The sequence below is a fragment of the Myxine glutinosa genome, chromosome 11, assembly GCF_964187855.1.
Source record: "Myxine glutinosa chromosome 11, kmMyxGlut1.1, whole genome shotgun sequence".
Taxonomy (NCBI): domain Eukaryota; kingdom Metazoa; phylum Chordata; class Myxini; order Myxiniformes; family Myxinidae; genus Myxine; species Myxine glutinosa.
The window spans coordinates 90,486,330-90,558,418 of record NC_136271.1 but is presented as its reverse complement, the minus strand read 5'-3'; the positions used below and the strand labels follow the sequence as shown (position 1 = coordinate 90,558,418).

At 44.3% G+C, this 72,089-nt stretch overlaps 1 protein-coding gene across 1 annotated transcript; it reads left to right on the top strand.

The window, feature by feature from the left end:
- Positions 1 to 26,217: 26,217 nt before the first annotated feature.
- Positions 26,218 to 60,340, top strand: SSR4 (signal sequence receptor subunit 4). The gene is made up of 6 exons (XM_068102983.2): positions 26,218 to 26,347; positions 47,455 to 47,573; positions 51,073 to 51,147; positions 53,406 to 53,495; positions 57,776 to 57,841; positions 59,924 to 60,340. The coding sequence occupies exons 1-6, from the start codon at positions 26,296 to 26,298 to the stop codon at positions 60,026 to 60,028; spliced, it is 507 nt and encodes a 168-aa protein (XP_067959084.1). The 5' UTR covers positions 26,218 to 26,295; the 3' UTR covers positions 60,029 to 60,340.
- The last annotated feature ends 11,749 nt before the right edge of the window (positions 60,341 to 72,089 follow it).

Sequence of the window (72,089 nt, the reverse complement as noted above, 5' to 3'; positions counted from 1 at the left end):
TGTGTTGGTGCAGGAAACCACTTTTGCACTTGTAATAGTGTGGAAAAAACACTTTTTGCACTTGTGATTGTGTTGAAAAACCACTTTTCGCACTTGTGTTAGTGTTGAAAAACCACTTTTCGCACTTGTGTTAGTGTTGAAAAACCACTTTTCGCACTTGTGTTGGTGCAGGAAACCACTTTTGCACTTGTATTAGTGTGGAAAAAACACTTTTTGCACTTGTGATAGTGTTGAAAAACCACTTTTCGCACTTGTGTTAGTGTTTAAAAACCACTTTTCGCACTTGTGTTGGTGCAGGAAACCACTTTTGCACTTGTATTAGTGTGGAAAAAACCACTTTTCGCACTTGTGTTAGTGTTCAAAAACCACTTTTCGCACTTGTGTTAGTGTTGAAAAACCACTTTTCGCACTTGTGTTGGTGCAGGAAACCACTTTTGCACTTGTATTAGTGTGGAAAAAACCCTTTTTGCACTTGTGATAGTGTTGAAAAACCACTTTTTGCACTTGTGTTAGTGTTGAAAAACCACTTTTCGCACTTGTGTTGGTGCAGGAAACCACTTTTGCACTTGTATTAGTGTGGAAAAACCAGTTTTCGCACTTGTGTTAGTGTTGAAAAACCACTTTTCGCACTTGTGTTAGTGTTGAAAAACCACTTTTCGCACTTGAGTTGGTGCAGGAAACCACTTTTGCACTTGTATTAGTGTGGAAAAAACACTTTTTGCACTTGTGATAGTGTTGAAAAACCACTTTTCGCACTTGTGTTAGTGTTGAAAAACCACTTTTCGCAATTGTGTTGGTGCAGGAAACCACTTTTGCTCTTGTATTAGTGTGGAAAAACCACTTTTCGCACTTGTGTTAGTGTTGAAAAACCACTTTTTGCACTTGTGTTAGTGTTGAAAAACCACTTTTCGCACTTGTGTTGGTGCAGGAAACCAGTTTTGCACTTGTATTAGTGTGGAAAAACCACTTTTCGCACTTGTGTTAGTGTTGAAAAACCACTTTTCGCACTTGTGTTAGTGTTGAAAAACTACTTTTCGCACTTGTGTTGGTGCAGGAAACCACTTTTGCACTTGTATTAGTGTGGAAAACCACTTTTCGCACTTGTGTTAGTGTTGAAAAACCACTTTTCGCAATTGTGTTGGTGCAGGAAACCACTTTTGCACTTGTATTAGTGTGGAAAAAACACTTTTTGCACTTGTGATAGTGTTGAAAAACAACTTTTCGCACTTGTGTTAGTGTTGAAAAACCACTTTTCGCACTTGTGTTAGTGTTGAAAAACCACTTTTCGCACTTGTGTTAGTGTTGAAAAACCACTTTTCGCACTTGTGTTGGTGCAGCAAACCACTTTTGCACTTGTATTAGTGTGGAAAAAACACCTTTTGCACTTGTCATAGTGTTGAAAAACCACTTTTCGCACTTGTGTTAGTGTTGAAAAACCACTTTTCGCACTTGTGTTGGTGCAGGAAACCACTTTTGCACTTGTATTAGTGTGGAAAAAACACTTTTTGCACTTGTGATAGTGTTGAAAAACCACATTTCGCACTTGTGTTAGTGTTGAAAAAGCACTTTTCGCACTTGTGTTGGTGTTGAAAAACCACTTTTCGCACTTGTGTTAGTGTTGAAAAACCACTTTTCGCACTTGTGTTGGTGCAGGAAACCACTTTTGCACCTGTATTAGTGTGGAAAAACCTCTTTTTGCACTTGTGTTAGTGTTGAAAAACCACTTTTTGCACTTGTGTTAGTGTTGAAAAACCACTTTTCGCACTTGTGTTGGTGCTGGAAACCACTTTTGCTCTTGTATTAGTGTGGAAAAAACACTTTTCGCACTTGTGTTAGTGTTGAAAAACCACTTTTCGCACTTGTGTTAGTGTTGAAAAACCACTTTTTGCACTTGTGTTGGTGCAGGAAACCACTTTTGCACTTGTATTAGTGTGGAAAAACCACTTTTCGCACTTGTGTTAGTGTTGAAAAACCACTTTTCGCACTTGTGTTAGTGTTGAAAAACCACTTTTCGCACTCGTGTTGGTGCAGGAAACCACTTTTGCACTTGTATTAGTGTGGAAAAAACACTTTTTGCACTTGTATTAGTGTGGAAAAACCACTTTTCGCACTTGTGTTAGTGTTGAAAAACCACTTTTCGCACTTGTGTTGGTGCAGGAAACGACTTTTTCACTTGTATTAGTGTGGAAAAAACACTTTTTGCACTTGTGATAGTGTTGAAAAACCACTTTTTGCACTTGTGTTAGTGTTGAAAAACCACTTTTCGCACTTGTGTTGGTGCAGGCAACCACTTTTGCACTTGTATTAGTGTGGAAAAAACACTTTTTGCACTTGTGATAGTGTTGAAAAACCACTTTTCGCACTTGTGTTGGTGCAGGAAACCACTTTTGCACTTGTATTAGTGTGGAAAAACCACTTTTCGCACTTGTGTTAGTGTTGAAAAACCACTTTTCGCACTTGTGTTAGTGTTGAAAAACCACTTTTCGCACTTGTGTTGGTGCAGGAAACCACTTTTGCACTTGTATTAGTGTGGAAAAAACACTTTTTGCACTTGTGATAGTGTTTGAAAAACCACTTTTGCACTTGTATTACTGTGGAAAAACCACTTTTCGCACTTGTGTCGGTGTTGAAAAACCACTTTTCGCACTTGTGTTGGTGCAGGAAACCACTTTTGCACTTATATTAGTGTGGAAAAAACACTTTTTGCACTTGTGATAGTGTTGAAAAACCACTTTTCGCACTTGTGTTAGTGTTGAAAAACCACTTTTCGCAGTTGTGTCAGTGTTGAAAAACCACTTTTCGCACTTGTGTTGGTGCAGGAAACCACTTTTGCACATGTATTAGTGTGGAAAAAACACTTTTTGCACTTGTGTTAGTGTTGAAAAACCACTTTTCGCTCTTGTGTTAGTGTTGAAAAACCACTTTTCGCACTTTTGTTAGTGTTGAAAAACCACTTTTCGCACTTGTGTTGGTGCAGGAAACCACTTTTGCACTTGTATTCATGTGGAAAAAACACTTTTTGCACTTGTGATAGTGTTCGAAAAACCACTTTTGCACTTGTATTACTGTGGAAAAACCACTTTTCGCACTTGTGTCGGTGTTGAAAAACCACTTTTCGCACTTGTGTTGGTGCAGGAAACCACTTTTGCACTTGTATTAGTGTGGAAAAAACACTTTTTGCACTTGTGATGGTGTTGAAAAACCACTTTTCGCACTTGTGTCAGTGTTGAAAAACCACTTTTCGCACTTGTGTTGGTGCAGGAAACCACTTTTGCACTTGTATTAGTGTGGAAAAAACACTTCGCACTTGTGTTAGTGTTGAAAAACCACTTTTCGCACTTGTGTTAGTGTTGAAAAACCACTTTTCGCACTTGTGTTGGTGCAGGAAACCACTTTTGCACTTGTATTAGTGTCGAAAAAACACATTTTGCACTTGTGATAGTGTTGAAAAACCACTTTTCGCACTTGTGTTAGTGTTGAAAAACCACTTTTCGCACTTGTGTTGGTGCAGGAAACCACTTTTGCACTTGTATTAGTGAGGAAAAACGACTTTTCGCACTTGTGTTAGTGTTGAAAAACCACTTTTCGCACTTGTGTTAGTGTTGAAAAACCACTTTTTGCACTTGTGTTGGTGCAGGAAACCACTTTTGCACTTGTATTAGTGTGGAAAAAACACTTTTTGCACTTGTGATAGTGTTGAAAAACCACATTTCGCACTTGTGTTAGTGTTGAAAAAGCACTTTTCGCACTTGTGTTGGTGCAGGAAACCACTTTTGCACTTGTATTAGTGTGGAAAAACCTCTTTTTGCACTTGTGTTAGTGTTGAAAAACCACTTTTTGCACTTGTGTTAGTGTTGAAAAACCACTTTTCGCACTTGTGTTGGTGCAGGAAACCACTTTTGCACTTGTATTAGTGTGGAAAAACCACTTTTTGCACTTGTGTTAGTGTTGAAAAACCACTTTTCGCACTTGTGTTAGTGTTGAAAAACCACTTTTCGCACTTGTGTTGGTGCAGGAAACCACTTTTGCACTTGTATTAGTGTGGAAAAAACACTTTTTGCACTTGTGATAGTGTTCGAAAAACCACTTTTGCACTTGTATTAGTGTGGAAAAACCACTTTTCGCACTTGTGTCGGTGTTGAAAAACCACTTTTCGCACTTGTGTTGGTGCAGGAAACCACTTTTGCACTTGTATTAGTGTGGAAAAAACACTTTTTGCACTTGTGATAGTGTTGAAAAACCACTTTTCGCACTTGTGTTAGTGTTGAAAAACCACTTTTCGCACTTGTGTCGGTGTTGAAAAACCACTTTTCGCACTTGTGTTGGTGCAGGAAACCACTTTTGCACTTGTGTTAGTGTCGAAAAAACACATTTTGCACTTGTGATAGTGTTGAAAAACCACTTTTCGCACTTGTGTTAGTGTTGAAAAACCACTTTTCGCACTTGTGTTGGTGCAGGAAACCACTTTTGCACTTGTATTAGTGAGGAAAAACCACTTTTCGCACTTGTGTTAGTGTTGAAAAACCACTTTTCGCACTTGTGTTAGTGTTGAAAAACCACTTTTTGCACTTGTGTTGGTGCAGGAAACCACTTTTGCACTTGTATTAGTGTGGAAAAAACACTTTTTGCACTTGTGATAGTGTTGAAAAACCACTTTTCGCACTTGTGTTAGTGTTGAAAAACCACTTTTCGCACTTGTGTTGGTGCAGGAAACCACTTTTGCACTTGTATTAGTGAGGAAAAACCACTTTTCGCACTTGTGTTAGTGTTGAAAAACCACTTTTCGCACTTGTGTTAGTGTTGAAAAACCACTTTTTGCACTTGTGTTGGTGCAGGAAACCACTTTTGCACTTGTATTAGTGTGGAAAAAACACTTTTTGCACTTGTGATAGTGTTGAAAAACCACATTTCGCACTTGTGTTAGTGTTGAAAAAGCACTTTTCGCACTTGTGTTGGTGTTGAAAAACCACTTTTCGCACTTGTGTTAGTGTTGAAAAACCACTTTTCGCTCTTGTGTTGGTGCAGGAAACCACTTTTGCACCTGTATTAGTGTGGAAAAACCTCTTTTTGCACTTGTGTTTGTGTTGAAAAACCACTTTTCGCACTTGTGTTAGTGTTGAAAAACCACTTTTCGCACTTGTGTTGGTGCAGGAAACCACTTTTGCACCTGTATTAGTGTGGAAAAACCTCTTTTTGCACTTGTGTTAGTGTTGAAAAACCACTTTTCGCACTTGTGTTGGTGCAGGAAACCACTTTTGCACTTGTATTAGTGTGGAAAAAACACTTTTTGCACTTGTGATAGTGTTGAAAAAACACTTTTCGCACTTGTGTTAGTGTTGAAAAACCACTTTTCGCACTTGTGTTGGTGCAGGAAACCACTTTTGCACTTGTATTAGTGTGGAAAAACCACTTTGTGCACTTGTGTTAGTGTTGAAAAACCACTTTTCGCACTTGTGTTAGTGTTGAAAAACCACTTTTCGCACTTGTGTTGGTGCAGGAAACCACTTTTGCACTTGTATTCGTGTGGAAAAAACACTTTTTGCACTTGTGATAGTGTTCGAAAAACCACTTTTGCACTTGTATTAGTGTGGAAAAACCACTTTTTGCACTTGTGTCGGTGTTGAAAAACCAAATTTCGCACTTGTGTTGGTGCAGGAAACCACTTTTGCACTTGTATTAGTGTGGAAAAAACACTTTTTGCACTTGTGATAGTGTTGAAAAACCACTTTTCGCACTTGTGTTAGTGTTGAAAAACCACTTTTCGCACTTGTGTCGGTGTTGAAAAACCACTTTTCGCACTTGTGTTAGTGTTGAAAAACCACTTTTCGCACTTGTTTTGGCGCAGGAAACCACTTTTGCACTTGTATTAGTGTGGAAAAACCACTTTTCGCACTTGTGTTAGTGTTGAAAAACCACTTTTCACACTTGTGTTAGTGTTGAAAAACCACTTTTCGCACTTGTGTTAGTGTTGAAAAACCACTTTTCACACTTGTGTTGGTACAGGAAACCACTTTTGCACTTGCATTAGTGTGGAAAAAACACTTTTCGCACTTGTGTTAGTGTTGAAAAACCACTTTTCGCACTTGTGTTAGTGTTGAAAAACCACTTTTCGCACTTGTGTTGGTGCAGGAAACCACTTTTGCACTTGTGTTAGTGTTGAAAAACCACTTTTCGCACTTGTGTTGGTGCAGGAAACCACTTTTGCACTTGTATTAGTGTGGAAAAACCACTTTTCGCACTTGTGTTAGTGTTGAAAAACCACTTTTCGCACTTGTTTTAGTGTTGAAAAACCACTTTTCGCACTTGTGTTGGTGCAGGAAACCACTTTTGCACTTGTATTAGTGTGGAAAAACCACTTTTCGCACTTGTGTTAGTGTTGAAAAACCACTTTTCGCACTTGTGTTAGTGTTGAAAAACCACTTTTCGCACTTGTGTTGGTGCAGGAAATCACTTTTGCACTTGTATTGGTGTGGAAAAAACACTTTTTGCACTTGTGATAGTGTTGAAAAACCACTTTTCGCACTTGTGTTAGTGTTGAAAAACCACTTTTCGCACTTGTGTTGGTGCAGGAAACCACTTTTGCACTTGTATTAGTATGGAAAAACCACTTTTTGCACTTGTGTTAGTGTTAAAAAACCACTTTTCGCACCTGTGTTAGTGTTGAAAAACCACTTTTCGCACTTGTGTTGGTGCAGGAAACCACTTTTGCACCTGTATTAGTGTGGAAAAACCTCTTTTTGCACTTGTGTTAGTGTTGAAAAACCACTTTTCGCACTTGTGTTGGTGCAGGAAACCACTTTTGCACTTGTATTAGTGTGGAAAAAACACTTTTTGCACTTGTGATAGTGTTGAAAAAACACTTTTCGCACTTGTGTTAGTGTTGAAAAACCACTTTTCGCACTTGTGTTGGTGCAGGAAACCACTTTTGCACTTGTATTAGTGTGGAAAAACCACTTTGTGCACTTGTGTTAGTGTTGAAAAACCACTTTTCGCACTTGTGTTAGTGTTGAAAAACCACTTTTCGCACTTGTGTTGGTGCAGGAAACCACTTTTGCACTTGTATTCGTGTGGAAAAAACACTTTTTGCACTTGTGATAGTGTTCGAAAAACCACTTTTGCACTTGTATTAGTGTGGAAAAACCACTTTTCGCACTTGTGTCGGTGTTGAAAAACCACATTTCGCACTTGTGTTGGTGCAGGAAACCACTTTTGCACTTGTATTAGTGTGGAAAAAACACTTTTTGCACTTGTGATAGTGTTGAAAAACCACTTTTCGCACTTGTGTTAGTGTTGAAAAACCACTTTTCGCACTTGTGTCGGTGTTGAAAAACCACTTTTCGCACTTGTGTTAGTGTTGAAAAACCACTTTTCGCACTTGTTTTGGTGCAGGAAACCACTTTTGCACTTGTATTAGTGTGGAAAAACCACTTTTCGCACTTGTGTTAGTGTTGAAAAACCACTTTTCACACTTGTGTTAGTGTTGAAAAACCACTTTTCGCACTTGTGTTAGTGTTGAAAAACCACTTTTCACACTTGTGTTGGTACAGGAAACCACTTTTGCACTTGCATTAGTGTGGAAAAAACACTTTTCGCACTTGTGTTAGTGTTGAAAAACCACTTTTCGCACTTGTGTTAGTGTTGAAAAACCACTTTTCGCACTTGTGTTGGTGTTGAAAAACCACATTTCGCACTTGTGTTGGTGCAGGAAACCACTTTTGCACTTGTATTAGTGTGGAAAAAACACTTTTTGCACTTGTGTTAGTGTTGAAAAACCACTTTTCGCTCTTGTGTTAGTGTTGAAAAACCACTTTTCGCACTTTTGTTAGTGTTGAAAAACCACTTTTCGCACTTGTGTTGGTGCAGGAAACCACTTTTGCACTTGTATTCATGTGGAAAAAACACTTTTTGCACTTGTGATAGTGTTCGAAAAACCACTTTTGCACTTGTATTACTGTGGAAAAACCACTTTTCGCACTTGTGTCGGTGTTGAAAAACCACTTTTCGCACTTGTGTTGGTGCAGGAAACCACTTTTGCACTTGTATTAGTGTGGAAAAAACACTTTTTGCACTTGTGATGGTGTTGAAAAACCACTTTTCGCACTTGTGTCAGTGTTGAAAAACCACTTTTCGCACTTGTGTTGGTGCAGGAAACCACTTTTGCACTTGTATTAGTGTGGAAAAAACACTTCGCACTTGTGTTAGTGTTGAAAAACCACTTTTCGCACTTGTGTTAGTGTTGAAAAACCACTTTTCGCACTTGTGTTGGTGCAGGAAACCACTTTTGCACTTGTATTAGTGTCGAAAAAACACATTTTGCACTTGTGATAGTGTTGAAAAACCACTTTTCGCACTTGTGTTAGTGTTGAAAAACCACTTTTCGCACTTGTGTTGGTGCAGGAAACCACTTTTGCACTTGTATTAGTGAGGAAAAACCACTTTTCGCACTTGTGTTAGTGTTGAAAAACCACTTTTCGCACTTGTGTTAGTGTTGAAAAACCACTTTTTGCACTTGTGTTGGTGCAGGAAACCACTTTTGCACTTGTATTAGTGTGGAAAAAACACTTTTTGCACTTGTGATAGTGTTGAAAAACCACATTTCGCACTTGTGTTAGTGTTGAAAAAGCACTTTTCGCACTTGTGTTGGTGCAGGAAACCACTTTTGCACTTGTATTAGTGTGGAAAAACCTCTTTTTGCACTTATGTTAGTGTTGAAAAACCACTTTTTGCACTTGTGTTAGTGTTGAAAAACCACTTTTCGCACTTGTGTTGGTGCAGGAAACCACTTTTGCACTTGTATTAGTGTGGAAAAACCACTTTTTGCACTTGTGTTAGTGTTGAAAAACCACTTTTCGCACTTGTGTTAGTGTTGAAAAACCACTTTTCGCACTTGTGTTGGTGCAGGAAACCACTTTTGCACTTGTATTAGTGTGGAAAAAACACTTTTTGCACTTGTGATAGTGTTCGAAAAACCACTTTTGCACTTGTATTAGTGTGGAAAAACCACTTTTCGCACTTGTGTCGGTGTTGAAAAACCACTTTTCGCACTTGTGTTGGTGCAGGAAACCACTTTTGCACTTGTATTAGTGTGGAAAAAACACTTTTTGCACTTGTGATAGTGTTGAAAAACCACTTTTCGCACTTGTGTTAGTGTTGAAAAACCACTTTTCGCACTTGTGTCGGTGTTGAAAAACCACTTTTCGCACTTGTGTTGGTGCAGGAAACCACTTTTGCACTTGTGTTAGTGTCAAAAAAACACATTTTGCACTTGTGATAGTGTTGAAAAACCACTTTTCGCACTTGTGTTAGTGTTGAAAAACCACTTTTCGCACTTGTGTTGGTGCAGGAAACCACTTTTGCACTTGTATTAGTGAGGAAAAACCACTTTTCGCACTTGTGTTAGTGTTGAAAAACCACTTTTCGCACTTGTGTTAGTGTTGAAAAACCACTTTTTGCACTTGTGTTGGTGCAGGAAACCACTTTTGCACTTGTATTAGTGTGGAAAAAACACTTTTTGCACTTGTGATAGTGTTGAAAAACCACTTTTCGCACTTGTGTTAGTGTTGAAAAACCACTTTTCGCACTTGTGTTGGTGCAGGAAACCACTTTTGCACTTGTATTAGTGAGGAAAAACCACTTTTCGCACTTGTGTTAGTGTTGAAAAACCACTTTTCGCACTTGTGTTAGTGTTGAAAAACCACTTTTTGCACTTGTGTTGGTGCAGGAAACCACTTTTGCACTTGTATTAGTGTGGAAAAAACACTTTTTGCACTTGTGATAGTGTTGAAAAACCACATTTCGCACTTGTGTTAGTGTTGAAAAAGCACTTTTCGCACTTGTGTTGGTGTTGAAAAACCACTTTTCGCACTTGTGTTAGTGTTGAAAAACCACTTTTCGCTCTTGTGTTGGTGCAGGAAACCACTTTTGCACCTGTATTAGTGTGGAAAAACCTCTTTTTGCACTTGTGTTAGTGTTGAAAAACCACTTTTCGCACTTGTGTTAGTGTTGAAAAACCACTTTTCGCACTTGTGTTGGTGCAGGAAACCACTTTTGCACCTGTATTAGTGTGGAAAAACCTCTTTTTGCACTTGTGTTAGTGTTGAAAAACCACTTTTCGCACTTGTGTTGGTGCAGGAAACCACTTTTGCACTTGTATTAGTGTGGAAAAAACACTTTTTGCACTTGTGAGTGTTGAAAAAACACTTTTCGCACTTGTGTTAGTGTTGAAAAACCACTTTTCGCACTTGTGTTGGTGCAGGAAACCACTTTTGCACTTGTATTAGTGTGGAAAAACCACTTTGTGCACTTGTGTTAGTGTTGAAAAACCACTTTTCGCACTTGTGTTAGTGTTGAAAAACCACTTTTCGCACTTGTGTTGGTGCAGGAAACCACTTTTGCACTTGTATTCGTGTGGAAAAAACACTTTTTGCACTTGTGATAGTGTTCGAAAAACCACTTTTGCACTTGTATTAGTGTGGAAAAACCACTTTTTGCACTTGTGTCGGTGTTGAAAAACCAAATTTCGCACTTGTGTTGGTGCAGGAAACCACTTTTGCACTTGTATTAGTGTGGAAAAAACACTTTTTGCACTTGTGATAGTGTTGAAAAACCACTTTTCGCACTTGTGTTAGTGTTGAAAAACCACTTTTCGCACTTGTGTCGGTGTTGAAAAACCACTTTTCGCACTTGTGTTAGTGTTGAAAAACCACTTTTCGCACTTGTTTTGGCGCAGGAAACCACTTTTGCACTTGTATTAGTGTGGAAAAACCACTTTTCGCACTTGTGTTAGTGTTGAAAAACCACTTTTCACACTTGTGTTAGTGTTGAAAAACCACTTTTCGCACTTGTGTTAGTGTTGAAAAACCACTTTTCACACTTGTGTTGGTACAGGAAACCACTTTTGCACTTGCATTAGTGTGGAAAAAACACTTTTCGCACTTGTGTTAGTGTTGAAAAACCACTTTTCGCACTTGTGTTAGTGTTGAAAAACCACTTTTCGCACTTGTGTTGGTGCAGGAAACCACTTTTGCACTTGTGTTAGTGTTGAAAAACCACTTTTCGCACTTGTGTTGGTGCAGGAAACCACTTTTGCACTTGTATTAGTGTGGAAAAACCACTTTTCGCACTTGTGTTAGTGTTGAAAAACCACTTTTCGCACTTGTTTTAGTGTTGAAAAACCACTTTTCGCACTTGTGTTGGTGCAGGAAACCACTTTTGCACTTGTATTAGTGTGGAAAAACCACTTTTCGCACTTGTGTTAGTGTTGAAAAACCACTTTTCGCACTTGTGTTAGTGTTGAAAAACCACTTTTCGCACTTGTGTTGGTGCAGGAAATCACTTTTGCACTTGTATTGGTGTGGAAAAACCACTTTTTGCACTTGTGATAGTGTTGAAAAACCACTTTTCGCACCTGTGTTAGTGTTGAAAAACCACTTTTCGCACTTGTGTTGGTGCAGGAAACCACTTTTGCACCTGTATTAGTGTGGAAAAACCTCTTTTTGCACTTGTGTTAGTGTTGAAAAACCACTTTTCGCACTTGTGTTGGTGCAGGAAACCACTTTTGCACTTGTATTAGTGTGGAAAAACCACTTTGTGCACTTGTGTTAGTGTTGAAAAACCACTTTTCGCACTTGTGTTAGTGTTGAAAAACCACTTTTCGCACTTGTGTTGGTGCAGGAAACCACTTTTGCACTTGTATTCGTGTGGAAAAAACACTTTTTGCACTTGTGATAGTGTTCGAAAAACCACTTTTGCACTTGTATTAGTGTGGAAAAACCACTTTTCGCACTTGTGTCGGTGTTGAAAAACCACATTTCGCACTTGTGTTGGTGCAGGAAACCACTTTTGCACTTGTATTAGTGTGGAAAAAACACTTTTTGCACTTGTGATAGTGTTGAAAAACCACTTTTCGCACTTGTGTTAGTGTTGAAAAACCACTTTTCGCACTTGTGTCGGTGTTGAAAAACCACTTTTCGCACTTGTGTTAGTGTTGAAAAACCACTTTTCGCACTTGTTTTGGTGCAGGAAACCACTTTTGCACTTGTATTAGTGTGGAAAAACCACTTTTCGCACTTGTGTTAGTGTTGAAAAACCACTTTTCACACTTGTGTTAGTGTTGAAAAACCACTTTTCGCACTTGTGTTAGTGTTGAAAAACCACTTTTCACACTTGTGTTGGTACAGGAAACCACTTTTGCACTTGCATTAGTGTGGAAAAAACACTTTTCGCACTTGTGTTAGTGTTGAAAAACCACTTTTCGCACTTGTGTTAGTGTTGAAAAACCACTTTTCGCACTTGTGTTGGTGCAGGAAACCACTTTTGCACTTGTGTTAGTGTTGAAAAACCACTTTTCGCACTTGTGTTGGTGCAGGAAACCACTTTTGCACTTGTATTAGTGTGGAAAAACCACTTTTCGCACTTGTGTTAGTGTTGAAAAACCACTTTTCGCACTTGTTTTAGTGTTGAAAAACCACTTTTCGCACTTGTGTTGGTGCAGGAAACCACTTTTGCACTTGTATTAGTGTGGAAAAACCACTTTTCGCACTTGTGTTAGTGTTGAAAAACCACTTTTCGCACTTGTGTTAGTGTTGAAAAACCACTTTTCGCACTTGTATTGGTGCAGGAAATCACTTTTGCACTTGTATTGGTGTGGAAAAAACACTTTTTGCACTTGTGATAGTGTTGAAAAACCACTTTTCGCACTTGTGTTAGTGTTGAAAAACCACTTTTCGCACTTGTGTTGGTGCAGGAAACCACTTTTGCACTTGTATTAGTATGGAAAAACCACTTTTTGCACTTGTGTTAGTGTTGAAAAACCACTTTTCGCACCTGTGTTAGTGTTGAAAAACCACTTTTCGCACTTGTGTTGGTGCTGGAAACCACTTTTGCACTTGTATTAGTGTGGAAAAAACACTTTTCGCACTTGTGTTAGTGTTGAAAAACCACTTTTCGCACTTGTGTTAGTGTTGAAAAACCACTTTTCGCACTTGTGTTGGTGCTGGAAACCACTTTTGCTCTTGTATTAGTGTGGAAAAAACACTTTTCGCACTTGTGTTAGTATTGAAAAACCACTTTTCGCACTTGTGTTAGTTTTGAAAAACCACTTTTTGCACTTTTGTTGGTGCAGGAAACCACTTTTGCACTTGTATTAGTGTGGAAAAACCACTTTTCGCACTTGTGTTAGTGTTGAAAAACCACTTTTCGCACTTGTGTTAGTGTTGAAAAACCACTTTTCGCACTTGTGTTGGTGCAGGAAACCACTTTTGCACTTGTATTAGTGTGGAAAAAATACTTTTTGCACTTGTGATAGTGTTGAAAAACCACTTTTCACACTTGTGTTAGTGTTGAAAAACCACTTTTCGCACTTGTGTTGGTGCAGGAAACCACTTTTGCACTTGTATTAGTGTGGAAAAACCACTTTTCGCACATGTGTTAGTGTTGAAAAACCACTTTTCGCACTTGTGTTAGTGTTGAAAAACCACTTTTCGCACTTGTGTTGGTGCAGGAAACCACTTTTGCACTTGTATTAGTGTGGAAAAAACACTTTTTGCACTTGTGATAGTGTTGAAAAAACACTTTTCGCACTTGTGTTAGTGTTGAAAAACCACTTTTCGCACTTGTGTTGGTGCAGGAAACCACTTTTGCACTTGTATTAGTGTGGAAAAACCACTTTGTGCACTTGTGTTAGTGTTGAAAAACCACTTTTCGCACTTGTGTTAGTGTTGAAAAACCACTTTTCGCACTTGTGTTGGTGCAGGAAACCACTTTTGCACTTGTATTAGTGTGGAAAAAACACTTTTTGCACTTGTGATAGTGTTCGAAAAACCACTTTTGCACTTGTATTAGTGTGGAAAAACCACTTTTCGCACTTGTGTCGGTGTTGAAAAACCACTTTTCGCACTTGTGTTGGTGCAGGAAACCACTTTTGCACTTGTATTAGTGTGGAAAAAACACTTTTTGCACTTGTGATAGTGTTGAAAAACCACTTTTCGCACTTGTGTTAGTGTTGAAAAACCACTTTTCGCACTTGTGTCGGTGTTGAAAAACCACTTTTCGCACTTGTGTTAGTGTTGAAAAACCACTTTTCGCACTTGTTTTGGTGCAGGAAACCACTTTTGCACTTGTATTAGTGTGGAAAAACCACTTTTCGCACTTGTGTTAGTGTTGAAAAACCACTTTTCACACTTGTGTTAGTGTTGAAAAACCACTTTTCGCACTTGTGTTCGTGTTGAAAAACCACTTTTCACACTTGTGTTGGTGCAGGAAACCACTTTTGCACTTGCATTAGTGTGGAAAAAACACTTTTCGCACTTATGTTAGTGTTGAAAAACCACTTTTCGCACTTGTGTTAGTGTTGAAAAACCACTTTTCGCACTTGTGTTGGTGCAGGAAACCACTTTTGCACTTGTGTTAGTGTTGAAAAACCACTTTTCGCACTTGTGTTGGTGCAGGCAACCACTTTTGCACTTGTATTAGTGTGGAAAAACCACTTTTCGCACTTGTGTTAGTGTTGAAAAACCACTTTTCGCACTTGTGTTGGTGCAGGAAACCACTTTTGCACTTGTATTAGTGTGGAAAAACCACTTTTCGCACTTGTGTTAGTGTTGAAAAACCACTTTTCGCACTTGTGTTAGTGTTGAAAAACCACTTTTCGCACTTGTGTTGGTGCAGGAAACCACTTTTGCACTTGTATTAGTGTGGAAAAAACACTTTTTGCACTTGTGATAGTGTTGAAAAACCACTTTTCGCACTTGTGTTAGTGTTGAAAAACCACTTTTCGCACTTGTGTCGGTGTTGAAAAACCACTTTTCGCACTTGTGTTAGTGTTGAAAAACCACTTTTCGCACTTGTTTTGGTGCAGGAAACCACTTTTGCACTTGTATTAGTGTGGAAAAACCACTTTTCGCACTTGTGTTAGTGTTGAAAAACCACTTTTCACACTTGTGCTAGTGTTGAAAAACCACTTTTCGCACTTGTGTTAGTGTTGAAAAACCACTTTTCACACTTGTGTTGGTGCAGGAAACCACTTTTGCAATTGCATTAGTGTGGAAAAAACACTTTTCGCACTTGTGTTAGTGTTGAAAAACCACTTTTCGCACTTGTGTTAGTGTTGAAAAACCACTTTTCGCACTTGTGTTGGTGCAGGAAACCACTTTTGCACTTGTGTTAGTGTTGAAAAACCACTTTTCGCACTTGTGTTGGTGCAGGCAACCACTTTTGCACTTGTATTAGTGTGGAAAAACCACTTTTCGCACTTGTGTTAGTGTTGAAAAACCACTTTTCGCACTTGTTTTAGTGTTGAAAAACCACTTTTCGCACTTGTGTTGGTGCAGGAAACCACTTTTGCACTTGTATTAGTGTGGAAAAACCACTTTTCGCACTTGTGTTAGTGTTGAAAAACCACTTTTCGCACTTGTGTTAGTGTTGAAAAACCACTTTTCGCACTTGTGTTGGTGCAGGAAATCACTTTTGCACTTGTATTGGTGTGGAAAAAACACTTTTTGCACTTGTGTTGGTGCAGGAAACCACTTTTGCACTTGTATTAGTGTGGAAAAACCACTTTTCGCACTTGTGTTAGTGTTGAAAAACCACTTTTCGCACTTGTGTTAGTGTTGAAAAACCACTTTTCGCACTTGTGTTGGTGCAGGAAACCACTTTTGCACTTGTATTAGTGTGGAAAAAACACTTTTTGCACTTGTGATAGTGTTGAAAAACCACTTTTCGCACTTGTGTTAGTGTTGAAAAACCACTTTTCGCACTTGTGTCGGTGTTGAAAAACCACTTTTCGCACTTGTGTTAGTGTTGAAAAACCACTTTTCGCACTTGTTTTGGTGCAGGAAACCACTTTTGCACTTGTATTAGTGTGGAAAAACCACTTTTCGCACTTGTGTTAGTGTTGAAAAACCACTTTTCACACTTGTGCTAGTGTTGAAAAACCACTTTTCGCACTTGTGTTAGTGTTGAAAAACCACTTTTCACACTTGTGTTGGTGCAGGAAACCACTTTTGCAATTGCATTAGTGTGGAAAAAACACTTTTCGCACTTGTGTTAGTGTTGAAAAACCACTTTTCGCACTTGTGTTAGTGTTGAAAAACCACTTTTCGCACTTGTGTTGGTGCAGGAAACCACTTTTGCACTTGTGTTAGTGTTGAAAAACCACTTTTCGCACTTGTGTTGGTGCAGGCAACCACTTTTGCACTTGTATTAGTGTGGAAAAACCACTTTTCGCACTTGTGTTAGTGTTGAAAAACCACTTTTCGCACTTGTTTTAGTGTTGAAAAACCACTTTTCGCACTTGTGTTGGTGCAGGAAACCACTTTTGCACTTGTATTAGTGTGGAAAAACCACTTTTCGCACTTGTGTTAGTGTTGAAAAACCACTTTTCGCACTTGTGTTAGTGTTGAAAAACCACTTTTCGCACTTGTGTTGGTGCAGGAAATCACTTTTGCACTTGTATTGGTGTGGAAAAAACACTTTTTGCACTTGTGATAGTGTTGAAAAACCACTTTTCGCACTTGTGTTAGTGTTGAAAAACCACTTTTCACACTTGTGTTGGTGCAGGAAACCACTTTTGCACTTGTATTAGTATGGAAAAACCACTTTTCGCACTTGTGTTAGTGTTGAAAAACCACTTTTCGCACCTGTGTTAGTGTTGAAAAACCACTTTTCGCACTTGTGTTGGTGCTGGAAACCACTTTTGCACTTGTATTAGTGTGGAAAAAACACTTTTCGCACTTGTGTTAGTGTTGAAAGACCACTTTTCGCACTTGTGTTAGTGTTGAAAAACCACTTTTCGCACTTGTGTTGGAGCTGGAAACCACTTTTGCTCTTGTATTAGTGTGGAAAAAACACTTTTCGCACTTGTGTTAGTGTTGAAAAACCACTTTTCGCACTTGTGTTAGTGTTGAAAAACCACTTTTTGCACTTGTGTTGGTGCAGGAAACCACTTTTGCACTTGTATTAGTGTGGAAAAACCACTTTTCGCACTTGTGTTAGTGTTGAAAAACTACTTTTCGCACTTGTGTTAGTGTTGAAAAACCACTTTTCGCACTTGTGTTGGTGCAGGAAACCACTTTTGCACTTGTATTAGTGTGGAAAAAATACTTTTTGCACTTGTGATAGTGTTGAAAAACCACTTTTCGCACTTGTGTTAGTGTTGAAAAACCACTTTTCGCACTTGTGTTGGTGCAGGAAACCACTTTTGCACTTGTAGTAGTGTGGAAAAACCACTTTTCGCACATGTGTTAGTGTTGAAAAACCACTTTTCGCACTTGTGTTAGTGTTGAAAAACCACTTTTCGCACTTGTGTTGGTGCAGGAAACCACTTTTGCACTTGCATTAGTGTGGAAAAAAAACTTTTTGCACTTGTGATAGTGTTGAAAAACCACTTTTCGCACTTGTGTTAGTGTTGAAAAACCACTTTTCGCACTTGTGTTGATGCAGGAAACTACTTTTGCACTTGTATTAGTGTGGAAAAACCACTTTTCGCACTTATGTTAGTGTTGAAAAACCACTTTTCGCACTTGTGTTATTGTTGAAAAACCACTTTTCGCACTTGTGTTGGTGCAGGAAACCACTTTTGCACTTGTATTAGTGTGGAAAAAACACTTTTTGCACTTGTGATAGTGTTCGAAAAACCACTTTTGCACTTGTATTAGTGTGGAAAAACACTTTTTGCACTTGTGATAGTGTTCGAAAAACCACTTTTGCACTTGTATTAGTGTGGAAAAACCACTTTTCGCACTTGTGTCGGTGTTGAAAAACCACTTTTCGCACTTGTGTTGGTGCAGGAAACCACTTTTGCACTTGTAATAGTGTGGAAAAAACACTTTTTGCACTTGTGATTGTGTTGAAAAACCACTTTTCGCACTTGTGTTAGTGTTGAAAAACCACTTTTCGCACTTGTGTTAGTGTTGAAAAACCACTTTTCGCACTTGTGTTGGTGCAGGAAACCACTTTTGCACTTGTATTAGTGTGGAAAAAACACTTTTTGCACTTGTGATAGTGTTGAAAAACCACTTTTCGCACTTGTGTTAGTGTTTAAAAACCACTTTTCGCACTTGTGTTGGTGCAGGAAACCACTTTTGCACTTGTATTAGTGTGGAAAAAACCACTTTTCGCACTTGTGTTAGTGTTCAAAAACCACTTTTCGCACTTGTGTTAGTGTTGAAAAACCACTTTTCGCACTTGTGTTGGTGCAGGAAACCACTTTTGCACTTGTATTAGTGTGGAAAAAACCCTTTTTGCACTTGTGATAGTGTTGAAAAACCACTTTTTGCACTTGTGTTAGTGTTGAAAAACCACTTTTCGCACTTGTGTTGGTGCAGGAAACCACTTTTGCACTTGTATTAGTGTGGAAAAACCAGTTTTCGCACTTGTGTTAGTGTTGAAAAACCACTTTTCGCACTTGTGTTAGTGTTGAAAAACCACTTTTCGCACTTGAGTTGGTGCAGGAAACCACTTTTGCACTTGTATTAGTGTGGAAAAAACACTTTTTGCACTTGTGATAGTGTTGAAAAACCACTTTTCGCACTTGTGTTAGTGTTGAAAAACCACTTTTCGCAATTGTGTTGGTGCAGGAAACCACTTTTGCTCTTGTATTAGTGTGGAAAAACCACTTTTCGCACTTGTGTTAGTGTTGAAAAACCACTTTTTGCACTTGTGTTAGTGTTGAAAAACCACTTTTCGCACTTGTGTTGGTGCAGGAAACCAGTTTTGCACTTGTATTAGTGTGGAAAAACCACTTTTCGCACTTGTGTTAGTGTTGAAAAACCACTTTTCGCACTTGTGTTGGTGCAGGAAACCACTTTTGCACTTGTATTAGTGTGGAAAAACCACTTTTCGCACTTGTGTTAGTGTTGAAAAACCACTTTTCGCACTTGTGTTAGTGTTGAAAAACTACTTTTCGCACTTGTGTTGGTGCAGGAAACCACTTTTGCACTTGTATTAGTGTGGAAAACCACTTTTCGCACTTGTGTTAGTGTTGAAAAACCACTTTTCGCAATTGTGTTGGTGCAGGAAACCACTTTTGCACTTGTATTAGTGTGGAAAAAACACTTTTTGCACTTGTGATAGTGTTGAAAAACAACTTTTCGCACTTGTGTTAGTGTTGAAAAACCACTTTTCGCACTTGTGTTAGTGTTGAAAAACCACTTTTCGCACTTGTGTTAGTGTTGAAAAACCACTTTTCGCACTTGTGTTGGTGCAGCAAACCACTTTTGCACTTGTATTAGTGTGGAAAAAACACCTTTTGCACTTGTCATAGTGTTGAAAAACCACTTTTCGCACTTGTGTTAGTGTTGAAAAACCACTTTTCGCACTTGTGTTGGTGCAGGAAACCACTTTTTCACTTGTATTAGTGTGGAAAAACCACTTTTCGCACTTGTGTTAGTGTTGAAAAACCACTTTTCGCACTTGTGTTAGTGTTGACAAACCACTTTTCGCACTTGTGTTGGTGCAGGAAACCACTTTTGCACTTGTATTAGTGTGGAAAAAACACTTTTTGCACTTGTGATAGTGTTCGAAAAACCACTTTTGCACTTGTATTACTGTGGAAAAACCACTTTTCGCACTTGTGTTGGTGCAGGAAACCACTTTTGCACTTGTATTAGTGTGGAAAAACCACTTTTTGCACATGTGTTAGTGTTGAAAAACCACTTTTCGCACTTGTGTTAGTGTTGAAAAACCACTTTTCGCACTTGTGTTGGTGCAGGAAACCACTTTTGCACTTGTATTCGTGTGGAAAAAAAACTTTTTGCACTTGTGATAGTGTTGAAAGACCACTTTTTGCACTTGTGTTCGTGTTGAAAAACCACTTTTCGCACTTGTGTTGGTGCAGGAAACTACTTTTGCACTTGTATTAGTGTGGAAAAACCACTTTTCGCACTTGTGTTAGTGTTGAAAAACCACTTTTCGCACTTGTGTTATTGTTGAAAAACCACTTTTCGCACTTGTGTTGGTGCAGGAAACCACTTTTGCACTTGTATTAGTGTGGAAAAAACACTTTTTGCACTTGTGATAGTGTTCGAAACCACTTTTGCATTTGTATTAGTGTGGAAAAAACACTTTTTGCACTTGTGATAGTGTTGAAAAACCACTTTTTGCACTTGTGTTAGTGTTGAAAAAGCACTTTTCGCACTTGTGTTGGTGCAGGAAACCACTTTTGCACTTGTATTAGTGTGGAAAAACCAGTTTTCGCACTTGTGTTAGTGTTGAAAAACCACTTTTCGCACTTGTGTTAGTGTTGAAAAACCACTTTTCGCACTTGTGTTGGTGCAGGAAACCACTTTTGCACTTGTATTAGTGTGGAAAAAACACTTTTCGCACTTGTGTTGGTGCAGGAAACCACTTTTGCACTTGTATTAGTGTGGAAAAACCACTTTTCGCACTTGTGTTAGTGTTGAAAAACCACTTTTCGCACTTGTGTTAGTGTTGACAAACCACTTTTCGCACTTGTGTTGGTGCAGGAAACCACTTTTGCACTTGTATTATTGTGGAAAAACACTTTTTGCACTTGTGATAGTGTTCGAAAAACCACTTTTGCACTTGTATTACTTTGGAAAAACCACTTTTCGCACTTGTGTCGGTGTTGAAAAACCACTTTTCGCACTTGTGTTGGTGCAGGAAACCACTTTTGCACTTGTATTAGTGTGGAAAAAACACTTTTTGCACTTGTGATAGTGTTGAAAAACCACTTTTCGCACTTGTGTTAGTGTTGAAAAACCACTTTTCGCAGTTGTGTCAGTGTTGGAAAACCACTTTTCGCACTTGTGTTGGTGCAGGAAACCACTTTTGCACTTGTATTAGTGTGGAAAAAACACTTTTCGCACTTGTGTTAGTGTTGAAAACCACTTTTCGCACTTGTGTTGGTGCAGGAAACCACTTTTGCACTTGTATTAGTGTGGAAAAAACACTTTTTGCACTTGTGATAGTGTTGAAAAACCACTTTTCGCACTTGTGTTAGTGTTGAAAAACCACTTTTCGCACTTGTGTTGGTGCAGGAAACCACTTTTGCACTTGTATTAGTGTGGAAAAACCACTTTTCGCACTTGTGTTAGTGTTGAAAAACCACTTTTCGCACTTGTGTTAGTGTTGAGAAACCACTTTTCGCACTTGTGTTAGTGTTGAAAAACCACTTTTCGCACTTGTGTTGGTGCAGGAAACCACTTTTGCACTTGTATTAGTGTGGAAAAAACACTTTTCGCACTTGTGTTAGTGTTGAAAAACCACTTTTCGCACTTGTGTTAGTGTTGAAAAACCACTTTTCGCACTTGTGATAGTGTTGAAAAACCACTTTTCGCACTTGTGTTAGTGTTTAAAAACCACTTTTCGCACTTGTGTTGGTGCAGGAAACCACTTTTGCACTTGTATTAGTGTGGAAAAACCACTTTTTGCACTTGTGATAGTGTTGAAAAACCACTTTTCGCACTTGTGTTAGTGTTGAAAAACCACTTTTCGCACTTGTGTTGGTGCAGGAAACCACTTTTGCACTTGTATTAGTGTGGAAAAACCACTTTTCGCACTTGTGTTAGTGTTGAAAAACCTCACTTTCGCACTTGTGCTTCCCTGAACTTCGTCCCAGGTGAGCTAATAATGGATGTTTTCTTGGAATGTAAGGAAGTGGTTTACCTATACTAGGCAGGTGATCCGAACGATTGTTCTCCATAAGAGAATCCTCCACCTTGCCTCAAAGTCAGTCACTAACTCCATGATAAAACATTACCTGTCACAAAGCTAAGGTGAATGGAGGCAAATCACAATTGGCAAATCTATCGATTTCCTGAAATGTAATTGGAGGATACATCAATCAATATGTTGAATCGACAGAATCTCAATATGTTTGGGTGCGATATGGAAAAGTGTCCCAAGGTCATTATGTTTGCAAAACCACAAATTCCAGTATCATCATTAATGTGCTGATGAAAAACAAAACAATTTTTTTGAAAACTTTCACTGCAGTTCAGATTGAAGAAAACCTCCTCAACACCGCCACCGCTAAAAACCTCCTCAACACCACCACCGCTAAAAACCTCCTCAACACCGCCACCGCTAAAAACCTCAACACCGCCACCGCTAAAAACCTCCTCAACACCGCCAACGCTAAAAACCTCCTCAACACCGCCACCGCTAAAAACTTCAACACCGCCACCGCTAAAAACCTCCTCAACACCGCCACCGCTAAAAACCTCCTCAACACCGCCACCGCTAAAAACCTCCTCAACACCGCCACCGCTAAAAACCTCCTCAACACCGCCACCGCTAAAAACTTCAACACCGCCACCGCTAAAAACCTCCTCAACACCACCACCGCTAAATACCTCCTCAACACCGCCACCGCTAAAAACTTCAACACCGCCACCGCTAAAAACCTCAACACCGCCACCGCTAAAAACCTCCTCAACACCGCCACCGCTAAAAACCTCAACACCGCCCCCGCTAAAAACCTCAACACCACCACCGCTAAAAACCTCCTCAACACCGCCACAGCTAAAAACCTCCACAACACCGCCACCGCTAAAAACTTCAACACCGCCACCGCTAAAAACCTCCTCGACACCGCCACCGCTAAAAACCTCCTCAACACCGCCACCGCTAAAAACCTCAACAACGCCAACGCTAAAAACCTCCTCAACACCGCCACCGCTAAAAACCTCCTCAACACCGCCACCGCTAAAAACCTCCTCAACACCGCCACCGCTAAAAACCTCAACACCGCCAACGCTAAAAACTTCAACACCGCCACCGCTAAAAACCTCCTCAACACCGCCACCGCTAAAAACCTCAACACCGCCACCGCTAAAAACCTCCTCAACACCGCCACCGCTAAAAACCTCCTCAACACTGCCACCGCTAAAAACCTCCTCAACACCGCCACCGCTAAAAACCTCCTCAACACCGCCACCGCTAAAAACCTCAACACCGCCACCGCTAAAAACCTCCTCAACACCGCCACCGCTAAAAACCTCCTCAACACCGCCACCGCTAAAAACTTCAACACCGCCACCGCTAAAAACCTCCTCAACACCGCCACCGCTAAAAACCGCCTCAACACCGCCACCGCTAAAAACCTCCTCAACACCGCCACCGCTAAAAACCTCCTCAACACCGCCACCGCTAAAAACCTCCTCAACACCACCACCGCTAAAAACCTCCTCAACACCGCCACCGCTAAAAACCTCCTCAACACCGCCACCGCTAAAAACCTCCTCAACACCGCCACCGCTAAAAACCTCCTCAATACCGCCACCGCTAAAAACCTCCTCAACACCGCCACCGCTAAAAACCTCCTCAACACCGCCACCGCTAAAAACCTCCTCAACACCGCCACCGCTAAAAACCTCCTCAACACCGCCACCGCTAAAAATCCCCTCAACACCGCCACCGCTAAAAACCTCCTCAACACCGCCACCGCTAAAAACCTCAACACCGCCACCGCTAAAAACCTCAACACCGCCAACGCTAAAAACCTCCTCAACACCGCCACCGCTAAAAACCTCCTCAACACCGCCACCGCTAAAAACCTCCTCAACACCGCCACCGCTAAAAACCTCCTCAACACCGCCACCGCTAAAAACCTCCTCAACACCGCCACCGCTAAAAATCTCCTCAACACCGCCACCGCTAAAAACCTCCTCAACACCGCCACCGCTAAAAACCTCCTCAACACCGCCACCGCTAAAACTTCCTCAACACCGCCACGCCACCGCTAAAAACCTCCTCAACACCGCCACCGCTAAAAACCTCCTCAACACCGCCACCACTAAAAACTTCAACACCGCCACCGCTAAAAACCTCCTCAACACCGCCACCACTAAAAACCTCAACACCGCCACCGCTAAAAACCTCAACACCGCCACCGCTAAAAACCTCCTCAACACCGCCACCGCTAAAAACCTCCTCAACACCGCCACCGCTAAAAACTTCAACAGCGCCACCGCTAAAAACCTCCTCAACACCGCCACCGCTAAAAACCACCTCAACACCGCCACCACTAAAAACCTCCTCAACACCGCCACCGCTAAAAACCTCCTCAACACCGCCACCGCTAAAAACCTCCTCAACACCGCCACCGCTAAAAACCTCCTCAACACCACCACCGCTAAAAACCTCCTCAACACCACCACCGCTAAAAACCTCAACACCGCCACCGCTAAAAACCTCAACACCGCCACCGCTAAAAACCTCCTCAACACCGCCACCGCTAAAAACCTCCTCAACACCGCCACCGCTAAAAACCTCCTCAACACCGCCACCGCTAAAAACCTCAACACCGCCACCGCTAAAAACCTCAACACCGCCACCGCTAAAAACCTCCTCAACACCGCCACCGCTAAAAATCTCCTCAACAACGCCACCGCTAAAAACCTCCTCAACACCGCCACCGCTAAAAACCTCAACACCGCCACCGCTAAAAACCTCCTCAACACCGCCAACGCTAAAAACCTCCTCAACACCGCCACCGCTAAAAACCTCCTCAACACCGCCAACGCTAAAAACCTCCTCAACACTGCCACCGCTAAAAACCTCCTCAACACCGCCACTGCTAAAAACCTCCTCAACACCGCCACTGCTAAAAGCCTCCTCAACACCGCCAACGCTAAAAACCTCCTCAACACCGCCACCGCTAAAAACCTCCTCAACACCGCCACCGCTAAAAACCTCAACACCGCCACCGCTAAAAACCTCCTCAACACCGCCACCGCTAAAAACCTCCTCAACACCGCCACCGCTAAAAATCTCCTCAACACCGCCACCGCTAAAAACCTCCTCAACACCGCCACCGCTAAAAACCTCAACAACGCCAACGCTAAAAACCTCCTCAACACCGCCACCGCTAAAAACCTCCTTAACACCGCCACCGCTAAAAACCTCCTCAACACCGCCAACGCTAAAAACTTCAACACTGCCACTGCTAAAAACCTCCTCAACACCGCCACCGCTAAAAACCTCAACACCGCCACCGCTAAAAACCTCCTCAACACCGCCACCGCTAAAAACCTCCTCAACACCGCCACCGCTAAAAACTTCAACACCGCCACCGCTAAAAACCTCCTCAACACCGCCACCGCTAAAAACCGGCTCAACACCCCCACCGCTAAAAACCTCCTCAACACCGCCACCGCTAAAAACCTCCTCAACACCGCCAATGCTAAAAACCTCCTCAACACCGCCACCGCTAAAAACCTCCTCAACACCGCCACCGCTAAAAACCTCCTCAACACCGCCACCGCTAAAAACCTCCTCAACACCGCCACCGCTAAAAACCTCCTCAACACCGCCACCGCTAAAAACCTCCTCAACACCGCCACCGCTAAAAGCCTCCTCAACACCGCCACCGCTAAAAACCGCCTCAACACCGCCACCGCTAAAAACCTCCTCAACACCGCCACCGCTAAAAACCTCCTCAACACCGCCACCGCTAAAAACCTCCTCAACACCGCCACCGCTAAAAATCCCCTCAACACCGCCACCGCTAAAAACCTCAACACCGCCACCGCTAAAAACCTCAACACCGCCAACGCTAAAAACCTCAACACCGCCACCGCTAAAAACCTCCTCAACACCGCCACCGCTAAAAACCTCCTCAACACCGCCACCGCTAAAAATCCGCTCAACACCGCCACCGCTAAAAACCTCCTCAACACCGCCACCGCTAAAAACCTCCTCAACACCGCCAACGCTAAAAACTTCAACACCGCCACCGCTGAAAACCTCCTCAACACCGCCACCGCTAAAAACCTCCTCAACACCGCCACCGCTAAAATCCTCCTCAACACCACCACCGCTAAAAACCTCCTCAACACCGCCACCGCTAAAAACCTCAACACCACCACCGCTAAAAACCTCCTCAACACCACCACCGCTAAAATCCACCTCAACACCGCCACCGCTAAAAACCTCCTCAACACCGCCACCGCTAAAAACCTCCTCAACACCACCACCGGAATGTTTAAACCATCGATTAACAAACTCTGAGGCGTCATGGTTGGAGCGTCCACTGGTCGATCCCGCTTTTCAAACTCGACCCCGTCTGAGTCTTCCTTGTTTGAACCTCATTATTTTAAATAATACTTCATGCACTGACAACTATCGTGCCGTCTCGATGGACCTAATGGCCTCCTGTGTTGTTCGTGCTTCACATGAGCTCATAAAACACCACAAACAACATACCCATCAAGAAGAAGAAGAAGAAGACCCAGGACGTAGCGGAAGTTCGTTTGCGTGACGCGGAAGTTCGTTTGCGTGAACGGAAGTTCGTTTGCGTGACGCGCAATCACTCGTTGGACGAAACGTGGAGCGATGTGGGTCCACTTCCCCCTCTGTTTGCTGGTTCTGGCTGCCTCTTCATGGGGTAATTCAGTCCGAGCGACCTTAAGGGTGTTTTTGTGTGTGGTCGGGTATTCAATGTTGGGGGTAAAAGTGGTAACTTGGGTGACGGCCTCGGTTAAGACGGACATGTCGTGGTGACGTGGCCGAGTCGAGACGTAGAACTCGCCAAAGTATGGACGACGTTGTTTCTGCGATGAAGATCACAGAGCGCTGAACGTTGTTTAACGTTAGTGCAAACCGATGTTAGTTTGTCATTTGTATTAAACGCATCAACCTGGTGTTGGCCTAACCTCACGGTAAAGGTGGCTGACTTGAGATCTTTGGGTCTTCCGTTGGAACCCTGTCTCGCCGTTAAATAACATCAGGTGGGTTGACTCAGCTCGCCATCCTGCCGAGGTCGGCTTACGGGTAACGGGGGCACAGCCGCGCTGACAGAAAATGATGCAACCAGAAAATACGGAATAATAATAGAACTTATGCTTGTGGATTTATTTGGAGCACGATATCTGGGGTGTGTTCCGTTAGTAAGCAGCTTGATATCGCTTGCCAAGCGGCTTGCTTGATTCAAACGGAACGGAGCGCTCGACACCGCTCGCTTAACATGGCGGTCTCCATGGAAACAATTCTAGCGATTAACGGTCTAGTCAGGTTCACTATGTTAACAAATATAATTTCGTTCAAAGTTTTGGGAGATTAGCAAACCTGTACATTTTTGGAATCTACAGAGCATGGAGAATCCGAAAATCAATGTTTGCATTTGCACAGACACCTGCATGGCCGCCATTTTGGATATTCAAAATGGCCGCCATAAAATACATATTTTGCGCTATCTCGGCTTCTAGTCAACCTAGAGACTTAATTAAATATGCTAATCCTATGTTTTCTGGGTCAAGGAATCCAATAAAGGCCTCAAAATAGTGCTCATGAGTATATAAAAGCAACAAACAAAGGTAATTGAAAACCATTGTCTTTATATTTGTGATATAACTATTACATAATACATGATATTGCAAATCCTTTGAAGTTATAGGTATGGGTTTATAAAGCAAGAAATCAGCCTTGTTAGTATCAGATTGAACTATCAGTCCTATACACCGGTTCTACTAGGTCTATGCTGTTCAGGAATATGCTTTTACAGATCTTCATCACTGTCCTGAGGGTCATTTTCGGCATTACAGTCCGCGTCATTTTCGCACTCACTCCCACACAAACAAAGGTCTGTGCAAGCCAAGTTGTGTCTCCTGCATGAACACCTCTAGGTTGTGCAATGGGCTTTACACTGACATCTGACCAACACTACAATGGCCTGTGGTGCAGGTGGAACCTTCGTGGTGGTAGGTAGTATCTCACCAGGGTCATTCTGATAATAGTGTTGCGGTTCTGAGAAAGTGTAAATATTGATTAATAAAGGTTAAAGGTTTGCCCCCATAGTTAGTCCACATGCAACACGTAGGCCACCTTAGAACATTAGTTATGTCATAGTATATGTAAGAGTAGGCCATTTCCATTAGTGATACCTGCGTTATGTAAAATATATAAGAGTAGGTCCCGTTCATTTTGCAGCCCACCCTCCAATCGACCTCATTGCGCACCATCCAGTCTGCGCTCTATTGCCCCTCGCATTGGGATGCTCAAACCAGCCAAATGCCACGAGGTAGGCCTGAAAAGGGGGAGGAGCGTGAGGTCGGGGTGTGGCCACGTCAAGCAGACGTCAAGGGCAGAGCCGGTAAGAGCCAACGACCAACCAGGGCTCAGGTGGAATGGCGTGAGGGACGTGTCAGTGCGCGTCTGGCAAATTTGAGAGGGTTCGCTGGGCGGCGCTATATAACCGCGAGCACAAAAAGCCCTTACAAAGGACTGTGCAGAGGGGACTGGCACGATTCCCGCATTACAAAGGACTATTGGGAGAGGCGCTTTTGTCTAAAGGATTCGTTGAGGATTGCCTGTGTAAAGAACTCGCTGGGGAACTTTGACTGTGAAAGGTCTCGTTGAGAATTGGCTTTGAAGGACTATTGGAAGCAGCGCATTGCAGAGGACTTGTGGGAGAGGCGCTTCGGCATTGAACTGCATTGGGAGCGCAAATAGCGCCGGTACTTCTATTACGTATGCGGCTGACCCGCGAAGTGACCGCCTAGCCCAGCTTACCGTTTCCCCCGTAATTGTCCGGTCCGCGTCAACGACACGCGAGGAACGCCGCCGTTTGCTCAACCCTCTTCGTCCTACCATCTTCTCTGTGGGGCGAGCTGTGGACGCCATTCCTTGGACCATCCCCCTGACCATCTACATCCCCGTGTGAGTGTCTGAGAGTGTGACTGAGTGCGAAACGGGCCCGTGTCCAGAGATAAGTAAGACTGTACTAAGGCTGCACTGTGTGTTCTTCTTCTTTACTGTACATAGTGTTAATAAACCAATCTGTTCTTCCTTTCTTCTGAATCCGACCGTATTAGTGATTTCTTCCATTGGGTAAGCGTGGCACGATTCGGCACCGCTCAAATCGGGTTAGTTCCTGTTAACGGCCCGAATCATGGCTCGCTATCGCTCGGCGTTTCCACTACAACCATGGTTCGGGCGGGGTTATTTCCTTGCTTCCTGGGAGGCACTGGTAATTAGGTAATAGGAATAATTCGGCCTACCACCCTATTCAGCGCTGACCGGAAGGAACGTAATAGCTCCGGATCACGTCGGCTAGTAAAAGATAAGGGGATTAATCCCCCCTTGGTAACGGGAAGGCCGACGTTTGAGATCTGCAACAATAGCCATGTTTGAGTGGGTCGAACAGACGTTGCCACATCACGGTGGCTTGGCACCACACCCTACTCTGTACGCGCACACGTTCAATGTGCTCCTCAAGGGCACCAACTGTAGGAGGCAACTTGCTGCTTTCTGCCAGATGTTTGCAAAACAGATGCCACCTTAGGTCAGGAATACTTGTCATATGGATGCCCTTTGGGCAGTACAGTAAGCATACAAAGTTGGCCAATGCATCCTTCACCTCCTGTGTTAGGTCGCCTTTGTCTGTCAGTTTCATTAGTGCTGAGGTGATGTCCCTGTCAACCTTCATGTACTGTTGAAACCACTTGGTTTTGCCTAGTCCGGAGAATCTTCCAACATTGTCTGCTCCAGTGAATGCGTGGAATACCGGTAACGCTGCTGCCTTGTCTCGTCCCAACACACTCCAGATTGGCTCAATCTCCAAAGTACCTGATACCATATATATCGCAGTGTGTTTGCAGAGCTTGCCATAGTGTGCAACAGCCAGAACCAAGACATGGTTCTTATCTGGGCTGAAGAAGAGCATCTGTGCTTCAGGACAGCGCTGTGATGCAGCAGCTGCTAAGCAGATCATCAATGTATCAGCCTCCTCGTGATTGTTTTCTTCAAACGGCATGTCGTGGTTGCTTTTTGTGCGGCCTGATGCTGATGTGATGACTAACTTTTGGGAGTTTGCGTTATTCTTGAGTACTGCTTGTGCAGGGTATTCATTTAGATCGGCTTTCGTCTTTTCGTGAGATAGGAAGCGTCCCATTGGTATGTGTTTGATGTTTGTGTCGTCAGCAATGTGGTACTGAATTGGCTGTTTGCCTTGTCATCGTTTCTGCCTTGTTTTCTGCTTCAACGAGTCAGCTTTGGTGGTGTCAAAGACCAGAATAACCTCGTAGAAATCTGCTGTCAACACCAGGAGCCTGTCATTGAAGTGCAGGCTGAGATCTTTGACTGTGCTGATTGTCACAGGTTTCTTTGCCATCTGTTGGACGAGCACCATTCCATATTTTGGTTTTGAAAGCATACATGATGTTCTGGCTTAATGTCAGTGCTGATTGTTCCACTGTCCTGCGCCTCATCTCTGTTTGAAACTCCTCTTTTGGTCCTACCAAAATCCAACGTATAAGGCTGTACAACTCTGGTGGAACGTCTTCTGCCGTGCTCAATACGGTAACCGTGTCTGACTGTTTCTTCTCGTCAGTGAAGTTCGCAATACTTCTGCGTATTAGCTTAGCTGTCTTGTATAACATATTCGTGTTGTCCATTTCACTCGCATGGTCTTGTATCATAGACATGTGGACCATATCTTCTTCACAGGCTTCAGGGCAGTAAAGAACTGATGGCTTTCATCTGTCTTTCTGCCTCATGGACTTCACACTTGGTAAATCTTAAAGAATCTTATCCTTCAGCCATTGTCTTGTCAGCGTTGGTGTGTGCTTCTGTGCCTCCTCGCTACCCCCAAGCATGGAGATGTATATTGTTTCCATGACGTCCATGGGGAGACATGCTTTGTTTTGAGTTTGTATGTCAACAAGATTGATCTACTCGATTATGCATGACATCTGCATGGGCAGGTCTGCCGTCATGGATTTGGCTTTGTCACTGGTATGTGGTATGATCCCTGAGGACATGGAACACATGTTGTGTCCAGCACAGCTTGTGATATCTGACATATATTGCATTGGCATCACTTGGCAATATTGCATTGCTTAATCTTGTCATCAATACTGGATCTTGGGAAATTTCTACTGCTTGCCTGAGTGCCTTACCCCGAGTTCCCGGTTCTAACTGTGAAGAGAGTTTGACCGTTATCCGATTGACAGAAGAAGCACTCGTCTTTTGACAAAGGAAAGCAGGAAAGCTCAAAGGAGAGGAGAACCAGGACAAAGGAGAGGAGAGGAGACAAAGGAGAGACAAACAAAGGAGAGCCAGGAAACAATATCTCACCATTCTCAAGACCGAACTCTCTTATCTGTCTCCCTCTTCCAAATCCTGGTGGCGTCTGGTCAAATCTGTTTCTGGTGTTTGTTCCCCCTCCATCCCCTCCCTCACCTCAAACGGCTTAACGGCTGACTCCGCACGTGAAAAAGCTGAATGCCTCAACTCTGTGTTTGCCTCTAAATCTTGTGTCCCAAACCCATCCCTCTCTGTACCCACCGTACCCAGTCGTACCCAGCTGCTCCTGGACTCTGTGTCCTTTCCTCCTGACAAGGTGGAAAAGTTTCTGGCAACCCTCGACTCTGATTCTGCAACTGGTCCTGATGGCATCAGCCCACGGGTCCTAAAATCATGTTCTTCTGCTCTTTCACTCCCTCTTTCTGTTCTCTTCACCCTCTCTTTTGCTCAAGGTCATCTGCCATCTGCTTGGAAATCAGCCAACATCACCGCTTTGCACAAAAAAGGTGCAAAAACAGATCCCAGCAACTACAGACCAATCAGCCTTCTCCCAATTATCAGCAAAGTCATGGAATCCATCATTGCTTCAGATATTAAATCTTTCCTCTTCTCCAATGGCTTGATCTCTGATCATCAATTTGGTTTCAGACCTGGTCACTCTACTCTGGACATGCTGCTTCTGCTTTCTCAAAAATGGATGGAGGTCCTCAACGCCAAACAGGAAATTAGAGCTGTCTCCCTTGACATTTCACGTGCCTTCGATACGGTCTGGCACCCTGCTCTGCTCTCCAAACTCTCCTCCTTTGGTATCCATGGAAATCTCCACGCATGGCTGGCGGACTTCCTCTCTGGTCGTAGTCAACGTGTGGCCCTGAATGGGTTTCTCTCATCTCCTCTTCCTGTTCAGGCTGGAGTTCCCCAAGGTAGTGTTCTGGGCCCTGTGCTTTTTCTGGTCTTCATCAATGATCTCTCTGACTCTCTTGAAAATCCTCTCTATCTCTTTGCTGACGACTCTACTCTCTGTCGCTCCATTCCTCATCCCTCAGATCGGCAGTCTGCAGCCTCCTCACTCTCTGCAGACCTGGACAAAATCACAGACTGGTCAAACAAGTGGAACATGTCTTTCAATCCTGACAAATCTCACACTCTTACAATGTCTCTCCGAAAGGACCGACTGGACAACCCTCCCATCTACTTTCTCAACAATCCTCTCCAAGAAGTTCTGTCGCTCAAGCTTTTGGGTCTCACTATCTGCCATGATCTTTCTTGGGAAAACCACATTTCCAAGCTGGCCTCCAAAGCCAGTCGCCGACTGGGCATCCTCCGTCGTGCGAAGTCCTTCCTTGGCACACCTGAGCTCCTCACCACATAAAAGGCTTTCATCCGCAGCTCAATGGAATACTGTTCCCCCCTCTGGGCTGGTGCTCCTGCCTCACACCTTGCTCGGCTTCACGCTGTTGAGGCCAAAGCTTTCAGAATCATTGGAATCTCCTGCGATGTAGTCAACGCCGAGGGCCTTTCACTCACTCACCGCAGGCAGGTTGGTGGTCTTTCTGTCTTCTACCGACTCCTCTCCGGCCTTGCTCCCCCAGCTCTCTCTGTGCTCTGTCCCCCCAATATTCCTTCAGGTCGCACAAGATCTGCCTGCAACCCTCTTATGGTTAAACTGCCAAAGTCTAGGCTCTCTGCTCACCTTCACTCTTTCATTCCCCTTTTCTCCCGCCTCTGGAACAAACTCCCCCACTCCCTTCAATCCCACTCCTCCCTCCAGGTCTTTAAAACAGCTGTTCACCACCATCTCTTATCTTCCCCCATCGAAAACCTTGATCTTTTCTACCCCCGGTAATTCACCCCAGAGTCCTTGCAGTGTTCATATGTTTTAATCCTCTCCCACCTCCCCCCAAGTCCTCCCGATGTCCCTGCTCTCAAATGTTGTGTTTGTGTCCTTCCCCTTCTTCCCCCTCTCTTTTGTGTCCTCCCCCCTCTCTCCCCATCTTGTCTGCCGCTCCCCTTGTTTTTTGTGTTTTGTGTGTCGGTTTGTCTTTTTGTGTGATTAATGTTTGCTCTTTCACGAGCCTCGATCTTGTATACAAAAAAATAAAAATAAAAAAAAAGGTTCTGTCGCAGATCTTGTGAATGGCATTGACGTTCCTGGTGTATCTGCTTCCATTTCTGAACTTGATCTTTTATAGCCACGTTTTTTTTACGGCATAACGTCCCGAGGACATTGAATATTCAAAGCGGTGTCTGGCTCACTGCAACTCTGTCTGGTTTGTGGCAGAAGAATAGCAGCTTCGATGCCATGTTGTTTCCTTGTCGAGCAGCATTTCTTTGGTGCATCCTTGGAGACGTCTTTGAATTGCAACAAATTGTCCATCATGTTCGCAGGCTCGCTCCGTCACCACGTCAAGTAGTTTCTGGTAGGATTCGGTCCTGGGATTCAGAACAACTGCCCCTTTACTAGTGTTAGACTCCTGACAGAAGATGCATAGTTTCCAGTCGACAGGCTCCTTGGAGTTGTTGTCATCAGGGCTTTCATCCATCATGAGTTATGCCCTGAAAGTACAGAACAACATCCAGCATATATTAAACACCTCCACCAAGATAAGTGTTAGTTCAGTTAGAAAGATAAACAGAACTGCTGCCAAGATACATATTTCCTGAAAATGAATCACGTGTTAGAATAATTAGGAGTCTAGCTATACTACAAGTGGATTCCTTGTCTCTAGAAACATGGAATAGGCATATTCAATGAAAAGTTTATAGGTCGGAAGATGTGAGCGGAATATTTTTTTATATCACTAACATCTGGAAAGTCCTAAAAGTGAAGCAAGTGTTAGGATTAGAAGTCTAATGATCCCACCAATGGTTTTCTTGACCCAGAAAACATAGGATTAGCATATTTTAAAAAGATTCTAGGTTGACGAGAAGCCGAGATAGCGCAAGTTATGTATTGTTGCGAATATGGCATTTGGCCTCCATATCCGCTTGTAAATATTCCCCTATTTCCCCAATACTCCCCAACTATCCCCAATCCCCCATTCCCTAGTCCCATTGCCTGTAAATAACACTCTGTAGAACCGACCTTCCCCTTTTTCCCCCATTAAATGTCGTGCCCAGGTCCACCGCATCTCACGTAGACAACTTTCGGACATCTTGCTAGTTATTCTTAGTCTATGTCAGTTAAGGACTCGTTTCCATTAATTCTGACTCTTCGTTGCACCAGAATGTGATTATATGGCACCAGTAGTGAGTTTAGGACCTTCCCATACCTCCCCGCATCTCTTCCCCATGAAGAAGCTACAACAACAACAACTACAACAGCAGAGGGGGGCGGCGCGGGGAGTGTGCGTCCTCACACCGGCTCGGTTAGCCGCCATGACCATGCGCTCCGACGGGGTTACCACGAAGGGGCTGGCTGTCAGCTCCTCGTCAAGGGCGGAGCCTGGTAACCCCCCCCCCCCCCCCCCCCGCACCCAATAAGAAGGGCGGACCGATTCCATCTGGGGCGGAGCTAACAAGCCGAGGGCGTGTCACTCCCCGCCGGATATACGAAGCGACTCACCGGACGTGACGTCAGATGCGCCTGAACTACGGAGAGCAGAGGAAGCCACCGCCACCCCCAGCGCGACGATACCTCCCCGCATCTTTGGACCGGACCGAACCGGGTCGATTCTGCCCTGAGCCCAGGTGCACCTGGAGCCATTGACTGCCTGCCTTTCCTTGCCATCAATCCCCGTGTGAGTCAGCCTTTTGTCCCGTTTATCTGTCGTCTGTTGGGGTTAATATAAGAGTGTGTCTAAGTGCTTGTCTTTCTATGCTGTACCTCTCATCCCTGTAATCTGAACCTTCCGCACTAATATAACCTCCTCCGGAGGTCTTGAGAACTGAACCCTTGGTGTCGTGTCATTTGAATCCAGCAGTTGTGTCCTTTTCCTTCATTGATCTAGCGTAGCGCGACTAGTCAACGTTCGAGCATAATCGGGTAAACTGTGCAGACGTGGTCATACCAAACCGCTCGGTAAACTAACATCCACCACCGCGTCTGTAACAATTGGTGTCGAGGAGTGGAATTCGGACCCGGGACTAAATTTGTTAGGCCCAAACTTTGGGAGGTAGAATCGATCCGGAGCGCGTTTACTGCGCTCGACGAAATTATAACGGCGAAATTTGATTTTGTTATACGGAAATAAAAACCCGAATTTTGAAAGTCGCGCTATGGCAGACCAAGTCGGCTGGGGTCCGGTAGTGGAGAGTGAGGCAGGGTCGGTCCAGGACCAAATTGAGGGACGTGAGGAGAGCGAAGCAGCGAGGGTAGCAGACGCACAAAATGGCGCCTCGCTGGTCACCGCGCCCGCGACCGTGGCAGCGCCCCTGGTGGATTCGAACCTTTTCCTCCTGCAAATGAGGGCCCTTATGGAACAAATGGTGGGAATGAGGGCTGATAGTGAGCGGTTGGGAAACCAAATGGGGGTAATGGGGAACTGGATGGAGGCTCAGAATGAGCAATTGGGGGTAATGGGAAACGAAATGGGGGTAATGGGGAACCGGATGGAGGCTCAGAATGAGCAATTGGGGGTAATGGGAAACGAAATGGGGGTAATGAGGGACGAAGCGAGGGGTACCAGTGAGAAGTTAGACAATAATTTTGAGGGGTTAGACAACGGGATAAAAGAGGTGAGAAATGGGTTAATGGGGGTAGAAAACAGAATGGCCGCTCAAGAGAATCAAATGGAAGGGATGCAAAAAGGGTTAGAGGGGTTAGAAAACACCATGGAAGGCAAATTGAGGGACATGAGGGACCAAGCGGAAAGGGAAGTTAAACAAATGGGGCAGCAGATAGAGGGGGTCAGAATGGGGGTAGAAACCAAACTGGATGCTCACAGGGAGGAAATGGAGCAGATGAGGGTGGCATCTGGGCAGGAGATGCAAGTGATGGGAGAGGAGATCAGAAGAGGAGTGAGTGAGGAGGTCGGAGGAGTGCGCGAGGAGGTGAGGCACTGTAAGGAGCACATGGAGAAGGAGGTGAGAAAGGGGACTGTAAAGTTACAAGGGGGCATAGAGGTCCTGACGGAGGGACAAAAAGAAGTAACGGAGCAGGTTCAAAGGAACACTGCGGTATTAGGAGGATTAAAAGCGACACAGAAAGAACTAAAAGATGACTTGGTAGCGACGAAGAGGGAATGTCAGATGGTACGTGAGGGATTGACAACGAGATTGGACGAGGTGATAGAGGTAATGGAGACGAAGGACCGGCAGGTGAGGACGCACATGGAAACGGTCAAGGTAGCCTTGGAGGACGAGCTTGAGGAGACGTTCCGGGGAATAAAAGAGGTGAAGCAGAAATTAGAAGAAGTGGAAGAAGGGGTGAGCGAAATTAAGAAGCGACGGAGAGGGGATAAGAAAGAGATAAAAGAGGAGATAAAAGAATTGGTCCAAAGTCTGTGTTTGGATCGTGATGATGTGCTCATTAACCGGATGAGGGATTCGCAGGTGATGGAGGAGAAGCGAAGAGGAAGAGGACCCGGTGTAAGTGGTGACCAATATGGTCGTGCGTATGATGCGCCAGGGGATTTAAGAAGCTTGGGGGTCGAGATGGACCCGGGTGTTCGTGAGAGGCCGTTGAAGTGTGCGACAGGTCTGGTGTGCGAAAGAGGAGGTGTGCGAGAAAGTCCGACTCTGGGGTGTGTGAGGAAAAAGTGCGTGCCAAGGAGTGAGGGTGCTGGCGAGAGTGAGTCGGTCGTAGCGCGTGTGCGAGGGGGCACATGGAAGCGCGGTGTGGTAAGTGTTACAGAGGGTGTGACGGGAGAGTGTGCGCGAGAAAGGTGTGTGACGGACAGGTGCATGAGGAAAGAGTGCGCTGTCAAGAGTAAGGGTGAGAGTAGTGAGAGTGACAAGGAGAGTGAGTTGGTTGTGACAGGTGAGCGAGGATGTACACCTGGGATGGAAGGATGCACACCTGGAATGGTAGAGCGTGAGTGGGAATGCACGCTGGAGTTGGTGGTGAGGCACGTGGTTGGGTGTGCGAATGAGAGCACACCTGTGATTGTGACAGAGGAGGGGGCGCGAAGAGGTGTGTTGGTGAGGTGTGCGACCAACGAATGTGTGCCAAAGTGTTCGGTGGTCAGGTGTGTGACCAAGGCTGTGAGTGGAATGGGTGTACCTGGGTGTGTAAGGAAAGGTAGCATGGAAACGGCTGGATGTGTGAGCAAGGAACGGGCTGCGGGGTGTAAGCGTCCAGGTGAAGCATCGACGGTAACCGGTTTAGAGGTTAGAGCGACTTTTAGCCGAATCAGGCCCTCGGTGCGTGCTGGGCCTCGTTTTGAACGGCCGCGTCCGTGCTCCACTAGGCGGAGCGGGCGGCTGGATAGGAAGGGTCGTCATGGCGACCACTTTTTGTTGAGGCAGTCCGGCAGGTCGAGATCGAGCCATGGGATGGCTCCACGCCGAGATGGTGCGTGGGATCTCGGCCCGGGTAAGCCCCCGTCCCTGCACCGAGTGCCGGACGCATCCAGCCGCTGGCACCAAACAACCCGCATTCATGGCTTGGCTTTACGAAGCCGGGCTTTGGACAGGAATTGGCGCACCGAGAGGCAGTAGTGAGTAGACTGGGTGATGAGGTTAGTGTTTTGGACCCAAAATTAGAGAAAAACAAAATTTGATGATTGGCAAGGGATTGGCAGTAGTGATTGGCAGATGATGGGTAGTGATTGGCAAATTTTTGATTTGGTGAAATTTGATGTGCAAAATTGGTAGTGAGCGATGGGCCCGGTGGGTAAGGGGGGCATCCCTGCCACCCTTCCCATGGTGGGGCAAATGCGCAATAGTTTATGGGGGTGTATGGCAGTGAAAACTAGCCCGGGTGGGTTAGGTTATATCGTGTGTAGGGATCTAGCGAAGATGACATTAGGTAACGTTAAGTTTAGCTAGTGACTGATACCTGTAGTGGGGACGCAGGTAGTTTAGTGTGGATTATAATGACGTGGGAGCGCAATAGTTTAAAGGGACGACTGGGAAGCGCGAGTTTCAGAGGGGAGTAGTTAGATGAGATGATGCCGTGTGGTTGAGAATTGAACAGGTGTGATTGCACAGGTGTGCAACTGGACAGGTGTGTGGAGCAGTGTGTGAGTAGTGAGTGTTGTGGATCAGCGCGAATGCGCTTGGGGAGAGAAGGGTGCAGGTGGCACCAGGTGTGAGAGCACAGGTGTGTGGAATACATGGAGTATTGGAATGAGTGGTGTGGAGAGAGTTGGAGTAAGTGGTACGGAGTGGTGTGCATGGTGCGAAGGTGTGGATGGGGGAAGAGTGGACCCCTTTCACGAATACCCGGGGCGGGTAGTGTAAGTGTTAGGTAGAGGGTACAGGTAAATTGTGGTTGGATATTGGCATCTGTGGTGCGGGTTGCAGAATGGTGTTGTGGATGGGTGCATTAGTGTTGTGGAAATGGCTGGGCGTGTAGCCTGTTAGTGTGTGTAGTTGGTTGAGCACTCCACCACTGTGAGGATGTCGGCCAGGTGAGGCCGCAGGTGGGCTCTGGGAGCCGGTAGTTGTGAATGGGTGCCTGAGGATCCCGGGTGTGGATCGGGCAGCCCAGTGCCAGAGAGGGCACCGAGTGGGGAGAGCGCCAGAGGGCCTTCCCCAGGTAGTTAGGTTAGGGTAAGGAGCAGGTAAGCTCGGAGGCAACTGCAGTGGTGGAGGTGTGCAGGTGGGTAGACCTGCTGGGAGAGCTACACGCCACAGCCCAGAAATTGTGCGAGGGCACCGGGAGATGAATCGGGGGAGTGAGACCCCAAATTGAAAAGCACCACAGTTTGGCCAATGGGAATTGGTTTTTAGAACCCATAGTGTAAGAGGGCCAATGGTTTGGCCGGAGAAAGACCCCGGGTAGTGTAAAGTTGTTAAAGTCATTTAGGAGATAGTTAGGATTGATGAACCTGTCGCACCATACGCAGCCACTTACCTGTGGTGATGATGATGACTCCACACCTGTGTTTTCTTTGTTTTGTGTTGCAGGAAGTAAGGACTGCTGTTGGATTTGTGAGACGCATCACGACGTGGATGAGACATTGGGGTGATTCCATCTCTCCCTCCTTAGGAGGGACTGATGATGAATTGGTGATGGCAAATTATGATGTTGAGTTGAAAATGGCAAATTTGATTGGTTAGGAGGGAGAGAAGACGAATTTGGTTTATGGGAGGAACGGGGAAGACAGTAGGGATGTTTGTTGATTTGTAAAGTAGATGTTTATGGGTAGTGTTGTGTTTTGTGGATACAGTAAGGGGTAAGGGAGGGGCCATGTAGGTTACCTGGTGGGGGGGGGGGGGGAGCGTACGGTAGGAACGTACCTGTCTCACCTGGTTCCCATGTGCCCCCAGTGTGCATTACCTTAAATTGCGTGCACTTTTGCGCCCTTACCACCTTACTCACTTGTCTTCTTCTTTTGTCTCCCACCTCCGAGGATCTGGCTTTGGGGCAGAGAGAGAGGAGAGAGAGGTGCTGGCTCCGCAGTTGTGGGCCTGCACTTTCGCTGCTTGCTGCTTGGATCGATACACCATATGGACCGCAATGTTTGTGGCCACCCACAATGGACCGCAGCTCTTTTGCGGCCAAGCACCACCCGTGGATGGACCTATGGGTCAACGTGGCACCTATGCCATACAGGTGAACCACTTTTAGTTGACACCACTGAAGGCCACAATATAGAAATGGACGCGGTTGGCGCCTTTCTTTATTTTTTGAAAGAGGCAAGAACACCAAGTGCACCACACGAAGGCAAGACCAGCGGCAGAACATCGGCCGGCTGTGACACCACCGGTGATTCATAAACACTTTATTGGTGCACCGGATGGTGCTGACTGTGTGAAGGGGTGGTGCTTTTGATGCTTGGAAGGGGTGCTCTGCACATTATTAAAGGCCGTAGGCCACAGAGCACTCGTGGGTTGGTGTATCGATGCTGGCATGCGTGCTCTCTCTATGCATAACATCTGCATGTGTTCCTCCAGAAACAGGTCCTGGATCGTAGTGTAAATAGCAGCGTAGTCGTGTAAATAATGCTCCCTACCGGCTGTATGTTTAGTTTGCGAATTCTTTCCGGATTCGGTTATCCTGTGGGTGTGTTTCTGAGAGGAGAAGGGTGCAACGTCGCAGGGGGACATATTTACTCATTTGTGAATATCTGTAAAACTGTCGCACTCAGGGTAGAGTTAATAGTAGAGGGAACTACATCTGAGTGCCACACTAAAATAGGTAAAAATTTATCGGGTCGGGACGCCCCGAGGGTAGAGAAGGGTGCAATGTTGCGAATATGGCATTTGGCCTCCATATCCGCTTGTAAATATTCCCCTATTTCCCCAATACTCCCCAACTATCCCCAATCCCCCATTCCCTAGTCCCATTGCCTGTAAATAACACTCTGTAGAACCGACCTTCCCCTTTTTCCCCCATTAAATGTCGTGCCCAGGTCCACCGCATCTCACGTAGACAACTTTCGGACATCTTGCTAGTTATTCTTAGTCTATGTCAGTTAAGGACTCGTTTCCATTAATTCTGACTCTTCGTTGCACCAGAATGTGATTATATGGCACCAGTAGTGAGTTTAGGACCTTCCCATACCTCCCCGCATCTCTTCCCCATGAAGAAGCTACAACAACAACAACTACAACAGCAGAGGGGGGCGGCGCGGCGACGGCGCGGGGAGTGTGCGTCCTCACACCGGCTCGGTTAGCCGCCATGACCATGCGCTCCGACGGGGTTACCACGAAGGGGCTGGCTGTCAGCTCCTCGTCAAGGGCGGAGCCTGGTAACCCCCCCCGCACCCAATAAGAAGGGCGGACCGATTCCATCTGGGGCGGAGCTAACAAGCCGAGGGCGTGTCACTCCCCGCCGGATATACGAAGCGACTCACCGGACGTGACGTCAGATGCGCCTGAACTACGGAGAGCAGAGGAAGCCACCGCCACCCCTAGCGCGACGATACCTCCCCGCATCTTTGGACCGGACCGAACCGGGTCGATTCTGCCCTGAGCCCAGGTGCACCTGGAGCCATCGACTGCCTGCCTTTCCTTGCCATCAATCCCTGTGTGAGTCAGCCTTTTGTCCCGTTATGCTGTACCTCTCATCCCTGTAATCTGAACCTTCCGCACTAATATAACCTCCTCCGGAGGTCTTGAGAACTGAACCCTTGGTGTCGTGTCATTTGAATCCAGCAGTTGTGTCCTTTTCCTTCATTGATCTAGCGTAGCGCGACTAGTCAACGTTCGAGCATAATCGGGTAAACTGTGCAGACGTGGTCATACCAAACCGCTCGGTAAACTAACATCCACCACCGCGTCTGTAACAGTATTTTATGGTGGCCATTTTGGAAATCCAAAATGGCGGCCATGCAGGTGTCTACGCAAATGCCAATATTAATTTTTGGATTCCTCATGCTCTGAATATTCCAAAAATGTATAGTTTTGCTAATCTCCAAAAAATTTGAACGAAAAGACATAGTGAACCTGATTAGTTTTCAGTTTTACTCGATCCTCTTGTGAAAACTTCCCGAAAAGAACTGATTGTGTTATCAGCGGCTTCAGAGGAAGAGGGAAAGAGATAAATAAAATGAGTCAGAAGGCGAATTCCCCAGCCGAGCTTATCTATAGACCCACCATTGTGTACATTTGGGGAGGAGTTTTACATGTTTGTTGATGTTCAAGAATTGGGATGAAAAGTAGAGTAAAATTAAATTATGAAATGCACGTTTCAATAACATTATAAATATACATAACTGGGGTATTTAACCCTTTAAACATTTAATTGGTTGTTGTATCGTTTTGTTTTGTTTTTGAAAAAAAAATGGCGGTCATTTTTGCTAAAGCCCCTGTCACACCTTGACGATTTAGCCAGCGTATACCGACGTATCAAAATTGAGTGCTGGTGTGAGTCATACGCTGGCATACGTCGACAAATTTTGTGCATGCATGAAATTTGTCGACGAGCTCGGCGTACTACGACGTATGCCAGCGTGCTCTTAACGTAGCCAAATTTTTCATACGCTGGCTAAAACGACAAGGTGTGACAGCGGCTTAACTTAACGAAGCACCCCAAATCACTTACCGAGCTGTTTGGAACGACTTTCTTGGAACGCGATAGCAAGCTGCTTGTTAACGGAACAAACCTGATGCTGTGGAACGAAGTTTTGATTACGGGAATGTCAAAATGATGTATCAATGCTAAATGAGGCCTTTTGCGCATGCGCTGTGTGTGTGTGTGTTTACAGTGCTGGTGCTATTCGCGGGGCACTTTGAACCTGCCGATGGTATCGCGATATGTGTAATTCAAATCGTCTTGAAGACATAATTTTCATCATTAAACGAGACTTGCATTTCACAATGGTTAATCAAAATAGTTGTGTTCCTAAATGTTCCTAAGTGCAAATTGGACTCGTGGAAATACAGGAACATGAGAAATATCCTGGGATGAGAGATGTCAGATTCGTACCATTTACTATTAGTACATTCTAGCGTAGGCTGTCGCTACAACTATACAACACACACACACTTCAACTTTTACCAATATATGTGACAATCTAGTATTTGTCCTGCAGTCCCTGAACCAAACACACACAGACACAGACACACACACACACAGACAGACAGACACACACACAGACATAGACACACACAGACATACACACACATACAGACAGACACACACACACAGACATAGACAGACAGACACAGACAGACAGACACAGACAGACAGACACACACAGACATAGACACACACAGACAGACACACATACAGACAGACACACACACACACACACACACACACACACAGACATAGACACAGACAGACAGACAGACACACAGACAGACAGACAGACACACACACAGACACACACACAGACACACACACAGACACACACACAGACACAGACAGACACACAGACAGACACACAGACAGACACACAGACAGACACACAGACAGACACACAGACAGACACACACAGACACACACACACACATGCAGACAGACACACAGACAGACACACAGACAGACACAGACAGACACACAGACAGACACACAGACAGACAGACACACAGACAGACACACACACAGACACACACATACATACATACATACATACATATATATATATATAATTATATATATATATATATATATTATATATACACACATACATACACACACGGGTGGGAAGCTTTGGGGTGGGGGGGGGGGTCAGGGTGGGCAGTGCCCCCACCTTAATTTTTTTTCAGTACCATAAAATGGGGTGAATAGGGACAGCAAGGTGAATAGGGACACAAACTGAAAAAAAGTTCGGAAACTTCTTTCGCTGAAAATTGATAACCATACTGATTTGTTGATATTTGGGTTGAAAGTGTTCTCTTGTTTTTTTTAAAAGCAACTTATAGTCCCTATTAACCCCATATATGGGTTAAATAGGAATAAATAGGATTTTTATGGCTGTCCCTATTCACCCCGTTTTACGGGTGAATAGGGACAGTCACTAATACAAAATAATAATAATCAAGGTACAAGGCTCTGCACATGTGCACCGAGCATTTTGGGACGGATTACATCATTTTGACTGTGCCGTATTGCATGGAGAAATGTTGCCATACTTCGGGAAGGTGTGGTGCTGTTGCGTGTTTGGGGGGTGGGGGTGGGGTTTGGCACCGCGACTTGTTTTTGGGGCGGGTTTCGGCACCATGACGTGTTTTGAGGGGGCGGGGTTTAGCGTCACAATGTGTTTTGATGGGGGGGGGGGGGTGAGGTTGTAGCGATGTGTTGTTGTGGGGGTGGTATGCCGTAACGTGTTTTCCTTTTTTTGGAGGGGGATATGACATGCCATGATGTGTTTTGGAGAGGGGGGTAATTCTTCACCATTGAGAGATGGGGGCCAAAAACTATATATAGCACGAATCTCAAAACGTTGTGAATGGACTTGGACAAAACTTAGTGCAGTGGCCTCGGCCCTAAAAATTAGGTACACCCCTACCGGAGGTATAACAAGCTGGGACTGGTCTCATTTTAACCGTCTGGGCCTCTAGTTTTTGAAGAATGATGTTGTCGTTGCAGCAATTTTGTACGACATGCTAAATTAACCCCTGATTTCCGACAACATGCAATAAATGGACCCATTTCATCTTTTTGTTATTTCATTAAAATAGCCCTATAGATTTTTAGTTATGGTGGTTACATCAATGTTATTCATTGAAATGGACCTGGAGCAACCCATTTCAGGTAGTTTTAAGCTGCTCGGGGGTTAGGGGGCCAAAACTATACCCCAAATTTGACCGAAATGAATTTTATTTTCCTCTTTTATATCAATAAAACCTGTTATTTCAGTGACAAACCTGATTTGTTTTTTTGGTAACTATGTCTCATTGATATAAAAGCTTGTTTTAGTGCAATGTAATGGGTACAACATGGGCCATTAACCCATTGTTTGCGACTGCACGTAAATGTTCTGAAGGCCACCATCTCCGAATATCTTACCAATGCTTGCCAAGAAAGCCATTGTGAGGTGCATTCCCCCCAGCCGCATGGTAACTTTGCCTACCAGCGGTTCTGGTCTGCTCCACAAAATCTGTTGTGCTTTGCTATAGATTGCAAGGTCAGCAGTTATGAGAATATGATGTTGCCCCAACTCTTTGGCTATCTGTACTAGTCTGAGCAATGTTGTAAATATGGTGGAAAGGTCAGACGGCGAGGCATTGATGAATGGTAGATAGCGAATCTTTGTGACTGGGACAGTCCTGGTGCTCACGAGGGCATTGAATCCACTCCATGCAGGAATGGGCGAGTCGTCACCACCACATGCCCTTGCCACTTCCCATACCAAGTCTTTCTTCAAGACCATCGAAGAGTCATTCTCGAATTGACCCTGCTGACAGCTCACAGCAGGTTCCGGCTTCTTTCCTGGCTTGCGATAAACTTGGATGGGTTGTTCTTCGTATTGTCCAGGGTCCTAGGATTTCTGCTTTGTGCGAGGAATGGATGCTAGTTCATCAGTATCCTAAGATCGTTGGTACAGGACGATCGCCATGGCATGTGTAGTGTGTTTACCATCGATAGTCTCTTCATTCCGATCGAAATTGTCAATGGCGGCATCTACTATGGATTGGATGTCTTCCAAGTTGAAGTTAGAAATACCACGTGGAATGGGTTGACTGGATGGTCCTGAAAGCTCATCAAGAGCTGCTGATGTTAGAAACTTCCGTATATCATCATATTTGATGGAGTGCCCAACAGAACTGAGAAGCTCTATCAGTTCCTTACTGCCATGATTATGGTGCATTTCAACACCAAGACCGAATGTGATGGGGGTCTGTGTATTACAAGAGAGGGCAATGATGTTGTGGCAGATACCCAGAACCCTCAAGTCAGCATTACCAGCGCCGCAATGATTGGCCTTATCAAAGCATTCCTTCGACGTGCACCATGTTATGAAGTCATACAATGTCTCAGGAACGAAGTTCTTGCACTGCTGCATATTCAGGTCCACACTTGGAGTGTAGTGGGTAGTCTGAAAGCTAATTCCAGACATTGAACTGCGAACATAGAATACCAGCAGCTTGATGGAGGATAACAGCGTTATCCAGTTCACCGGTATCTTCACTATTAGTGTATTCACATTCACCAGATTCACTGATCTGAATGTTCAGCGCTGCAACCTTTTTCAAGGCATCACCAACACTCACTTCACTGGAACAAACTAGATCGGACTTGCCAGGCTGGGCTATGAATAATAGTTTGTCATTAAAATGAACCTTCACTGGGCTCCGTGCTAGTATCAGGAGTATCAGGCCTACCTTCATTGAGAATTTCAATGAATCGTTCATGTAGAGAGGACAATGTCACAAGATTCCTGCTTCTTGATAGAATAGTGCACTCGATTTCCTTACTCAAACGCAGAACACCCTTATCGAAATCAGTCAGAGATTTCTGAGCTTCAGTCTTGCCCCTGTCAGCATTGATATTTCGTGGTGAAATATAACGACTATAACATGACCTATGGTACTTTGCATCATATGCAAACAAGTCTGGGTAAGCTAACATGCGCATGCGAATTTTGTCATCTAGTCTTTCTAAAGAGGCTGCTATGATGCGGTCACGAGTTGATGCCCCAGTGCCAGTGGCAATGTTGGTCAGCTTTTTCTTTTCTAATGTTAGATTACCCACATATGAGACAGTCTGTTCTTATATTGAAAGCAGATGTTTCAGCTCGCCTAAGCCGTGTTGGACCACTGTGACAGTCAGGTGTATCATTACCAGTGCTAACCGTTCCACTGGGATCGCTTTGCACGTACTTCAGGTTACTCGAGGATGTATACCAAGCTCTGCATTTTGTGTGGTATCTAACCGTAACAGTTCGATTTAAAATGTCATCTTGGATTTTAGAAAGTCTCTCATGAACATCATCTTGACGGAGTTCTGCGGCATGAATAACGGCTTTGATTCCCTCCAGTGTTGGGTTTTTTTTTACGAATGGACAATCTGCATCCAATGGGTGACGACATATCACACAGTTGTCGTTGGCATTGCTGCTTGTTCGTATCCGCTTCTTGTGAGGTCCATCTTCTTTCCTGAAAGGAAGAAAATAGGATTCAGTTCGGTCAAATTTGGTAAAAAAAATGCCAAATTTGGGGTATAATTTTGCCCCCCTAACCTCCCTAGCAGCTTAAAACTACCTGAAATGGGTTTCTACATGTCCATTTCAATGAATAATATTGATGTAACCAGCATAACTAAAAATCTATAGGGCTATTTTAATGAAATAACAAAAAGATGAAATGGGTCCATTTATTGCATGTTGTCGGAAATAAGGGGTTAATTTAGCATGTTGTACAAAATTGCTGCAACTACAACATCATTTTTCAAAAACTAGAAGCCCAGACGGTTAAAATAAGACCGGTCCCAGCTTGTTATACCTCCGGTAGGGGTATCTCCTAAAATAGAGCCCTTTTTCAGCTTCGGCCACTGCACTATTAGTGGATAGGTTGGGTGTGTGACAAGGACTGATCGATTCAATTTTGGTGAAGATCCAAATTCGGATCCGGATACAATAATTTTTCTAATTTTTTCCAAGTAATTTTCGTCACCATTGAGGGATGGGACCAAAAACGATATATAGAACGAAATTTCAAAATGTTATGGACGACTTGAGTAAACTTGGTGGACAAGTTGGGTAAGTGCAAAGAACAAGCCGATTAGATTTTGGTTCAGGTCAGGATCCAGATCCGGCCAGTTTCAAACGAAAACTGTTCAAACCCAGATCCAGATCAGTGGGATACAAAACGTAAACTGTTCAGCCTGGCGGGGGTATCCGCTCTACCGAGTGCCGTTCTAGTTATTCATTATTATTCATTCATTCATTGACTTTGTTTCAAATTCCTGATCATTTTGTTCTCTAGCTTTGCTTATGTTATCATATAAATCAAATGCCTTTTTTTTCTCAGCTGAAACTTGCGAAGAACCAACTGTTGTACCCAACTACTATACAACATTCGATGCTGTCATAAATACAGAGACGGTATTCATCGTTGAGATTTTGTTGTCCTGCAAAAATGGAGCACAGGTCGGCACTCTATTATTATTATTATTATTATTATTATTATTATTATTATTATTATTATTGTTATTATTATTTTTTGCCTTGTGTTCATCTTGTACAATTTAATGATTCATATTCTACAAGGAGTAATTATTTACATCATGTAATGCCAGGTGTTATAACTGGCATGTTGGTAAAACTTGATGACACAACATGATTGAATCAAGCGGAGCTTCATGTTTTGGGAAGCACATAACTGTTTTAATGCAGCATGTGAAAAGTTAGGAGAAAAAAAAAAAGATTATAGACTTTGTATGTTATTTGACGTCACACTGAATCAATCACCTTTGTGTTAACAATTATATTTTTTGTTTAATTCTATTCCATACATATCAGTTATTTCGAAATCAGGCAGAAGTTTTCCATTTCTTTTTTTTTTTCTTTTTGTTAAAGTTTTTTTTGTTGAAATCCCACCCTCCCAACAATGTATAACACAAGGCTGATTATTTGTAGGTTATCTGACACTAGCAAGATTACCCATCCCCGGTGATAGGAAAAGTTTAAGTTGATCAATTTTTTACGCCGTTGCCTATAGGTAAACATTGCCTCAAACAGGGAACCATGATTGTCATGGGGCCCACAAGGCTAACCCCCGCTCTAGCGGGGAAAATGGCCTTAAAACGATCATTCATTCATATTCCTATAGGGTAAAGCTGTCTCAAACAGTGTTTGTCCGTCCTTATGTAATATGTATGTACGTCCCCTCAAACGTATACCAATCAGAGCTGAGGATATGGTCACATGACACGGTGATGTGATTACGTCTGATGTCATTACGGCGGTACAGTTGCTGACTCCACACTCCGGCATTTTGATTCCAATTTCGTTCATGTCCATGTCAATGTCAATGTCAATATCACAATCACCATGCTCTACCTTTACATTTTTCATTCAGTGTGAAGCACAAACAAACCGATTGTTAAAATTACCATTAAATATTGAAAGCATCGGTGTTACGTCTCCTCCAACAATACGGTACGTATTGGACTTCGGCTTCATGCCTCACCTTCGGGCCGCTTCGGACAAATTAAGCCCAGGTTTCTTAATACAGTAGTGTATCGTTTCAGTAGTATACCGTAGTTTTCGTAATAGTAATAACAATAAAAATAATAATATAGTAAATATGACCATAACACTTTAATCCCAATGTCGTGAATACAGAGATAATGGATTGAAGTGGTGTATGGTTCATGAATCATTGATAAGCGGTGTACGGTACTAATAACCGCGGAAGTAAGGAATCGCCTCAGTTTTTTGATAGCATGTTATTAACCCAACCCTTGTGAGGTAAACAGATTACAGTAGATCTTCCCTCAGTTCTATAAGTAAAACTTACCTCACGGATGTCGGGATTCCTCCAAATTTATTTGTTTAATGTTATAAACAGCATTAGCGGCTGTTTGAAAAGCTAATCATGTGTGTTTGTGGTTTATAATATTTTACAAGCTAAGCTACGCTACTGTTAGACTTCCGGTCTTGTTTTTTTTTGTATACAAAGTTGAGGCTCATGTAAGAGCTACACATAAAACACATAAAAACATAAACAGAAACACAAACTTATAATAAAGGGAGCGGGAGACAAGAGAGGGAGAGGGAGAGAGAGAGAGAGAGAGAGAAGCACAACAACAATAGGGAACAGGAACATCAGGATATCTGTGGAAGAGAGAGGACTGGGGCCATGTACATAGGATAAACAAGATGAACACTACTAGGAATGAAGTCGGAGATTGAAAGAGGCGGATTTGGGGGTGTTTTAACGGGGGAAGAAAAGATCAAGGTTTTGGATGGGGGAAGATAAGAGATGGTGGTGAACAGCTGTTTTAAAGACCTGGAGGGAGGAGTGGGATTGAAGAGAGTGTGGGAGATTGTTCCAGGGGTGGGAGAAAAGAGGAATGAAAGAGTGATGGTGAGCAGAGAGTCTTGATTTTGGCAGTTTCACCAGAAGAGTTTCTGGCAGATTTTGTGCATCCTGAAGGAATATTTGGGGGACAGAGCACAGGCAGAGCTGGGGGAGCAAGGCATAATTTTTGAACTTGACTTGATTTTCTGGTCCTGACCCAATTCTGGCATTTTAACATTTTTCACGATAACACGACTAAGGTTTGTTTGATCGGTAGGTATTTGCCCTTTCGAGGTAGCCTCAAGTAAGGCGCATTTACACTTAAATTACGTCATATCCTTTGGCATTAATGGTCAATGCCAAATGGCGCTCTGAAAAAATAACCCGTTTTTTGTCATCGCTCAATTTTGCCAATGCGGAATCACAAAGACCGCTTGACATTCCCCGATGTCCTTGCATCATAATTGTGTACCTGCACTGATGTTGTGCACCTGATATTTGATTCGTGTCCTTGACTTGTGTTTTTTTGGGATTGTGACATAATTAACAAGAAACCCTTATTGATCACATCTTGAACTAGAACAGCACTTCCTCGAGAGCATACCTCCGCCAGGTGAACAGTTTACTCTTTGTATCCCTGAGTAGACCAGAAAATCACAATACAGAATCGCATTTAATCAAAATCATCCGTCCACAACTTTTTGAGATATCCTGCTATTGTATCGTTGTTGGCCCCATCTACCTATGGTGAAGAATCACTTTGAAAATTCTACTAGCTGGATCCGTATCTTGACCAAAATTGAATCGATTCTTCCTTGTCACACACACAACCTGTCCACCAAGTTTCGTCCAAATCTGTCCATAACATTTTGAGATATCCTGCTATATGTTGGTTTTAGCCCTATCACTCAATGGTGAAGAATCACTTAAAAAATTAAATAACTCACATATCCGAATCCATATTCAGATCTTCACCAAAATTTAACCGATTAGTCCTTGTCAGACACCCAACCTGTCCACCAAGTTTCGTCCAAATCAGTCCACAACTTTTTGAGATATCCTGCTACGTATCGTTTTTGGCCCGATCATCCAATGGTGAAGAATCACTTTAAAAATTCTACTAGCCGGATCGGAAAGCAGATCTTTACCAAAATCTAATCATTTCGTCCTTGCTACATATGCTACATCTCTGCCAAATTTCGTCCGAATCCCTCCACAACTTTTTGAGATATATTGTTTTTGAGATTTGAGATATCAAAACGGACAAACAGACAGACAGACAGGGGTGAAAACATAACCTCCATCCACCTTTGGTTGCGGAGGTAATAACTTTCCTCTGTTTTTCATGATGTTGAGTTTTATGCTTAGCTTGTAGATGGTACATTTTCTTAATTTGCACTCTATCCCTAAATGTTCAATGCCATACAGCCTTCTGAAATAAACATGGCCGTCATTGGTTCGCTGGCGCTGGCGGAGGCTTACTCTTGGCGATCGCTTTGTGATTGCAGACATCTAGTTTGTCTTTTGCACCTGCTCAATCTGTTTGCCAAACACAAACTGATGTGAAAAGTTTTTTTCCCTGCTTTTTGCTGAGTTTGTATGCATGACTTTCCTTCCCCCTAGAATATGGCGCTTTATGCAGATGTTGGTGGCAAGCAACTTCCGGTAACGAAAGGGCAGGATGTTGGACGTTATCAGGTGAGTTCCTGTTGTTTTGCCGTTTCATTTGGATTTCCTTATTTATTTCACAAGTTAATTTTCGTTTTCTCACTCTCTGTATGTGTACATATCGGGGGAAGGATTATACGGCTTTTAGTTCCTACTATTTGTATACAAAGTCTGAGCTCATAGCAAAGTGAGGTATTGGAGGTTTTTTATATACAAAGGTGAGGCTTTTTGAAGAGCTAGAACACTGAAATGATCAGTAAGCTTATGCAACAGAACAAAAGGAACCGTACAAAGAGGGAGGGAATGCCACCAACAGGGTTGAGGGACAAAATAGAGGGTGACAAATGGGTGTGAGGAGGAAAGAGGGGTAGGTGAGGACGCACGAGATGGACAACATGGATGCAGAAGCAACCTCTCAGGAAGTTAAAACTGGAAATTTGGGAGGAGGTGCACTTGAGGATGGGATTAACAGGGGTAGAAAAGAACATGGTTTTGGGTGAACATCTCCAGGGAAGAAAGGCATTGAAGAGAAAATGGAAGTTGATTGAAGTTAAGCAGGAAAAAAGAGGAATGGAAGAGTGGATGTTAGGGCTAGGGTTAAGGTTCATGTTGGCTGAGAAATGAACACGCACTTTGTATGGCGGAGGACCCGTTGACTGGCTTTGGGGAACCCGAGCCATTAACAGGAAAGCTAGTCATCACCAAGTCCAAAAGGGAGGATTTTCCATCAGGAGAAATCCGGGTTGGAAAGTTCACACATTGAGTCACTGAGTCAGTCCCATGGAGTCACAGAAGTCCTTTGCTGTGGTATCATGGCTGGTGAGAGAGAGGTACCAACACCTAGCCAAATTGCATGGTGATAATTGATTAAATCGCCACATATGAGGAAGAGATATGGTTGGTTAAAAGTTGGTTAATGTTGTTTGAGAGATGTAAATAGTCGTCACTGTTGGAGGACAGTAGAACGCACACACACAGAGGTGGGAGTGGAGGGGAAGTCACAGGGAAAGGTACTTCTGGGTGTTTGTAGGTGTAAGCATAGCACACGGACAGTGATGAATGGAGCTCTTAATATAAAGTGTTTGTCGAACTGGAGGACACAATAGCCAGAGGGGGAAAACACCAACAGCAGAGCTGACATTGGAGAGAGAGACACAGAGACAGAGAGAGAGAGAGACAGAGACAGACAGAGAGAGACAGAGCCAGAGAGATACAGAGCCAGAGAGATACAGAGCCAGAGAGATACAGAGCCAGAGAGATACAGAGCCAGAGAGAGAGAGAGCCAGAGAGATACAGAGCCAGAGAGATACAGAGCCAGAGAGATACAGAGCCAGAGAGATACAGAGCCAGAGAGATACAGAGCTAGACAGAGAGAGCCAGACAGAGACAGACAGACAGAGACAGAGAGAAACACACAAAGACAGACACAGAGAGACACAAAGACAGAGACAGAGAGACACAAAGACAGACACAAAGACAGACACAGAGAGAGAGAGAGACAGAGATGGACACACAATGGATGTGTGGAGGAATGGGGGGGCAGGAGAGGAGGCATAGGGTGGACAAGATGGATAGAGAAGGAAACTCTCAGGAGGAAAAACTAGAAATTTGGAAGGAGTGGGGAATTCACGGGGGTTAACAAGGGTAGAAAAGATCATGGTTTTATAATGGGGACGATTTGAGATGTGGTGAACAGCTGTCGTGAAGAAGTGAAGGGAACAATGAGATTGAAGAGGACTTGGAAGTTGGTTCCACAGGTGGAGAAAAAAAAAGTGGAACAAATGAGTGGAGGTGAACAATGATCCTGGATTTTAGGTAGTTTCACCAGATGGGGTTCATTGTGGAGCGTATGTGCCCTGCAGAAACCGTGGGGGAGGGGATAGGGAAGACAAAGCAAGGATGGAGCAGAGGGTGCAAGACCATAAATGAGGCAGTAGATTATGGAGACCACTGGCCTGACTGCATTGAGATATCTGTTAGGTTGAAGCAGAGTCCTCAGATGTTTGAGGTCCACACAGGTAGGGACAGCAGCAGATGAGACAGTTTGGGCATGATGTAGGAATGTGGAGAGATTGGGGCAAGAGGTAAGCTGAGAAAGGGTGAGGTTGGGGAGAAACAGTGAGGGGAAGATGGGAGGGGAATGGGTTGAGGGGGAACAGCTCGGTCCTGACATGGAGGACACAATTTTATTGACTGAATGTTGTACTCCCAGAGGTGAAGGCTTTCTAATTTCTTCAGTTAAACTTGGTGTTTCCCATCAAATTTTGTCATTTTTCTTCCAATTTAAGGTGTCGTGGAGTACCGAACATAAGAATGCAAGAAGCGGCACCTATGTGGTGAAGTTCTACGATGAAGAAGCTTTTGGTGCTCTTCGAAAGGTGCATTGGCATGCTTTTTTTTGTCTCCCGTCACACCGCAGAGGGAAAGGGGGACTATGGTTTTCCCGTGCGTCCGTGTGTGCATGCGTGCGTTGAACCTTGTGAGCGGAATATCTTGAAAAATAAATGAACTACTAACTTCTAATCCGGTGTGTGGGTGTATCTAGGCATAAGGAAGAACGCTATTGAAAATTGGGTCGCCACATCAAAATCCAAGATGGCCGCCGCCATATATGTCTGAACCTTGTGAGCGAAATATCTTGAAAAATAAACGAACTACTAACTTCTAATCTGGTGTGTGGGTGTATCGAGGCATAAGGAAGAACGCTATTGAAAATTGGGTCACCACGTCAAAATCCAAGATGGCCGCCACCATATATGTCTGAACCTTGTGAGCGGAATATCTTGAAAAATAAACCGACTACTCACTTCTAATCTGGTGCGCGACTGTATCTAGGCATAAGGGAGAACGCTATTGAAAATTGGGTCGCCACGTCAAAATCCAAGATGGCCGCCACCATATATGTCTGAACCTTGTGAGCGGAATATCTTGAAAAATAAATGAACTACTAACTTCTAATCTGGTGTGTGGGTGTGTCTCCAACCCACTCGCAAATATTATCGACTCTTCCATGTTTGCTGCGTCTTCCACTTTGTCAACTCATCACTTCACCGACGGGGGACCTCGGTGTAACGCTTGTTTCGTTTATTTTTTTGTATGCATAATCGGCGCTCATGGAAGAGCTAGTACAGTGAGTGGATCAGGTCGTAACAGACAAAAACAGGACGCAAAACACGGTGGGCATGTAGACAAGCATAGGGTGGACAAGTTGGATTCAGAAGATATGTGGGGTGGACGAGGATGTTTCCTTCCTGTATGAAGGTTTAACGGCCTGGTCCATGGGCCAAACCTTGCCAGAAATTGTCATCTACAGTACTGCATTGTGTAATTAAATTGGTTTGATTGCTTTGGCTCATGCTTTGCAAAAGGTAAATGCAACAAAAGAATGGAGATTTTCATTATGGAAATAACTGATTTACTTCCACTTGGAGAAAAAATAAAATGAGAATGACCTGTTATTGTAGAAAACCTCACACAATGCATTTAATGAGGAAGCATTTGCTCTTCCAATTAAAACAAAACTTGTCAACACATCATGTTGCAAAAATAAATAAAAGTCTCCATGTAATTTGTCTCCCAACACTTTGCTATTGCCAGCTTCAAGAAAATGTCCAGAAAATTACACCTTGTCATGGTAACCTGCTGGTGGGTAGAAGCAGATGTGTCTTGCCATTCCTTGAGGAGCATAGCTTTATCTGTCAGGGATTCTATTTCCAGGAAGGTTGTGAACCGCACTACACCTACTTCTTAATGGCCCCATTTACTCCCATATTTTGTGGGTTCAGCTGGGTGGGGAACGCTATTGGCTCGATTCTTTGATGAACCGGTTGGCCAGGCCTGAAGTTCAGGCCAGGCCGGAAAAGTGGTAGGAATTTGTAAAAAAAAAAAATCAGAATTCCTGAGATAACTGGCCTACTCTTCGCAAAGGACACCATGGGATTTTAAAATCCAAGAGCTAATGCTAACAGATGGAGACACCCAAACTTAACCCTTTGAGGACCACAGACATCTTGAAGTAATTCTTCAGATACAAATCCAATTTTATATTTCGTTTGGCTGATAACGACTATGAATTGAAATTCAAATGTATGCATGATGGAAAATAGAAGTTTTTCTAATCAACAAAAAAAAGAAAAATTATGGAAATGACAAAAACTCTTACCCAGTATTAGCTACAATGTTTGCCAATGTGCAAAAACAAAGTAATCTAAAATTGTAGGGAAAATATCAGAGATGCTCCACTTCAAATTTGAGGGACATGTGTGTCTCTTGGTCCTTAAAAGGTTAATTCACTTCCATGGGACGGCACTTTGGGATGAAAAGCTTGCAAATCATGTGGACATCATAAGGTGTGAAAGTTCAAAGTTGCACAAGGAATTTATGGACACCCTGTATTAATTGATTCACCATATTTTTAGCTCGTCGAGAAAAGCCAGTTGTTGGCCTAGCGGTTAGGGTGCCGGCTTGGGATCCTAGGATCCTGGGTTCGAATCCCGATCGATCGCTGAATTAACGCCGGGGGGTTGACTCAGCCTGTCACCCTTCCGAGGTCGGCAAATTGAGTACCAGCTTGCTGGGATGAATGATCACGGTGTGTACCCAGATTTAGAATAGGTACACCGTATCCCTGCGCATCGTAAGAGCATGATCAAGGGTTGGCGTCAGGAAGGGCATCCGGCCATAAAACATTGCCTCAAACAGGGAACCATGATTGTCATGGGGCCCGCAAGGCTAACCCCGCTCTTGTGGGGAAAATGGCCTCAAAACGATCATTCATTCATTCATATTATATATATATATATATATATTTATATATATATATATATATATATATATATATATATATATATCTATATATCTATATATATATATATATATATATATATATATATCTATATATATATATATATATATATATATATATATCTATATATATATATATATATATATATATATATATATATATACATATACATATACATATACATATATATATATATATATATATATATATATATATATATACACATACATATATACATACATACATACATACATACATACATACATACATACATACACACACACACACACACACACACACACACACACACACACACACACACACACACACACACACACACACATCCATCACTTGTGTGTTTCCACAACTTTTTCCAAAACTGTACTTTGCATTTGCTCCCACCATCGTGCCTCACCCTCTATTCATTCCTATGCAGCCTTCTCTCAATTTGCACTGGACTCCTTTCCTTCTTGCACACACCATTCCTTATTTAATGTTCCCTAAAGTCGGATCCACACCTGAGTGATCAGTTGAGCAACTTGGCTGCACACACTCAAAATGCAGTTAGGCAAATGATTTCTTCCAATAGCAACCATTTGCATAACTGGTTACGGAACACTCAAACTCTTGGGTTCCACTCTCAGCCATGATCTCTCTTGGGCAAATCACATTTCAAAGTTTGCCTACAAACTGGGCATCTTCCATCATGCAAAGGCCTTCCTTGGCACACCTGAACTTATACGCACCTACAAGGGTTTAATCTGCAGCTTATATCGGAGTGCCGCTCTCCTCTCTGGGATCACTTCCCTCCCTCACCTTGCTCAGCTTGACACTGTGGGAACCACGGCTTTCAAGATAATTGGAATCTCTTGCGATGAAGTTGAGTCTCTGGACTGCTGAGATGCAAGATACACGCTTGATGTTTTACTCTTTTTAGAGATTGGGACTCAGATCTCTCAGTAGCTTTTTGTTTTGCCCCTTTGGTCCATTTTGTTTTTCCCATGATTTCAAGTGGGTTAGTTCCCTGTCTAATCCATGTGTGCCCACCACCTGCAATAGAAGCCAATAGTGTTATCGAATGCAAACAAGTGAAGATTGACACATATAAGCCAACCTCATGTGACAGGCGTCAGCAAGGCAGTGAATATTTGATTATAAAAGCAAAGGACAGGACTAGTCGTGTAGTGGGGGCCAATGTCAAAAGACTCCCTCTGAATACAGACAGTAATTGGCAACCTCCTGATACAGAGGTTAGGGTGAGGGACAAAGCACATCTACACAAACTATTGGTCAGTTTGTAGAGCGAATGACGACCTCTAGGCTCATCAGACGTGCGTCAGAAAATCACAATCCCAGGAGATATGGAGAATTCTGGTCAAATATGCATTTTCTCCCCATATCTTCAATGATTTGATCCACAAGACATACTCAAATCTCAAAAATGTTGCAACCAAACGTTTTCCCATGTCAAAATTGTATGGAAAAGTGGGTTTATTTGTCTTTCTATGATGTCTAGATCAAAAATTATGGAGATCCTTAGCTTTAGCCATTCGCGCATAACAAAATGCAAGATGGCCGCCGTATGACTCCAGTGGTGCAATTTCTTTCAATGGGAACATGTGAACCTAGTTGGTAGACACCCTTCGGAGTATAGTGTCGTTAAATTTCCAAAGGGTACCCGGGGTAATGTTCCTCGATTTGCATCGTAAATTGTAATGTTCCGGAGTGGAAGATTGCAGTAGTTTATCTTGGAGATTCGAAAACGATCTCCTTTCGCTTTTGAGCAAGTTGTCTCTTGAAATAACAAATGAATTTGAACAATAATCTAAACGTCTGCACAACCTTGTTTCTCAGGCACAAAGAAGCACCGGAGACATTGAGAGCGTCAAGGCACTCTTCACGGTCAATGTAGATCACAGGGTAAGGAAATAAATTGTTGTACATTTTGTTAAATTTAACCTTCATTACATGCACTACAGAACGTGGGCGGAGCTTATTTTTTCACACTTGTCTGACTGTGAGCAGGATACCTGAAAAAGTTATGGACGGATTTGGATGAAGGTTGGGTGTGTGATAAGGCCGAATTGATTAGATTTTGGTGAAGATACAAAGTGATTCTTCACCAGAAGAGATATGGAGTCAAAAACGATACATAGCACGATATCTCAAAAAGTTGTGGACGGGTTGTGACAAAATTTGGTGGTTGAGTTGGGTACGTGACAAGAACAAGCCGATTAGATTGTGGTTTAGATCCGGCCTATCGGTGGGATGCAAAAAGCAAACTCTTCAGCCTGGTGGACGTATTTACTCTACAAAGTGCCGTCCTAGTTACGGAGTGGACATCATTCCAAGGTAGACAGAGGGCATGTTTTTACCCTTGTCTGTTTGTGACCAGGGGGTATCAAAAAGTTATGGACTGATTCGGATGAAATTTGGGGGACAGGTTTGGTGTGACAAAGACGAATTGATTCGATTTTAGTGAAGGTCTAAATACTAGTTACCCTCGCCAAAGGAGAGGGTATTGAATTTTGGTCTGTGTGTTTTTTTGTTTGTCCTTCTCTGTCTGTCTGTTTGGCTCTTTGCATAGAACGTGAGTATGTATATGAATTACATTAGACCCTTTAGAACTCCAAGACCCCTTACAACCCTAGGCCCCTTAAGATCCTTAAAACTCAATACCCCTAAGACCCTACAAGGCCCCTAAAGCCGTCAAGAGCCTTTTTAACCATAAGACCTCGAAGACCATTTGAGATCCTTCAGTCCCCTAAGACCCTTCAGACCCTTCAAGACCTCTTATAACCCTTTAAGACCCTGTAGACCTTATTGACTCCATTAAATCTTATAGACCCCTCACATGCTTTAGAACTCCAAGACCTCTTCGACCCTTTAAAACCCTGAAGACCCTTAGACTCCTTTCTACCCTTTAGTCCCTTGCCCTTACACCTTCATACCTTTCATGCCTTTAATACCCTGTAAACCCTTTCGACCTTTCTACCTTTAGACCTTCAGACCATGACCTTTACACATGTACAACTAAACCATTTAGACCTTTCATTCAGTACAACCTTCAGTACAATTCAGTACAACCTTCAGTCCCTGGTGTTGGGCTAGCGGCTAGGGTGCCCGCTTAGGATCCAAGGATCCTGGGTTCGAATCCCGGTCGATCGCTGAATTAACGCCAGGGGGGTTGACTCAGCCTGTCATCCTTCCGAGGTCGGCAAATTGAGTACCAGTTCACTGGTAATTCCCTGCTTGTCGTAAAAGGCGACAAACAGGGTTGGCGGCAGGAAGGGCATCCGGCCGTAAAACATTGCTTCAAAAAGGGGACCAAAAAAAAAAAAAAAACAACCACGGTCCCCGAAAAGGCCAACCCCCGCTTTGCGGGGAAAAATGGCCTCTAAACGGTGGTTTTATTCAGTACAACCTTCCAATCTCTGATTGCTCTTTCTTGTTGTTTGCAAAATCGGAGGCTTTTCAAGTACATTTGTCGGTTGTGTTTATTATTCCGTCTGTCTGTTTGTCAATCGCCTACAGGTTACAATTCTAAACCGATTGTCATGAAACTTCACCAAGTTGTAGAGGTCGTCACAATTGAGAAGCCTATTGATTGAGGTCAAAGGTCATCTGGAGGTCAAATTTCTAAAATCGCCATGTTTCATCTGATTGACTTGAAAATAGAACAGCATTTGCATATTCAGTCACTAAATAGGGAAACTAACTATTTGAGGTCAAAAGGTCAAAGGTCAACTCGAGATGAAACTTCTAAAATCATCAATGTTCATCTGAAAAATCGTCACTTTTCATCCTATTGCCCTGAGCTTTGATCAAGATTGTCAATTTTAATCTTGATGAAATGGCCAATTTTATGGATCAATGGCAACCTTTTTGAGGGGGGGGGGGGGGGGGGGTGTATTTTGCAAGTATTGTACTCTGCATGACGTCATCTTGTTTTATATTGCATTCGCTTAACCTTCTGATGGTGCTAACTGTCTTTTTCCACAGGGTGCCTGGAATGGTCCTTGGGTTGCGACGGAGGTGCTGGCAGCTGGAGTTGGAATTCTCATTTTTTATTTTGCTAATCACATGAAGACCCTGATTCAATCTTAGCATACTGCCCATCGTGTTTAGCACGTTTGTGGGTTCGGCGTGTCTGCTCTTGTGGAGAAAGTATGGAGATTGTTTAAATTGAACTTTCTAAATCACGCTTTTGCTTTCATACCAACCATTCAATTTGCAAGGCAAGAACGTGTGGTTCAATACAATGGATTTTGAAGAAAAGAGTTTTTGAAATGCACACTTTGTACCTTATCTTGGTTCTTTTGTGTACAAGGTTAGTGTGCCACCACCTTCATTTGTTTCATGGGCAACAACAGAAATGGCTTGGTTCAATGGTGAAAGTAAATATTTTACAAAATACAATCCGAGGTGTTTCATTTGGAGTCTTAAAAATGTCCACCGAACACATTCATTCTTAACTAGATGGTATTCATAGAATACTTACCCAACCCAGTCAACTTGGTGTGAGCCAACTCTTCTGCTTTTAAGGGTTTTTGCTTTGATCCAATATGGCGGCCATACCACATGACCAATGACATCATAAATTTATATTCTCCAATAGAATTGCTGCATAGACCACACTCGATAAATCTCAAACTGTTCGGACCAAGTGTTGTATCTGTTGAATTATGACGTCATGATTAAGGCACCAATGATATCATTAACGACACTTATTCCCCATATTGAGTTATTTACAATGAGCCAAGTTTCAATTTTTCACCTGGACCGGTTTTGGAGATATAGAAGTGCAACGTGTTTTTTTTTGTCCAAGATGGCGCCTGTCCCACGTGACCTATGACGTCATAATTATCATTAAAATATTCTACAGGAGGCGCTGCTATGGTGGAAATTCTGTGCCCATTGGACCAACAGTTGCAGAGAGAGAAAAAAAAAAATCATTGATTGGATCAAGCATTGTACTTGTCAAATTATGACGTCATAATGAAGGCACCAATGACCATCATTAACATAACTTATTCCCCATGTGGAGTACTTGACAATGAGCCAAGTTCAAAAAAAAATTCCATGGAGCGGTTTGGAGATATGGGGGTGCGATGTTTTTCCAAGATTGTGCCCATACCAAGTGACTTATAAGTTATGACATCATAATTGTCTCTACAAATCTACAAGAATCACTCCGATAGTGCAAAAGTTTGTGTCAATAGGACAAACGCTTTCTGAGAAAATGAATTTTAAAAACGCAGACTTTTTTTTTTTTTTTTTTTTTTTTTTTTTGTATACAAGATCGAGGCTCGTGAAAGAGCGAACATTAATCACACAGAAAGACAAACCGACACATAAAACATATAACATCGGGAGCGGTAGACAAGATGGGGAGAGAGGGGGAAGGACACAAACATAACATTTGAGAGCAGGGACCGAGAGACATGGAGACATCGAGAGATCTGAGAGAGGGCGAGGGCTTTGGGGGGGGGGGGGGCATGGGAAGGGGGCGGTGGGAGAGGTATAAAACATATGGACACTGCCAGGACTTCCAGGAAAGAAGTTGGAATTTCAAACAAGGTGGATCTGGGGTGAATTAGCGGGGGTAGAAAAGATCAAGGTTTTGGATGGGGGAAGATAAGAGATGGTGGTGAACAGCTGTTTTAAAGACCTGGAGGGAGGAGTGGGATTGAAGGGAGTGAGGGAGTTTGTTCCAGAGGCGGGAGAAAAGAGGAATGAAAGAGTGAAGGTGAGCAGAGAGCCGAGATTTCGGCAGTTTAACCATCAGAGGGTTGCTGGCAGATCTTGTGCGACCTGTAGGAATATTTGGGGGACAGAGCACAGAGAGAGCTGGGGGTGCAAGGCCGGAGAGGAGTCGGTAGAAGACAGAAAGACCACCTACCTGCCTGCGGTGAGTGAGTGAAAGGCCCTCAGAGATAGCTTCATCGCGGGAGATTCCAATAATTCTGAAAGCTTTGGTTTCAACAGCGTGAAGCCGAGCTAGGTGTGAGGCAGGAGCACCGGCCCATAGGGGAGAACAGTATTCCATTGAGCTGCGGATGAAAGCCTTGTATGTGGTGAGGAGCTCAGGTGTGCCGAGGAATGACTTCGCACGACGGAGGATGCCCAGTCGGCGACTGGCTTTGGAGGCCAGCTTGGAAATGTGGTTTTCCCAAGAAAGATCATGGCAGATAGTGAGACCCAAAATCTTGAGCGACAGAACTTCTTGGAGAGGATTGTTGAGAAAGTAGATGGGAGGGTTGTCCAGTCGATCTTTTCGGAGAGACATAGTAAGAGTGTGAGATTTGTCAGGATTGAAAGACATGTTCCACTTGTTTGACCAGTCTGTGATTTTGTCCAGGTCTTCAGAGAGTGAGGAGGCAGCAGACTGCCGATCTGAGGGAAGAGGAATGGAGCGGCAGAGAGTGGAGTCATCAGCAAAGAGATAGAGAGGATTTTCGAGAGAGTCAGAGAGATCATTGATGAAGACCAGAAAAAGCACGGGGCCCAGAACACTGCCTTGGGGAACTCCAGCCTGAACAGGAAGAGGAGATGAGAGAAACCCATTCAGGGCCACACGTTGACGACGACTAGAGAGGAAGTCCGCCAGCCATGCGTGGAGATTTCCATGGATACCAAAGGAGGAGAGTTTGGTGAGCAGAGCGGGGTGCCAGACCGTGTCGAAGGCACGTGATATGTCGAGGGAGACAGCTCTAATTTCCTGTTTGGCATTGAGGACCTCCATCCATTGTTGAGACAGCAGAAGCAGCATGTCCAGAGTAGAGTGACCTGGTCTGAAACCAAATTGATGATCAGAGATCAAGCCATTGGAGAAGAGGAAAGATTTCATATCCGAAGCAATGATGGATTCCATGACTTTGCTGATAATTGGGAGAAGGCTGATTGGTCTGTAGTTGCTAGGATCTGTTTTTGCACCTTTTTTGTGTAAAGCGGTGATGTTGGCTGATTTCCAAGCAGATGGCAGTTGACCTTGAGCAAAAGAGAGGGTGAAGAGAACAGAGAGAGGGTGAGATAGAGCAGCAGAGCAGGATTTTAGGACCCGTGGGCTGATGCCGTCGGGTCCAGTTGCAGAATCAGAGTCGAGGGTTGACAGAAACTTTTCCACCTTGTCAGGAGGAAAGGACACGGAGTCCAGGAGCAGCAGGGTACGACTGGGTATGGTGGGTACAGAGAGGGATGGGTTTGGGACACAAGATTTAGAGGCAAACACAGAGTTGAGGCATTCAGCTTTTTCACGTGCGGAGTCAGCTGTGTAGCCGTTTGAGGTAAGGGAGGGGATGGAGGGGGAACAAACACCAGAAACGGATTTGACCAGACGCCACCAGGATTTGGAAGAGGGAGACAGATAAGAGAGTTCGGTCTTGAGAACGGAGAGATATTGTTTCCTGGCTCTCCTGAGGGTGGACACACACTTGTTTCGGGCTTTGTGAAAGGAAATGAGATTTCCTTCCGTTGGATTTGCTTTCCAGGAGACGAAGGCAAGTTGTTTCTGGGCAACAGCCTCACCACAAGATTCCGTGTACCATGGACGGGAGGAAGGGTATGACAACTGAAGACGAGATGGGATAAATCTGTGCATGAGAGAGAGCAATTTCCTTTGGAAGAATTCCCAGGATGAGTTGATGTCGGAGGTGGTAGAGATGGGAGACCAGTCCAGATGATTGATGGCTGCTTGAAGACCGTGCCAGTTGGCCTGAGTGAAATGCCAGACTCGTCGACGCTGAGCAGGCTCCCTGAGGATGGTCAGAGAGATGTCCACTTTAACAAGGACATGATCAGATGATCCGATCGGAGCAGAAGAAGAGCAGCAGACATTTTCAGGGAAGTTAGTCATAACCAAGTCCAGAAGAGAAGATGTTCCGTTGACTGAGATCCGGGTCGGGAAATTGACAGATTGTGTCAGTCCCAGTGAGTCGCAGAAGTCCTTTGCTGAAGAGCCATGGCTGGTGAGAGAGGTACCCACACCCAGCCAACTGGCATGGTGACAATTGAAATCACCACATATGAGGAAGAGAGAGTTGGGATGAGTAAATAGAAGTTGGTCCATATCATCAGACAGCGAGATGTAGATGGAGTCATCACTGTTTGGTGGACGGTACAACACACATATGAACAAGAGGTGGGAGCGAAGGGGAAGCCGTAGCCAGAGGTATTCCTGGGGGTGAGGTGGAGAGAGTGCAGTGCAGGGCGAGTGAGGAAGAGAGTTTTTGATAAAGATAGCAACCCCGCCTCCAGGACGAGGCTCAGGTCTATCATACCGGAGGAGGGAGTAGCCGGGGAGAGATACTATGGAATCAGAGACATCATAAAGGAGGAAAGTTTCTGTTAAGCAGATCACGTCTGGTTTGACAGAAGCAACCTGTATGGAGAGATCAGTTAAGTTTGAACGAAGGCCCCGGATGTTTGAGGTCCATACCGTTAATGAAGAGGAAGGGGGAGCATCAGATACAGAACAGGGGGGAGGAGGGGTAGGGTAAGATGTGGAAGAGGTGGAAGAGATAGGGAGAGCTGTTGAAGGTGTGTCAGAGATTTCAGAATAGCTCGGAGAAAGGGAAGGATGGGGCGGACAAAAGGTTTGATGGTGATTGGGTGAGCCACAATGAGGTGTTATTTGAGGAGGGGGAAGAGCGAGGCAGAAGGTTGGGGGAGATGGAGGTGAGAGTTTGAAGGGGGAAGAAGCGGGGAGGACGCTTTGAGGAGGGGGAGTGAGAGGGGGGAAATTGAGAAGCAATGAGGGTGGGGAGATTTGAAGGGGAGGGGTGAGGGGGGAGTTTGGGAGGGAAGGGACAAGGGGAGGGATTTGAAAGGGATGGGATATGGGGGAGATTTGGAGGGGAGGGGTGAGGCAGGAGTCTAGGAGGGGAGGGGCGAGGGGGCGTCTTGGCGGGGAGGGGTGAGGGGGTAGTTTAGGAGGGAGGGGGCAAGGGGGGAGATTTGAAAGGGATGGGTGATGGGGAAGATTTGGAGGGGAGGGGTGATGGGGAAGATTTGGAGGGGAGGGGTTATGGGGAAGATTTGGAGGGGAGGGGTGAGATTGGATTTTTGAAAGTGTACGATTTATGGGAAACGAACATTTATTGCAAAATGAGTTTCTTGTGACCTTCGAGTTAAAAATACGTTTAAGGACGCTGGATGGAGGATGGAGTGCAGGAGAGTTTAGGGAATGTAGAAAAAAGGCACTATAGGAGATGGATATTTTTTTTGGGATGAATTGATTTGGTGAGCAAGTCGAAAGCAGCCTTTTAAAGAAGAAGAAGAAAAAGGTGTTATAAAATATGACGGAATACATAACTTGAGGGGAAAGTGTAAACATTGAAGGTTAATGAGTGAAAACTATCTGGGGAAATGGGGGAGAAACACGTGGTCGAAGAACGAACGAACGAATAAGAATGAATAAACGAATGAGAACAGAGAAGGAAATGTTTTTTTTTTTTTTGTTTGTTTTTTTTTGAGTTGAGATTTACACAAGGAAGTAGGTAGGCTATGGGTGAAATATTTTTCACATACACGAGTTTTATGCACACAATTGATCGCTTAACCCTGATCGCTTAACCCTTCATATGTGCAGGGCGTGCGCTCATGAAGCAAAAGCGGGGTGAGTGCAGGGCGTGCGCTCGTGAAGCAAAAAGCGGGGCGAGGGCAGAGCATGTGCTCGTGAAGCGAAAAGTGGGGCGAGTGCAGGGCGTGCGCTCGTGAAGCGAAAAGTGGGGCGAGTGCAGGGCATGTGCTCGTGAAGCGAAAAGCGGGGTGAGTGCAGGGTGTGCGCTCGTGAAGTGAAAAGCAGGGTGAGTGCAGGGCGTGCGCTCGTGAAGCGAAAAGCGTGGCTTGTGGAGCCAAAAGCGGGGAGAGTGCAGGGTGTGCGCTAGTAAAGCGGGGTGAGTGCAGGGCATGCGTTTGTGAAGCGAAAAGCGGGGCGAGTGCAGGGCGTGCGCTCGTGGAGCGAAAAGCGGGGTTAAGTGTTCGGTTGTGTATGTACAGTTGTCGGTCGAAGACCTCAAGGGAAGGAAGAAGAAGAAGAATCAGAGCAGCAATGTTTAATGGGATTGATTACAAACACACAGTGTGGAGCGAGGCTCAAGAATGCACCGCCTAACACGCAGCGGGCAATTTCTCAAGACACTCGCTGAAAAATAAGTAAAAAGGCATTTCATTTATAGCAAAATATCAGACAAGAATCTGCGCTAAAGACATAGCAAACCCTGGGCCATAACGACAACACCTCCCATTGTCCCTTCCTACAGAAGGCCAAACTTGGACAAACAGATGTAAGCATGGGATAGGCTGAGCTTTTTTGGCTCTTTATCTAAACATATCAGACCCGAGCGCAGGCCGAAGTAAATATTCTCATACACTAGGCTAAATGGTAGATGAATGATTGGATACACGTGCTGAATACAATAACAATCGAGGATATGTAATGTCTATATTTCTCCCGAGGTTGGTTACGTCTTTGTTTTTAGGAGACATACTAGAAACTACAAAGATATATAATTAATTATTCCCTTCGTGAAGGAGGCGTTTAGCGACATGTTTTCCCTGTACGTGGGTCGCGAGCATATTATCTACTGTTTGGCACATACATTCAAGGACTTGCTTACTGGGCTAAGGATCCACCCTGCACGTCGAGCCTCGAAACCACATTTTGTCCACTCACCTGTGTCTGCAGCTGAGTTCAAATCAGTTTTCAGAAGCACGATATATAATTTCAGATATTTATGATCAATTGAGTCATGGGGTTTAAACCCTAATGGCTGACAGTTCCTTCCTTTGTCTTTACAAGACAACTCCTTGGAAAGACACCGTATACAAAGTGATTAGCATCCCAATTAGTCACATGCTAGGCACGACATAGCGTCACGCATGCTCAAGAAAGATATCGGCCCTAACTGGCCGTCTAACATTCAACGTATGAATTGTTAGCCATAATTCGCGACGACGGCGCCTGGTTTAAGAGATTGCTGCCGCCCGGCCGGATTCCGAATCCACCCTCGTCACGGCGTAGGTGCGACCCGGTTGCCAGCCAGATTTAGGGGCCCTCTTTATGCAGGCGTGGTCCTCGCGAATTAGGGCAAACAATCGACGTCCAATGCCATCAAGCTTTGTACATGTGATTGCTGGGTGGTGTAAGTGGTGGTGAGGGTGGTTCTTCCGGATACATGTTTGCCATCCGCTCCTTACTGCTGGCATAATAGCAATAACCTTTAAAAGAACCTACACTTTCTAAATCACAGGTATAATCATCCCAACTAAAATCATCATTATCAGAATCCCAAGCATCAATAGGTTCATTGTTTTCCCCACATACTCCTTCCTTTTCTGCCAATAACATATCCAAAGCCACTTGATTCTGCATCACCATCGTTCGCATATGCACTAATTCGTTTTCCAATTGTAGTTCTGCGATTCGGGTTTCGTTTCCAATTCGTTCCATTACTAATGCGAGACTATCTATTAGCCAATCATTCATAATACATAAGAGGCGTTAGCCAGTACACGCGAGGGGTTTTCCACACAAGTATCACAGTCATCACAAAAATCAATACAGGCAGCAGCCAGTTCCCACATGGGATCAACACAAGTATCACAGTCATCACAAAATTCAATACAATTTTCTGGAGCGCTGGTCACAACTGCCTTGTTGAAGGGCCCATTCTGGTCGACGGCCTTTGTGGTCAGAACCATAGTCGTTGTCGGCGGCTTCTTCACTTTCCATCCTGTAAAATACTTTCTTACACACACCATGGTCAAATTCCTAGCCCCCCGTCCCACCAATTGGCATTTAGTTGGCAATTGGCATCTCTCAGATGGTTGGCTTATTCATAGCCGCATTTCCTGTGTCGTGTCTGGAAATTCAAATGCCATATTTACTTTCACCAATTTCCGAAAATACCTTCCTTTTAATCATCTTCCCTACATCTAATAATACATGATTTACCAAATTTACCTTGGAAAAAATGGATCCCAGATAACAAGTCCCTCCCCACTGGTCGGGTAAGTATGGATATGCTTTATTTCCGCAAATAAACATTACTCCATGGGGTGGGATAAGGGCCGAGGCCATGCATTTACTGATCTCAACGCGGGTGGCGCTTGGTGTTCCCCAAGATATGGTTAGCTTGGTTACGTTATGCTGGACTTGGTCATCTATGGTTATTACAAGGGGGCCTCCCTTTTCTCTCCCTCTGGTGTCGGATGGCAGGGTATGGGTACATTCCGAGGTTCCCATCTGAACGTGTCCCTTTCCTATAAGACACACCCGTCCCTTTTGCTCTGTCACCCAGACTGGATCAGGTGGTTTGTCTAACAAAGCCTGCTTAATGGGTGGGGTATATCGAAACTCCCGGGAACACACTGCTGGGGATTTTGGGCCTATCAGTTCCAAGGTTGTGGTCAGACATGGGGTACGCAAGGGTCCTGAGCACATATCTCGTAGGGACAGGGGCAGCACTACCATTTCTATCCCTGTCGTACTGGTGTGGGGAAAATGCATGCACATCCAACAACGTGATCGGTTCTGTACCTTCGCCATTGCACGGGTCACTGTCCAATACGTATTTTCCTTTGGCTTTTTCCTGCTTTCGATCCGTCGGTGCGGAATTAATATGTATGAGATGCATGGTGGCCTATAGTCGTAGGGGGTCTGTGACGTCATGAATTCACATTGTAGTATCAGAGTAGTGCCGCTGTTCAGTAATACATGCGTGGTTAAATTGTTCGAGTCCTTTCCCCATTTGTAACCTGGCCTGGCCATGTTTACTATTGGTGCGCTGCCTTGTCGTGGCGCTTGCTTCAAACGACTGAGGGCAGCAAAACCTGTCTTCCTTCCATGTGAGTCTGTGTACAACGCCCTCCACATTATCCGTGTCCATACGTCTTCCTTTACATGGCAGCAGGGTATATTTATCCTCTGACCCCAGATAACTCTCTGCCGGTAGACCTTAACGGTTTGGTCGCCATATGCATATGTCTCCGTGTTCGCCCATGCCCTCGTGTCCCCCCACTTGAGGCGTGACGCGGCAGGTGCAGTGCTGGCAAAGCGGTATATTAAACTAAGTGTGATTGCCACCCCTAACAGGCGGTGGTGCAGCATCCTCGATCTGTGGTGGTGCGTTTGAGGTGTCTGTGTTTGTGGGTATGGCCAACTTACAATGTGTGGCATGTACCCAGGACGACTTGCCCTCACAAAACACCGCTGTTGGTGTGATCAGAAGAACTTGGTATGGCCCCGTCCACCTTGGTTCGAGCGCAGTCTTACGGGTGAAATGCTTCACCAGCACGTAATCTCCTGCCTCGACGGTGTGGATAGGCTTGCTTGCTGGCTCCGGCAGGGCCTCCCGAACGCGTTCATGTATGCTGCGTGCCACATGGGATAGACCTATGCAAAACTTAAAAAACATGTCATCCATGATAGGTAATTCAAGGGCTGCCATATCCACTGGCGCCGATACCGTTGACATATAGCGCACGAGCGACAGACCATGGTAACCACAGTCGAAAGGCCTGGTGCTGCCCAGGTGGAAGTGACCTGCCTCATCACCCCCCTATGGCACACATGGCCATTTTGATGCGCCATGCGTGCCAACCATGGCAATAAAGCTCGCGGTGCCACGGGTTTGTCATTAATCGTCCACATTTGTCCTTCTGCGGGGCGCTGAGCTCCCAATTTAATCCAATCTTAATGTTCTACGTTTGAGGCCGCGGCTTGTAATTGTATTACATCGAACTCTGTAGGTGCGGATGTCGGAACGTCTGTCTGGGCGGTCGCTTTAGCGCCCTGTTTGCGCGTAACTACTGGCATATTATACCCAACCTGTTGGTTTGCCGCTAGTGCTGCTGCTCCGTCGGCTCGGGCGTTTCCACGGGCCACAGCGTCGTCTGTACGCTGGTGACCTCGGCATTTAACTACAGCTATTTCACGTGGAAGCATAATACTATGAAGCAGATTTCGCACTAAGTCCCCATTTTTAATGAGTGCTCCCGCTGAAGTGAGGAACCCTCTCATTTTCCATATGGCCCCTTTGTCGTGAACCACTCCGTGTGCGTATGCCGAGTCTGTATAAATTGTCACTGCTTTTTCCTCGCTTACTTCGCACGCTCTCGTGAGTGCGTACAGTTCAGCTTGTTGTGCTGACCAGGTGGGCGGGAGGCGGCCGCTTTCGACCGTCTCCGTATCCGAGCATACTGCGTACCCAGATAACAGGGATCCGTCCCAAGCCCGTTTGGCTGAACCATCGACGTAATAGGTGTGATCGGCTTCCTGTAGCGGAGTGTCCTGTAAGTCAGGCCTTGCCGTTGATATTAATTGGACCACGTCCGTGCAAACGTGCGGGATTCCCTCCTCCTTTGTTGGCAAAAGTGTCGCTGGGTTAAGAATGGTACACCGCATCACCGTCACGTTGGGTGCCATAATTAATGCCGTTTCGTATTGCATCAGTCGAGTGGCTGTGAGATGCTGTGTGTTTCGCTGTTGTAGTAGTGTATGGACGCAATGCGGTACCTGTAAAAGGACCGGATGTCCCATAACTATGTCGGCCGTCCGCTCAACTGCGTATCGGGCAGCCGCCACGGCTTGTAAACACAGCGGAAAGCCTTGTTCTACCGCATCAAGCTTTTTGCTGAAATAGGCTACCGGACGTTCCCTATCTCCATGAGTCTGAGTTAATACGGATTGTGCGAATCCCCCTACTGCATGGGTGAAAAGTGTGAAGGCCTTTTTATAATCGGGAAGGCCTAAGGTTGGGGCCGTTATCAGGGCTCGTTTGAGTCCTTCGTAGCAGCGTATTCGACTGTCCGTCCAGTTCACCATCCGTGGCTGGTCGTTTTTCGTCGCCTCATACAGAGGTTTTGCTAGTAACGCATAGTCTATTATCCATGTACGACAGTACCCTGCCATTCCCAAAAATCGCAACAAACACACTAACACTTCACTGTTATCCTTCACTTCACTTCAAAATTTCACTGTTATCCTATCAATACCTGGACATCTTTTTCCCTTCCTTCCTAGATACGCGAATTTCACACCAGTATAAACCCACTGGAAAAATTATCTGAAAAATAACGAAATCGTCTCCAAGTTCTCTAACTAATCTCCATTCGCAATCACCAATTTTACCCTCCTATGCATTTTGCCTTAGGTTTTAGAACCTAGAGTCTACCAAAAACAACAACTAGCCTCCCAAAGCCATTTCCCTGCAAGAGCGGAAGTTAGCCTTGCGGTCCACATAACAATCTTCTTCATTTTGCTCTATCACCTCCCTTTGAGCAATAATTTAATTGATGTGATTCCCATATACCTGGTGGAGTTCTGTTCACTTGGTCTGCAGAGCCGTGATCCAATCTTCACCAGCCCCCAATCACCTTCTTATCACAAAACAACAGTCCATAACTAACCACTTTTCTTTATTTCCTAACTTTTCCCTCAACTTTTATAACCTTTTCCTCCACTTTCTCATCAATTCCTGCAGTCACCTGTCATTGACAAGTAATCCATCTGATTCGACTTTCCAATTTAATCATCTTTGCACTTTCCATGACCTTCTTCTCACTTCCTTTTAAACCTTTTCTTCAGACACAACCCACATGAGTTATGAATACAATTTCCCCTTTCAGGCACGTGTCTAGTCACTCACAAAGTGTCCATAAGACAACGTCATTATATTTCACAGAACTCCACCACTCTATTAAATCCTAAACATGCCCAATGGGCAATCCACGAAAAAATCAAAGCATTTTCAGTCCCCCTTTTCTCATACACTAGCCAATGTAAGTCAGCCAAACATAAATAAAGAGGTTCCAGCGAGTTGTGACCTCCATAACTCTAAACAACTCCGCTGGCACCTTTTAAAACAAACTTTCCCAGTCACTTACTAAAATAAAGTGCAGCTCTTGTCCGTAGATATACGTTAACCAAGGTTACATGAGACTTGACAACAATATTCCTGCCCCGTGGAGCAAGGCATCAGAGACAACTCCCCTCTCCACCTGAACTTATCCCAGGTAGAATTTAGCTACCTACAGAGAAAGTACCTGCACAACACATTTACAAACCAATTCGTCCCCTCGTATTAGGGGACGTCACAAATGTTCCACCACAATTCACAGCAGGTGACCACCCACCTGCCTTCTGTCGAAGTCCAGTTCAATTTCC

Bases quoted from the DNA above. Each gene is read 5' to 3' on its own strand.
- SSR4 (XM_068102983.2), top strand. From the start codon at position 26,296: ATGTGGGTCCACTTCCCCCTCTGTTTGCTGGTTCTGGCTGCCTCTTCA. The intron at 47,574-51,072 runs GTCGGCACTCTA...CCTTCCCCCTAG, and splicing joins CCTGCAAAAATGGAGCACAG to AATATGGCGCTTTATGCAGA. The intron at 51,148-53,405 runs GTGAGTTCCTGT...TTCCAATTTAAG, and splicing joins AGGATGTTGGACGTTATCAG to GTGTCGTGGAGTACCGAACA.